The sequence below is a fragment of the Quercus robur genome, chromosome 7 (genome assembly GCF_932294415.1).
Source record: "Quercus robur chromosome 7, dhQueRobu3.1, whole genome shotgun sequence".
NCBI lineage: Eukaryota > Viridiplantae > Streptophyta > Magnoliopsida > Fagales > Fagaceae > Quercus > Quercus robur.
This window is the reverse complement of record NC_065540.1, coordinates 5,400,719-5,472,807: the sequence shown is the minus strand read 5'-3', so window position 1 is coordinate 5,472,807 and position 72,089 is coordinate 5,400,719. Positions and strand designations below refer to the sequence as shown.

The window sequence follows — 72,089 nt, the reverse complement described above, 5'->3', positions numbered from 1 at the left end:
AAATATCACCTTTATTTGGTTTCTCTTATGTGGTTCTGCATCTTTATTGTAATATTTTCTAGATTTTAATTCTAAATCCTTCCCCAGATTTTAATTTTGCCTAGTTATATGTTAAAGATGTCACCTTTATTAGTTTTTCACCTCCTAAAATGTTTCTTTCAATTCAGATGGACATTAAAAATATATATGTATAATCATCAATCTAGGGTCACTCTCACCCACATCATCATCAATAATGGCTTGTTTCCATAAATTGCTATGGCCCAAAAATTCTTACATTTTACACAAAAATATATAATTATTTTCCAGGATGAATGTCAACTGAAAATAGGTTAATTCTTAGAGCACACAGACTCCAATCTAGCAAGCAGAAAAATAGAAGGAGAATAAGAAAGGGAAAAGAAAGATGAGACTTTTAGGAATTTTATGTGTATTTTTGTCTTTTTAATGGTTTTAGAGATGTCTCAATCTTTTTGAACTTTTCAATGTATTTTGCATGTTTTTTGGGGTATTTTGGTAATTTTAGAGGTTTTGAGGATATTTTGATCATATTAGACATACCAAAGGTATTTGAATCATTTTAGTCATTCATGTAGTATTGTGGTTATTTTGAAGGGTTAGTGTTATTGAGTAAAGTCAATTATTTAAAAGTTATTCAATGGTAAACCATTTAATGCCCACTTCAAATGGGTAATAAAATAGTGAATATCATTAAACCAATTTACTAAAGACCATGAGAGAGTGAGAGAGAAACAAGGATGGAGATCTGTTACATCTAAACTTTTATTTTATATATATATATATATATATATATATACTAGCTACCAATATGACATATAGCTATGTAACTAATAAAATGGAAGAAAACTATTTGGGATACTTATAAATTCCTATTAGCTAAAAAATCTATTGTTTTTCATCTTAGATTAGCTTGGAAAAAAAATCATATTTAAGATTAGCTTACATTGGGTTGCAACTTTTACAGGAGCTGCAAACCGCAACAATTTGAAGAGATGAAAAAGTAAGTATTTACAAACAATATCTTTGTTGGAAGCTTGATTTAGCTGGGCGATCTTTTGGAATTAAAACAACATTCCCCAGGTATTATCACCTTTTTTTTTTTGGACTCACTTAGTATTATCACTTTTTATTTATTTATTTATTTATAATTTGGATTCACTGCAAAAAAGATGGTACTGGGTCTGTTTAATATTTCTGAGCTATGTTCATAGTTTTATGTGGCCTGTGCTTGATTTAGGTGTGATCCGGATCATAATTTTTTTTCTCAATCCAATTTACATCCTTCTAGATAATTATGTTCCATTCAAGATCATAGGGAAACATTTAGATATTAGGTATCTTCTTAAAATTCAGCCATCTGTCTAATTACTCAAAAGAGTGAACGATATTAATGGTCGTATCTTTCTTCTTTTAGTTTTTTTCTTTCACAAAAAAGAGAAAAAAGAAAGATACAAACTAGTAACTAAGGAACAGTGGAACTAAGGAACTATTTTTGGGGAATTGTAATCTCCCAAAAATTGTCCTTTTTATAATATCAAATGTATTACCTTTTCAATGTTATATATATATATATATATATATTTTTTTTTTTATCAAATTGTGAAATAGTATGAAGAAAACAAATTGATAATAGAAAGCTGGAATAGGGAGAGGAAAAGAAATAGACCTTCATCTTTAGGGGTGTGCATGTTCGGGAATTAGAGGCTTTGTCAGGCTTCATGGAAACTATATATGGTTCTTCTATAAGAGGGTTTGGTGAGGATAAGATGTGTTGGATTCTTAGCAAAGCTAAGGGGTTCTTGGTGAAAGATTATTATAGAATTTTAGCTGGTCCTTCTATCTTCGGTTTTCCTTGGAGAAGTATTTGGAAGCAGAAGATCCCCTCTAGAGTAACTTTCTTTGTATGGTCTACTGCCTTAGGGAAATGCTTGACGATTGATAATTTGCGAAAAAGAAAGGTGTGGATTTTGGATTGGTGCTACACGTGCAAGAGTAATGGTGAATTTGTTGACCATCTCTTCCTTCATTGTCCCGTTGCTAGGGATCTATGGTCTATGGTTTTGAGTTTATTTGGAGTATCTTGGGTTATGCCACATACTGTTTTGGGGCTGTTAGGGTGTTGGCAAGGCAGCTTTGGTCGTCAGTGAAATGGTTATATATGGTCCATCGTTCCTCATGGTTTAATTTGGTGTCTTTGGAGGGAGAGAAATAGTCGTTGTTTTGAAGATATTGAGAGATCTATTCCGGACCTCAAGCTTTTCTTTTTTAGAACTTTGTTGGATTGGTTGTTTGCTTTGCAAAACAAATCTTTCCCTTCTTTTTTTTGTTTTCCTAGATTCTTGCAATTTTTGTTTTTGATTTGTTCTCCCTTTGTTCACTCCCTATGTACTAGGGCGTTTCCTTTTTGATATCAATATATTTTATTACTTATCAAAAAAAAAAAAAAGCCTAGAACAAAAAAACTGACCTTCAAGTTTACTGGAACAAGAACACCCACAATATTGATAATAGGCTAGTACATCAAATTTAAAGATTAGGAAAATCTTCAAAAAGGAAACATCAAAATGAAAGATAAAGCTGAGAGATGGGTCACTGACCCATCAAAATGGTCACTCTGTTTACTAACCAATCTAAACATGAAGTTAGGCCATTTGAATTGCTCCTTTGGGCTGCTTTGTTTTCCATGAAATCCCTTCGGCTATTGCCTCTTCCATCTTCACTACTCCAAGTATACCCCTAAAAAAAAAAGAATCTAAAATCATTATATTTTTCATCGGAAAATATATTTTCAATGTTAAAAACCTCACCTTGCATTTAGACATTTTTTTTTTTGGTGTTGTAACAATTGTCCCAAGGGCACATTGTCCCAATAGAGTTGACAATGTTTGCACAATGCAGCTACTACAAAGAATCTCATTTTAACCTTGTTGTCTACCTGCAAAAAAAGGTTCATATTTAGATTTTGCTTTCAATCTAATCTCTATTTTGATTGACATGCAATGTGCAGATGAATCATCTTTGGTTATGGGCTCATTCGAAGTAGTATAAAATCTTAAGTTTATATATATATATATATATATATAATGGCATCATCTTGTAAATGGATGGGTCTATTCACTGGCTATTTATATATATATATATATATATTAATATATAAACCCATATACAAATACACAGTGAATAGACCCATACATAAACTTGAGATTTTATGTTGCATTTTCAAATGAGCCCATTACCAAGGAAGATCCATTGTCAATCAAAATAGAGAGATTAGATTGAAAGCTAAAACTCTTAATATGAACTCTTTATTGTATATGGACAACAAGATTGAAAGGAAATTCTTTGCAGTAGTTGCACTGCATTGTCAACTATATTGGGACAATGTGTGCTTGGAGCAATTTTTGCAACACCAAAAAAAATGTCTAAATGTAGGGTACATTGAAAGTATATTTTCTGGTGAAAAATATAATGATCTTAGATTCTTCTTTTTTTAGGGGTATACCTGGTGAAGTAAAGATGGAAGAAGCAATAGTTAAAGGGATTTGATGGAAAACAGCAAAGCAGCCCCAAAGAGGAAATTAGATAGGATGCATATCATGTGAACAATTAAGTATAGTTTTAAGCATATAAAGCAGCAAAAAAAAGAAAAAGAAAATAAAAATGAAATAGCCTATCAAACTAGCAGAGACAAACGGCCTAACTTAATGTTTAGATTAGTCAATAAACAGAGTGACCATTTTGATAGGCCACTTACCCATTTCACAGCCTCATCTTTAATTTTGATGTTTCTCTCACTGACTTATTTGAAGATTTCCTTCATCTTTAAATTTGATGTATTAGCCTATTATTTGGGTATATTTTTTGTCAAAAAATATATAGTGATCTTAGATTATTTTATTTATTTATTTTTTTTAATGATATACCTGGTGCAGTATAGTTCACAATATTTAGGTTTTCATTGTGAAATGAATACACCGCCCAGTACCTCTGTGTTAGGCTGCATAACCCGACCCACCCACTAGACCTGAAAGGGCTTTGGTGGGTTGGGGTTGGGCCTAGCACTCAAGTATTTTTGGGGGGTTTAACTTGACCCGACAGATATATATATATATATATATATATATTTTTTCATTTTACTTAAAAGTGTTATCAGCCCTATATATATATCATCTTATTTTAAGACCCTTCCCACTAGCATTGAAAGGGCTTTGGTGGGTTGGGGTTGGGCCTAGCACTCAAGTATTTATGGGGGTTTAACCTGACCCGACAGATTTTTTTTTTCATTTTACTTAAAAGTGTTCTCAGCCCAATGTGTATATATATATATATATATATATCATCTTTTGAGAATTATATAATTTTTTTTCCTATTATAGATTTTCCTCTAATTTCATTTTTTAATTTTAGACCCGCCCACTAGACCTGAACGGGCTTTGGTGTGTTGGGGTTTGGCCTAGCACTCAAGTATTTTTGGGGGTTTAACTTGACCCGGCAGATTTTTTTATTTATTTATTTATTTTACTTAAAAATGTTCTCAGCCCAATATATATATATATATATATATATCATCTTTTGAGAATTATATAATTTTTCTTCCTATTATAGATTTTCCTATAATATCATTTTTTTAAAAAAAATTTAAAAACTTGACTAAATCCCCTCGTTTAAGAGCCAAACACTGTAAAAGGAAATTTATTAGCATTAATGTCCCTTAGAAAAGATTCAATCACTTATTAAAAATTTTCCCAGTACAAATGTCAACTTAAATTTGAATTTATGAGCTTAATTTTGATAAAAAGATCTTATCTATAATTGCCTTATTAAAAGCCTATTCATTTTCCAAAAGAAGCAAGAGATGAAGAGTTCATAATCCCTTAAATAACTTGGTATAATTACTGAATATTATCCTTAGGCTAAATTGAAAATTACACCTGTAAAGTTTAGGGGTGTTTGAATTTTACATTCTAAAGTTTCAGAATTTAAATTTTACCTCTTGAAGTTAGGGGATATTTGAATTTTACACCTTAACGTTTTAGAATTTGGATTTTATCTCTAAATTTTAGGGGTATTTGGATTTTACTCTCTAAAATTTTAGGTATTTAGATTTTACATCCTTAAGTTTTAGAATTTGGGGGTATAAAATCCAAACACTCCAAGTTTTAGGGGCTAAATTTCAAATTTTGAAACTTGTAAAATCCAAACACTCCAAACTTTTGGAGAGTAATTTGCAATATACTCTTATCCTTTTTACGTGTTAGGAACAAAGCTAGAATTTTGTTAACAAACATTGCCTTTTACCTAGCTTTCTTCTCTACTTTTTTTGGCTATTAATTCCTAGGCTTTGGGCCATAACCATAAATTCCGAGCTTTCAATATGGTATCAATTATCAAGTACTAACAATTATTAGAGAATAATGATTATGATTATATATATTAATTGCCATCACTTATTATCATGCCTAAAAGTCTAGGGATGGCAATGGGGTGGGGCGAGGCTGGAGGATGGGATCTTCGTCCCCCTCCCCGCCCCACCCTGGGGTGCAGGGCATACTACCTTGCTCCATCCCTGCCCCTTGGGGCCCTACGGGGAGTCCCCTCCCCCAGCGCCTCTAATACAATTTTATATATATAAATAAATTTTTTGCTACAATAATATAAATTACAACAAAACAAAATGTTTTAAAATCCAAGCATTTAAATAAACCAAGTACTTAAATAGTCTAATACGTAACAACATAATTCAAAATTTCTTATAACAAAATAAACATTGTCTTTGCATGAACAAATCATCAAGGATAATTGACTAGTTTTTTAACAAAATAAACAGTCTCATAACAAAATAAAAATTGACTAGTTCTTTAAGAATGATTTTCAATTTCTCCCAATGTAGTGACACAACTTTCTTCTTCATCATCAGAATCATCAAGAATGTTTTGGAATGTATTAGCTTCAATTCCGTCTACAATAGATGAAAGGCCTAAAAAAAGTAAAACAAATTCAATCAAACAATTGAAAAATACAATGAAGAATGCAACAACATAAATAATTAAATAGATTAACTAGTAAATTTGATAACCTTTGATTTAAGCCCATAACCAATTTTGAGCACACATTAATGCCTCCACGGTCTTTGCATGAAGTTTATTGCAATGTGGACTTAGCAGTCTACCATTTGTGCTAAATGCTGACTTCGAAGCAACAGTTGACATTGGAATGGCTAGGATATCCCTTGCAATACGTTGCAAAGTAGGATACTTAGGTCCATTAAATTTCCACAATGCCAAAATATCAAACTCCAAAGTTCTTGGCATTAGATCATCTTCAAGGTAATGCTCCAACTCCAATTTAATATTCTCATTTTTTTTTTTTCCTTTCCTAACTAAGATATCTTTCAAAGTCCATAAGGGAGTCATCAACTTGTGAATCCTCACTTACACAAGTGCCACAAGTACCTTCCCTACCCATTTTCCCAGAAGTTTAGTCACAAATCATTTCATAACAAGTATCTCTAACCTTTTGAATTTCATTTGAATTTCATTTTCAACTTCATCACCATAAATAAGAGGAAAATAATATTCCAACAATTCAATCTTATATCTTGGGTCTAAAATGGTTGCCACAACCATAACACCATGAATCACATTTCAATAACAGTCAAATTTTTCTAACATTTTAAATGCCATACTCCTAATCATATCACTTGGGCTTGTGAACCAAGAATTCAAAGCTATTTTTATTTCACACACCTTAGGAAAAAAAAAGATTAGCTGTAGGATATTAAGTACCTGAGAATAGCTCTGTAACCTTGTAAAACAATGCCAGTCTCTCACATATACTACTTGTCATTTTCCATTCTTCCTCTTTTGGAATGCACTTATAAGATGACTCCCTTTGGCTCAATCGAAAAAAGACATCTCGATACTCTATAGTAGTAGAAAGCATAAGATAGGTAGAGTTCCAGCGAGTCTTACAATCAAGGGCTAGTTCTTTGATACATTCAACATGTAATTGTCGAGCTGTATCTGTAAACTGTTGCCTTCTTTTTGTTGATCCAGTCCAAAATCCCACTCTCACGAACCTTCTCAATGCATGATCCAATAACATTCAAACCATCCTGAACAATCATATTAAGAACATCTGCTGCACAACGTATATGCAACATTGATCCACGCATAACAAGTATACTACGTTGAAGCTTGTCTAGTATAATATTTATAACTGCATCATTGGTACTGCAATTGTCCACTGTCATAGTAGATAACTTCCTATCAATGTTTCATTCCAACAAGGTTTGTAAAAAGACATCAGAAAGCACTTTTTTTGTATGTGGAGATGGTACATAAATAAACCTAAAATAAGAAATTTAAATTATTATAACTAACAGTGAAATAAGTTCATACAATATTTGAAAAGAATTTAAATTAAAAAAATGAATATATACTTAAAAAAATGTACCTCATAACTCGACTTTATAATCTCCACAAATCTTCAATGAAGTGTGCCGTTACAACCATAAACCCTCGCTTTTTGTTTTGTGAAGTCCACATATCAGTGGTAATAGCAATTCTATTGTGATTCTTTTCTATTTCATGCATTGATTTCTCCCTTTCATGATCATAGATGCCCATAATGTCCTTCTTGATTGTGTTCCTACAAACCATCTTGAATAATGGTTGAAGAGAAGTTGAATATCGTCTAAAGCCAATGTGATAAACTATAGAAAGGGGATACTCATGCAGGATGATCATACGAGCAAGTTCTTTTCTTGATTCATCTTGATCAAAATGATAAGCATTCACACCTGCCATTGAGTCCACATTATGTTGATCCCTCATCAAAATATTTTGTTTCATATCCCTTATATCCTTAAACTTTTTCCTAGGACATATTTTTAAGTGGTCATGCAAATGTATAGTACCATTTTTAGACCCCCCTACAAGCAATCTTGTACAATAGTTGCACTCAGCTTTGTCTTTCCCATCAACTTTCATTTTCTTAAAATGATTCCACACTACTGATTTCAACCTCCCTCGTTCCTCAGTTATCTCATAGTTAGGTTGGGCTTGGGCATCTTCCGGCCTATCCAATGGAGTTGAACAAGTGGTTGTATTATCTTTAGCTACCATCATTGGAGATTGATGGTTGCTAATGGGTGTGATAGATGGATTGGAGCTACCATTGTTTTCACTTGAAGTCATTCTTAAAAAAATTGTTTATGATAATTTATTAACTTAGCAATCATAAAAAAGTAATATACATACACCAAAACCTAAGCCAAAAGTCTCCAATACAAACAATGTAGAACAATATAAAAGATAAACTTATACCACTAATGAAAAAATTCAAGTAAATTAAACTGTGTGATGCTTTCACACATTTCAAGGAAAAATTATGTGGATAGAACGATATAGATATAAGTATTTAACCATATTAACAAAGATAAAGTTTTTAAGATTATCAATTAAATAATTTTCAAAAACTGTGCCTCTATTACATAGTAATTAGTAAAGAAAAAAATAAGTTGGATATGAAAATACAAATTTAACCCAATATACACAATCAAATCCAACTGTGGGGCCGAATATATCAACAACACTAAAAGACAAATATATTATAGTCATTTGTTTGAAAAACATGAAACAATGTGCCCCAAAAAAAAAAAAAATTGAAACATTTTGACATGATAAGAAACATACCTACTACCTACTGGGAGCACTAAGTGAGTAAGTGACCGGCCTTTTTTTTCCTTTCAACTGTGCTCCTTTTTAATAGCTACAAACAAAAATACTAATTTTAGATAGAAAAAAAGAACCAAAATTCAAACTGAAAAAAGCAGATTTGAGAAAGACTAATGTCTTGGACTTGGAGTGGAGTTTGGCTTAAAATTGAAAAACATGTATAGGCTATAGAGAAGGGAGAAGGGTCAGCGGCAATAGCAGTAGGTTTAGAATAAAAAATATTTTATCTAATGTCTTGTGCTTCACTTTAAATATTAGTGATTTAGGGTTTACTAAATTTACAATTATAGTCCTTATTAGCGTAGGGTGGGGATGAGGTGGGGCGGGGATAAAAATACTAAACCCATCCCCGCCTCGGGGTGCGGGGACAAAATATTGCCCCATCCTCGCCCCACCACCTTTGCGGGGCGGGGAAAACTCGTGCGATGCGGGGCTGGGTGGATCAAAATAGGGCGGGACAAAATTGTCATCCCTAAGTCTAATGTTATATTTATATGCAATGGCGAAGCCAGAAAATGAAAATAGCAAGCTTCAGCCCATGAACCTACCCATAAATAATGCTTATTTTATCTTTAGCAAGCTAGGTTATTGGGTTGGACCTATTGGGCTACCCATAAGCTTGTATTAGCATTTTATTTTATTATTCTTTATAAGGAAAGTATAATTTTTTTAAGGGAATAATCAAATTATTTTTTTAAGGAAAGAATTAAAGAATTTCAAAACTTATTTTAACTTTTTACCGTCAATCCTATTTAATTTTTTTTTTGGGAAATACTAGAGATAAAAACTTTTTTTACAAAAATTTTCACAAACTGTTTATATAGTGAGTGATTATTGGTAAAAAAAAAAAAAAAAATGATGTTATTGGTGGGTCCAAATGAGAACTAGTAAGAAGTTGGCCAATAATAGTTTGTAAAAATGTTGTAAAATAGTTTGTGACTTGTAGCATTTTTTATGGAAACTTTTAAATAAAAAAAAAAAAAAATATATATATATATATATTTATATTAAGGCTTTAAATGGTTTTTTATATTCATTTTTCTATCTTTTAATGTAAAAAAAATGTAAATGTTAATTTAAAGTTGTTAGGCTGCTAGAAAAATATAAATTTAGTAAACTAAATTTAAAATGATCATTTTAAGTATCTTAAGTAGTTAGGGGTTGCTCTTAAGAATTCCTCCATCATGTCTTAGAATGCCAATAATTTGTTCTAAACAACATTTTATTTATGTAGTTTTATATTTATTAAAATTTAACTAGGAACAAAAGTAAAAAATAAAATTTTTAGTTTTAGTTTTTTTTTTTTTTTTGGCATTTCATTTACAAGTTTATTTGATCTAAAAACAGGATGGTAGCAAATGGTAGCAAACGCGGGTCCAATCGCTACCATCACAGATCCAATCTTCCCTAAACTTGGGTAGTTGTTGGTGAATGTACCACCCTACTGCGTAGTATAAACTTCGTTCTTCATCACTTAGATCAATGCAATGCTCCTTCCATTACAAGTTGGGAGGTTTAACGTTCCAATTTGTGAAGAACCCAAAACCTACCTTATGCTTGTATGTAAAAACTCGTTTAGAACCTTTTCCTAGTTTGGTCCTATCCCTAATGCATGGAATGACTTTTTGTTTAGCCGGTGGTCAAGGATCGATCATACCAAGACTCATACCCAATCACAGTCGGAAAAACCAATAAATCAATAATGAAAATTTCTGTTTCATGATTTATGCTTCTTACCGTGTATTACACGATTAATAACCAAACTTGTCACCCATTGACTGTCCCTAACCTACAATCTCTTTTTTTTTTTTTTTTTCCTTTAACATATTGAAAACTCAATCATTCGTTGCTCCCTAGCCTTCAACGATATATATATATATATATATATATATATTTGTTTGGACTAGACTTTATATCCCTATCATTATATTATTGGGCCCTGACCTATATGGCCTTTTAACTTATTTATTTAACAAAATTAAATAATGACACATTCTTAATTATAAACCTGCACTACAAGACAATATATTCTAAACAATTCTCTTGCAAACTAATTTCTTTTCTAATAAGTATGACAATAAATTAATCTTGTAAAGAAATCATGTAGTTCATATTGCACTTAACTAATTTTAATGTTTCGAGATTATGGATTATGAAAAGCATGTTCTCCCAAAGTCCATAATTGAATGTCGCCCAATAATATGAGTGGAGGCTGATCTATTCAATCGAGCAAGTGCTTAACATATTTTTAATCATATTTCGAAGTCCACACTTCTGATGTGTGTTAGTTTGAATTAATTAAAACTCACCATTTTTTTAATTAATCAATATAATATTAAATGAATACCGATTTTTGCATATAAAATTAGTTTTTTTTTTTTTTTGAGAAACAAAAATGATTAGGTTTAATCTTGTTTAAAAAAAATCAATTATATAGGTTTGTTCATTTTTACCAATTCTCTAATTTATATTACGCTAACACTCTCAACTTTGCTTACAATTCAATTTCATTCAATCTAGTCCTAACTTTTAACTTAATTCAATTCAGTAACTCCATTAGAAAATTTTCTTTAAGTGGCCAAAGTTGATGTGGTTTTGCTTTTCTTTCAATTTTCTAAATTAAGAAAAAAGCCCAATAAAAATTATATATATATATATATATATTCAATCTGAAGAACAACCTGATAATCTCATAATAAACCAATTTGATAGTGTATATTTTCAACCTGATCGAACAAATCCTAAAACAAAGGTAAAAGCATCACCAAGCTGATGCAAAAATTCCATGAAATCATCCAGGAAATCAAAATGGACCTTGTCAAACGCCATTAACAAAATCAGATTCCATTTCAAAGAGTTCCTTTAAAATATTTCAGGTACGCACCACTAAATACGATAGACTTGAAGTCAGTGTGAGAATTTAAGTAAAAAATAACCCCAAGCAATATAATTGAGGAAATAAAAATTTACGCAAGCACCTAAAAAATCAACCACACAATAGAGAAGTGTGGATGGTACATGATGACATGATTGATTGGTTGATTGGCCCAAGAAGCACAAATCCAAAATCTTACGTTCTAACAATCAAATGAATAGCCGAGATCGGCCTAACCCAATACGTGGGCCCAATAACCCAAATATCATAGACTAAATCGGTGGTTTGGTAGTCCACATCCACTTAGCCAATTTCCACCACACAAGTCTGACTCATGACACATTTTTCAATAATTTTTGGAAAATGACACACTACAATCCATCGATTTTACAACAAGTGTCGAATTGTGATTTATGCTTTTTATAGTCTCTATTTCTTTTTCTTGTTTTTGAATAAAAAATGGGATTTTTAACATGAGTTTATCGATCTTATGTTATACGACGGCAATAGATATATCATATGTACCACACGAGTTTTGTTATAATTATCGTTCGAACTGCTCCTCTCTAGGTGCTAGGACAAAGATTTCTACCATCAAACCACACTCCGTTTAGTTACTTATTATAGTCTCATGTACAAGCGATGTAATCAAATTATAAATTTACACGTAAACATGTTATAAAATTGAGTATAGATTTAGATGTGTTTTATTTTTATATGGAGGGAAAAACCCTAACATGACTCGTGATATTATCATGACACTATAAAATTGAGTATAGCTCTCACATGTGCCTCTTATCCATCTTTGATTTTTGTATGAGGAAATAATTAGTCAACTCAACTACATCAATTATTTGCCTTAGCCAGTGTCCCCATCCTACTCCTAAGCTCTTATTATTAGTCATTACTCTCACATTTATGTTTTTATAAACTCACACGCATGAATGTACAACCTATTGCCCCTTTTCCAAATTCGATAATTGAAGGGTCATCATAGTAAAAATGGGTCTCGTCTAATCTAACTAGTAAACTATACTGCAGCTTGTGAATCATTACATTTGCAATAATTGATGTTGCATTGAAGCTTTTGTTTAATGCACGAAGTCTCTTAGTTCAACCGGCACTTCTTAATGTTTTTAATAGAAATTAATGCCAGAATTGAAAGCTTGAAATCTCCTTTCCATTATAATGATATAATTATCAAAATAAATGATGATTAAGATATTATGATAGTAGGATCAAAGATAGTATGAAAGATGAGAACATATAGGAAGAACAAACTCTAACGGCGAATCGTTTAGGTGAGGATATTCATCAAACATCAGAGATATAAAGCGTGTATTGTTGTACTTAGTCTTGAAAACTCAATTAGGTAGCCCAACAAACCTATCAATAAATTATTTTTCTCTTTCAAGACTCATTCCAGAGAGATCAAATGGTTAATATACTTATTATAAATAGCGTTTTGGAATCTTCTTATCTTTTTCATAATTCTCATGCAAAGTCAATGCAAGTGAAGACGCTTGTCTTTTTGCAAGCTTTTAGGTAGTGAATGTCCAATTATATATATTGCCCGCCATACACGCAACAAGCAAGCATCTAGCTATCACATATTTGCTTTATTTATATATTTATTTTTATTTTAAAAAAATAGTTGGAGAGAGTAACGAGCATGATTTTTCTATTTGAGTGTGATCATAGTAACACTATAATTGTTCTTGTCTACAACCCTACACCATAATCGTTGATGAGCTAGGTGAACAACTTATGAGTAAGGTATAAGAAGTTGCAACAGGTTACCACTGGGAGAACTCGAATCCATGCCATGGGTCATTTTTGCTTTTTAGTTTTGGTCATACCAAAGTGAATACTCATTTATGCCAAACCAAGGCCCAATGGAGTGCCATTAACATTATCCTTTTTTTATGAGTTTGGGTTTAGACTTTAGAGTCAGGGCATGCTTAGTTTGTTAAATTTTTTCCCCTGGTTTCTTAGTTTTTAATTTTTAACATGTAACTCGATAATTGGAAAAATGGAGGATTTGAAATACCAAAATATACCAATTAAATTATAAAACTCTTGATAGATTACTCGGCCCTTTTGAAGTATTTCTTATCTTTTATACGGGCCCCTTTAGTTTTCAGCGAAGCAGATTATCTGATAATCGAAACAAATAAGAAACAGGATCAACCATCCCATATATATTATCATGAACAGGGAAACAGTCTACAATTATATATATATATATATATATATATAATAGTTTTTGAGAAATATTTTGGCAATTAGTGAATCAAATTTGAAGTTGTTAATTATATGGGCCCATCTTACTCTCAACATTTAATCTAGCTTACCTAAATAAGAGTAGGAATCACGGACCATGGGACAAATTCTTTTCGCTAAGTCAGTTGAACTAAAAGTTAAATTAATCTAATAATTTAAGCATCTATTTTCAATTGGTTGAAAAAACAACACAATTTTTTTTTTATAGGGCCCCCCTATAAAAAAAAAAAAAAAAATTTGTGCTGAGAGGTAGGGTTCGAATTTCAAACATGTAGAATCATTAAAAAAAAAATTTCATTAACACTAGGTTATCACTTAAAATCCAACAACGCAAAAATTTTGCATGGAGAAATAAAATTTATTTATTATATGAATAGTTTATAAGTTGGGTAAATTACGTATTTAGTCCCTATCGTTTACACTATATTTCATTTGATCCATAACATTTCAATTGTATTAGTTTGATTCTTAAACTTTCAGTACTGTATCAATTTAGTCTTTGTTGTTATATTTTGGATGAAAATTGTTGATGTGAAAACTAATTTTTATTTTAGCTATTAGCCACGTCAACAGTTTTCATTTAAGAGATAACGGTAAGAACTAAAATGACACAGCACTAAAAGGTTAGAGACTAAATTAAGGTTAGAAATCAAATTGAAATATGGTTTAAAAGATAAGGACCAAATGGTTTACTCTTATGTGTTCTACCATGAGAATTGTTGGAGGGTGAGTCCTTGGTGATCTTAGCCAAATTGTAGCCTTGAGAGAGAGAGAGATTCCACACATGTTGCATGAGTGAGCAAATATTTATTTTTAATGAAAAACAATTTCATTTTTATACAAATTTTAAATTTAAATGTAGCAATTGAAACTTTGAGAACTAAATTGTGAAAGGGTCAAACCACAAAGGGCAAATTATAATTGATCCAATAATTTAAGATGTTATGAATCTATTCCTTATTTCTTGGATAAAAATTGTTGATATGAAAACTAATTTTTTATTTTAACTGTTAGCCACGTCAACAATTTTCATTCAAGAGATAATAGTAAGAACTAAAATGACACAGTACTAAAAGGTTAAATACTAAATTAAGGTTAGAGATCAAATTGAAATATGGTTTAAAAGATAATGACCAAATATGTAGTTTACTCTTATATGTTCTACCATGAGAATTGTTGGAGGGTGAGAGTCCTTGGTGATCTTAACCAAATTGTAGCCTTGTATGTGTGTGTGCGCGCGCGCGTTAGAGAGAGAGAGAGAGAAATTCCACACATGTCGTATGAGTGAGCAAATATTTATTTTTAATGAAAAGCAATTTTATTTTTATACAAATTTTAAATTTAAATGTAGCAATTGAAACTTTGAGAACTAAATCGTGAAAGGGTCAAACCACAAAGGGCAAATTATAATTGATCCAATAATTTAAGATGTTATGAATCTATTCCTTATCTCTTGGATAAAAATTGTTGATATGAAAACTAATTTTTTATTTTAGCTGTTAGCTACGTCAACAATTTTCATCCAAGAGATAACGTTAAGAACTAAAATGACATAGCACTAAAAGGTTAGAGACTAAATTAAGGTTAGAGATCAAATTGAAATATGGTTTAAAAGATAATGACCAAATATGTAGTTTACTCTTATATGTTCTACCATGAGAATTGTTGGAGGGTGAGTCCTTGGTGATCTTAGCCAAATTGTAGCCTTGTGTGTGTGTGCGCGCGCGCACGTGAGAGAGAGAGAGAGATAAATTCCACACATGTTGCACGAGTGAGCAAATATTTATTTTTAATGAAAAAGAATTTCATTTTTATACAAATTTTAAATTTAAATGTAGCAATTGAAACTTTGAGAACTAAATCGTGAAAGGGTCAAACCACAAAGGGCAAATTATAATTGATCCAATAATTTAAGATGTTATGAATCTATTATCTCTTGGATAAAAATTGTTGATATGAAAACTAATTTTTTATTTTAGCTGTTAGCCACGTCAACAATTTTCATCCAAGAGATAACAGTAAGAACTAAAATGACATAACACTAAAAGGTTAGAAACTAAATTAAGGTTAGAGATCAAATTGAAATATGGTTTAAAAGATAATGACCAAATATGTAGTTTACTCTTATATGTTCTACCATGAGAATTGTTGGAGGGTGAGTCCTTGGTGATCTTAGCCAAATTGTAGCCTTGTGTGTGTGTGTGTGTGCGCGTGCGTGCGTGCGTGAGAGACAGAGTGAGAGAAATTCCACACATGTTGCATGAGTGAGCAAATATTTATTTTTAATGAAAAACAATTTCTTTTTTATACAAATTTTAAATTTAAATGTAGCAATTGAAACTTTGAGAACTAAATCGTGAAAGGGTCAAACCACAAAGGGCAAATTATAATTGGTCCAATAATTTAAGATGTTATGAATCTATTCCTTATCTCTTGGATAAAAATTGTTGATATGAAAACTAATTTTTTATTTTAGCTGTTAGCTACGTCAACAATTTTCATCCAAGAGATAACGGTAAGAACTAAAATGACATAGCACTAAAAGGTTAGAGACTAAATTAAGGTTAGAGATCAAATTGAAATATGGTTTAAAAGATAATGACCAAATATGTAGTTTACTCTTATATGTTCTACCATGAGAATTGTTGGAGGGTGAGTCCTTGGTGATCTTAGCCAAATTGTAGCCTTGTGTGTGTGTGTGTGTGTGCGCGCACGTGAGAGAGAGAGAGAGAGAGAGAAATTCCACACATGTTGCATGAGTGAGCAAATATTTATTTTTAATGAAAAACAATTTCATTTTTATACAAATTTTAAATTTAAATGTAGCAATTGAAACTTTGAGAACTAAATCGTGAAAGGGTCAAACCACAAAGGGCAAATTATAATTGATCCAATAATTTAAGATGTTATGAATCTATTATCTCTTGGATAAAAATTGTTGATATGAAAACTAATTTTTTATTTTAGCTGTTAGCCACGTCAACAATTTTCATCCAAGAGATAACAGTAAGAACTAAAATGACACAACACTAAAAGGTTAGAAACTAAATTAAGGTTAGAGATCAAATTGAAATATGGTTTAAAAGATAATGACCAAATATGTAGTTTACTCTTATATGTTCTACCATGAGAATTGTTGGAGGGTGAGTCCTTGGTGATCTTAGCCAAATTGTAGCCTTGTGTGTGTGTGTGCGTGCGTGCATGCGTGAGAGACAGAGAGAGAGAAATTCCACACATGTTGCATGAGTAAGCAAATATTTATTTTTAATGAAAAACAATTTCATTTTTATACAAATTTTAAATTTAAATGTAGCAATTGAAACTTTGAGAACTAAATTGTGAAAGGGTCAAACCACAAAGGGCAAATTATAATTGATCCAATAATTTAAGATGTTATGAATCTATTCCTTATCTCTTGGATAAAAATTGTTGATATGAAAACTAATTTTTTATTTTACTTGTTAGCCTCGTCAACAATTTTCATTCAAGAGATAACGGTAAGAACTAAAATGACACAGCACTAAAAGGTTAGAGACTAAATTAAGGTTAGAGATCAAATTGAAATATGGTTTAAAAGATAATGACCAAATATGTAGTTTACTTTTATATGTTCTACCATGAGAATTGTTGGAGGGTGAGTCCTTGGTGATCTTAGCCAAATTGTAGTCTTGTGTGTGTGCGCGCGCACACATAGATTCTATACAAATTTTAAATTTAAATGTAGCAATTGAAATTTTGAGAACTAAATCGTGAAAGAGTCAAACCACAAAGGGCAAATTATAATTGATCCAATAATTTAAGATGTTATGAATCTATTCCTTATAAAATAATGAGTTAAATTAAGTTTTTCTAAGTTTTCAACAATTTATAAATATATCAATATTCCATTCCTTAATAATCAAATTTAATCAATCTTGTGCCTTTTAGAAATTTGATAGAAAATGTGCAATTAGCATTTTCTTATATATAATTAAATTCTTTAATTTTTTATTGAATTATTTTAAAGTTTCCACATAAATTTTTAGAAGCCAATATGTTTTTTGCTTCATCTATATATATATAGAGAGAGAGAGAGAGAGAGAGAGAGAGAGAGAGAGAGAGTTATAAATAGGATTAAACTATGTTAGTTTAAATTAATTAGAAACCTTTTTTGTGTTGGACAAAGAAATCTAACTCTAAAACATTGTGATTAAATTGTATTTAATCTTCTTTAATTAAATTAGAAGATAAATTATTATCTAGAAATTCGCTAATTTTAATTTTAATTTCTTTTAATATATATATATATCTTGCCTTTTTTGACAAAGCAACGTAATCCTAAATAAATTCCGATTAAATTATATTATTTTTCTTCTCTAAATAAAATTTAATTATTTATTAGTTAAATGGGTATCACTATCATATATACGTTGTTTTTGTGTTGCTTTTATCTTTTTGCTGTCTTCCTTGAATGTGGTAGCCGTTTTTAAGACTCCCTCTCCAAAATCAAACTCTAATTCTACCTTACCCATCACCACCATAGTAGGTACCTCTTTTTGTATATTACATATTTTAGCGACTAGTATGCATAAAGAAATTTCCTCTTGCCTTATTTTCATAATGTTTTAAATAAAGAATCCATGGAATGAAGAAAAACATGCACAAAAGGTGAGTAAGATTTGTACCTAACTTGATCGACTTTAATTAATGAGGATTTCTCGTTTCTGAACCTTCGGTTTACGAGTCAATTACTCTTTCCCTTGTGCATAATGCACTTAACAATACTTTTCTAGAACAAGAGTTGGCTTTTATGCTGTTCTCACACTTGGGTACATCTGTAAAGCGGGAATTTTAAATTCAAACTATTTATTTTAAGTAAATTATTGATTGTTCTATGCACATAAAAAAAAGAATAACTTCGTTAAAAAGCATTACGCATTTCCAAATTATACTAATTCATATCTACAAGGATGCTATTTGCACTGTCGTGGTTTTAATTAGAAGTGAGCTACATGGTTCTGTAGAGTGAAGTCCTTTTTTTTTTTTTGACAAATAAGGGTATTTAGATTTTTTCAAGTATTTGACTATTTTTTTTCGGATGTATATAGTCTTTTCATTTCACACGCACTAGATTATAATATATTAATTATAGGGAGGAATCCCATGGAGGTGGCTTTAAAATTCTGACAAGAGGTTTCAAATTTAAAATCTCATGAATATCATAAAATCTTAAGAATCGCTAAGCCAACCTTTCATGATTGTCCTCAAAAATTTTGAGTTCTACTCAATATTATGACTTGTTTTATTAGTCAAATTCTTGAAATTTCAGTTCCTCGGATTTTTTATTTTTCTTGGCAGGAATGTATTCACCTAGATGCCCAAAATTGTAAGAATCGCTAAGCCAACTATTCAAGATTCTCCTCAAAATTTTTGAGTTTTAGTCAATATTATGACTTGCTTTATTAGTCAAATTCTTGAAATTTCGCTTCTCAGATTTTCTACCTTTCTTGGCAGGAATGTATTCTGCTAGATGCCCAAATTTTCAAAATGGAAGGCACAAATGAAGAAAGAAAGGCTCATGTTGGATAAAGTTTGGTAACAATTGGAACACTTTAAAAATTATTTTGTGCACCATATTCTAGCTTGGCTAATATGATTAAACTCTTGTAAGCACAGTACACGTAAGCATGATATATAGGAGTCTGTAAATATGCATACTGCTCACATCTCTAGACAATTGACGTGCATGTCAAAATTAAGGATCAGTGCAGTGATTGAGTTCGTAACTAAACACAATTATTATTGATATAAAGCAGAGCTGTCAAAGAAATAAGGATTATGCAAACAAGAAAGTATAAGTACGCAAACAGTTTGGCAACAAATTTTATAACTTAGTCTATAATTACTATGCTATAAAGCAAAAATAGTGGCAATTTTAGATGAGAATGACGTTACCACCAATTATATTCTATAAACTTAATAAGTTGTGAAAAAAATTGTATAATTTATTGTGTCGGTAGCATTGCTTTTATACAATGAATCGCTGTTTAGATACTAAAAAGGACAGATCCTTAATTAATAAGGAAGTTACATGTATAGTTAGGTAAAGATAACGAAGTTACATGACTATGGAATATAAGAATACAGAGCTCATCTACTTTTCTTGTTAAACTGTCCATTTGTTTAAAGAACAGCAACTATTCTAGTTGTTATAAATTAATTCCCTCCTGTTCAAGTTTCAACTATTAGATTGTTGCTTGTTCAAGAGTGATACAATACATACGCACTAGAATAAAAAATCCCTTGGACGGTAATAGTCGTAATACACTAACCTGGCTGGTTTGTGAACTTTTCAAAAGATCAAGCTTAAAAGTCTAATGTGACGACTTAAGGTTACAAGGGAAACAGAAAAATTTCTACCAATAAATTTGAAGTGGTAGACAATTAAGATCCCCACAATTGCTTAGTCCTTTCACGATTTATCTATTGCATTAATGGTGTTTACGACTTTTTTTTTTCATTTGCTAACATACATTTGTTGCTATCATAGCCATAAAATCATTTAGGCTTTTAAATTTGATATATAAATGGTCTAATTTTTTTGCAAAATTCCATTGGTGCATCGTTGCTCAATTGAAAAAGAAGTATGGTTGGGAATCGTCAACAAACACAGATCTAACTCAAGAAATGATTTTTGTAAAGTAACTATATATTTAATTAATTATGGGATTAGAAACTTTTGAACTTAAGGAACAGAGGTCAAAACATCCTGCTTACAGCCTTGGAAGAAAAGCATGACAGACAGCAAAGCACCAAGCACATTTCAATAACTTATATTAAGATTGTTGAAAAATTGAATCGATGTGACACTTTTTTGTTTGCGTCCCCTCAAGAAAATTTAAAAAATATGGTATAATTGGCCATTTCATTTTACATTGCAATTTCTTCTTTGGACCACAATCAACTTTACTAGAAATCTCTAGTATGGTGGGAAATATGTGAATCATAATCTTTTATATATATATATATATATATATATATCACCTTTAGGTCAGCGATGATATTTTACTTCTTCTAAAAAAAAGTATTTTGATGGGCCCAAATAAAGTTAATAATCTCTAAATAGCTTCCCTCATGTTTTGCTTTTCTCCATCAAAAAGCAAAAGGATTGGAGATTACAAATTGCCTATTATGCAATGCTTATGTCCAAGTACATTATTCACGTGGTTTCCTGTGTCATAATCAATAAAAATGCAGTAACCAATGAGCTATAGGTATATACAACCTGCATGACAAAGGTGAATATGATGCCCAAATGCTAGACCAACAATATAAGCTGATGGAATAATTTTTTTAATATAAACTTACTTTTCTCGGAAGATTCTTCAGATTAATTTGGTACATTTGGAAATCAAATCAAATACTACTTATCTTATGAAATCCAACTGTGAGACCTAATGATCATAAGCTTGAATCCATTAGGTCAAAGGGATATATATGAAACATTACCAATTAAAAATTTGTAATATGAACACACACACATGCATACATTTTTTTTACATTTTTATATAGTTTTATATTAAATACAGGTAGCTTAAATTTATGAAATCTTCATGGGTATAATGAGGGAAGGAAAGAGAGTGGGAAAAACCATGAATTTTCAAGGAATTCAATCCCTTTCATTTATGAGACTCAAAGGGGAAGGTTATTAACTAATTATTATGTGGAAGATTTTATGGATCTAACCATGAATTATTGTATTGTACTTGAACTCACCAACTAATGCAGCCGATTGGTCCACATCTAGATTTCTCAATATTCATTGAATCATACATCGACAGTTATAGATTATTATAGATATTGATAGATACGTATATGACTAGAAATTTGTTGCATTAAGTGTCTCTTTTTATACGGGTAAATACAATTTACATTCATGAAAAAATCCTTTATACTTAGTTTATACTATTAATTTATCTAAAAGAACACCAAACAAGTAGTTTTCTCTTTTTGGCTATAAACAACGTTCCCTACCATACCAGGTTCAACTACGATGACGGCAGAAAAAAGAAGCTAATCAAAACACGTCTCTCATATGGGTATAAAGACCCTTCTTCCTTTTCTTCTCTTCTTCTTTTTAATTTTTTTTTTTTGCTTTTTGCAGGTCCAACCTAATAATCTATGAATATGATTAAGCAAACTCCAAATTCAACAAATGAAAAATCTGGTCGTCTTCGGGCATTGAATTAGGGAAAAATCTTGAAGCAGATGTAACTTCTAATTGAACCAATTTGTGAATAGAATACCAGTACCACTCTTCAATAAGTGTCCCCCCTATAGAAAGCATGATGAGGGACCATATTGACAACCTGCATATATACAATCCTATCAATGTCTAAATTTGTGACCAGTCTCTTCTACTAGTCAAAGAAATTAAAAGCTGCGCACATTGAAGCCATTATTGAATGCCAAACTTTAGTATTAGACTAGTATATCCAGACCTATCAAACAAGTCAGGTTGAACAAGCTCAGGTTCGACCCAGTTTTTTTTTTTTGTATAAGAAGGTTCGACCCAGTTGAGTATGAGTAAAAAAACTTAATTATTATGTTGAAATTGATTGTTATTCATATAATCCTTGCGCGGTCATTAACGCGTTGAGTTAACATGGAGCTCGTATTTTTTTCACATACCTAAAAAATAATTATAAAAATATATTTTAAAAATTTTTCCCTATTTTTTTCTATGCAAATAAAAGAATAAAGAAAAACTAAAACATAAAAGTTGAATAATACATAAATCCTTGAGTTTGTAGTCCAATAATTAATTTTAATAGTTTACGAGTCCATTAATTCCAAAAAATAAGAAAAAAAATGCATATACATGCTACCTAAAAATTGGCCAAAGTAGAGTTGTACTTAAAAATAAATATATGAGTCTTTAAAATGATGTACATAAACAAATAAACTAAAAAGAGAATAAAAAAAAAATTAATGTCATTAATTAGAACTTTTATCTACGATGTAAAAAAACTAATATAACATTATCATATATGTATACATTCAAAATGAGTCAATAAATAATTTTTTTAAATATATATTTTAAATTTTATAACATGAATAAGTTGGGCCAAGTTAGGTCCGAATTTGACCCAATTGAGTTAGATTAAAATCAGGTACGAGTTAAACTAAAATGAGTTACCATTTCTATTATTCCTACCACTTTTTGTGTGGGTTTAGGTAGATTAACGTGTTTGAGTTCAATTTTGCCAAGTTTGAGTATATTTATATTATGTACATATTAATTAAACTTATAATATCTGCTTAATGATTAAACAATATATTTAAATTTATGCGATGAAAACACATATTTTAATGCCAGATTTTTATTAAATGAAAAAATTATGGTAAATTTATTTAAATAAAAAATGAATATTATTTAAAATTTCTTAAAAATTTTACTATAAAATTTTTACATGGTAGACTTTGGTAATAGTGACGGTCAATGCTGAATAGTGGCATGAGGATAGCGAACCTAGGGAACTTGCATATGATAATTAATGTGTTTTGGCTTGATAGCCGACACCCATAATAGAAAGCCAAATGATTACATTTTTACTATATTGAACTGTATATTACAAATTTACAATAAAGTTAATGTAAGATAGGATATATGTGAGAATAAGTTAGGTCTAATATTGTAGCCCTAAAATCAAAGTAGATATTTGGTATTTCAAGATGACAATAGTCCATACTATTTTACAAAATCATGATTTATATATTAATGATAATATCATAATATATTTTAATACATTGAAATTAGAAAGTCTAAAAAAATATAAATTATGTGTGCCTAGAACTACCAATTATTTGAACAAATGATATTCAAGAATTTATGTAAAAGTGATAAGTAGGGTGTGTTTGAATATCACTTATTTTGCTGAAACTGAAAAATTATTATTGAAAGTACTGTAGATAAAGGTAAAAGTTAGTTGAAATAGTACAGTAGGGTCTATAAATAGTGTCAAAAAGTGCAGTGGGGCTATGATTAATAACAAAAATAAGCTGAATAGTAAAATAATTTTAATTTTTAATCTCTACCCAAACTCACATAATTCGTTTGGAGGAGAGGTTATTTTCATTGGATGTTTCAAGAACTCCCTCGGATATTTTTTCCTAACTACACTTAAAAACGTTCTCAATTTCAAAAGCAAGTTGATACAAGAACACCAGTAGAACATATTAGAAAACTAAGAAGTTCCCTCTATTCAATAGATCACTTTCCTGCTTGAAGTGAAGGTCATCTATCTGGTCTACATGGGAATACTTGGTTTTAAAGGAAATTTTTTTTTTTTAGCAAAAGTAAACAATAGTACTTAAAAGATGTACATTTTTTAAAAGTTGTAAACCCATAAACTTTCAAAAACTATAGATAAATTATTTACTTAAAGCACTTTTAAATAAATTAATATAATACTAATAAATAAGATTAGCAAGAGCTGCCATGGCCACAAAGAGAGCAACTATATATTAGTTTTATCTATAAACGTCAAGCAAAACATATTTAATTCACTTTAGCCACAGCCACCAAGATGGCTATTTGAAATGTTTATCTTCCTCTGTATGAACACAACATACACTGAATGTACATGTGTACATGAATGTAAAAGACATATATGTATTGTTGCATATAATTGGACCTCCAATATTTTTCTTTTCCGGTCGTAATTGGACCCGCAATTTGACAATAGTAAACCTATGACTTTGCCCTATGGCTTGGAAAACAAAGCAATTAATAGCCTATCATTTTCAATAGCGAATAGTAAATGGTTTGCTTTAGCAGACTTTGGATTCTCTCCTTGTGTGAGAGAAGGCAGAGACCAAGTAAAGCTTCCTATTGCTTGATTTGTTTATATATGATGGAAACTTCTCTCTTCAAATAAGAAAGGGTTGGAACGTGATGATTGAATTTAGAGAGGCTGTCCTTTGACTTCTGCTAACTCTCAATAAATATATATCTCCCTAGTGTCCAACACCCTAAGTCTAGTGAGAAGAAACAAGGGCACACCTTCCTCTATAACTTTGAAAGAGCCACTTGGATCAGAGGTGAGATATTTGAGAGTGAGAGAGAAAGAAAGAAAGAGAGAGAGAGTGAGAGAAATCACAAACACAAAGATGGGAAGAGCTCCTTGTTGTGATAAGGCCAACGTGAAAAAAGGGCCATGGTCACCTGAAGAAGATGCAAAGCTGAAAGAGTATATAGATAAATATGGGACTGGAGGGAATTGGATTGCTCTTCCACAGAAAGCAGGTAAGAGTTTTCTTTTTTCTTTTTCCTTTTAGTATATTTATTTTTTGTGTAAAAAAAGAAAAAGAAAGCTGGTATGAGTATTGACAATTCCCAGAGAAATGACAACCTCTTCTTTATAATGCTTTAAATATGTAGGGTTTCTTTCTCTGTCTTTTTTATTTTTATTTTTTGGGTGTCACTTATTTTTATATTTATGGTCATCTTCAATAATTGATTGGTTCTCATCCACCAGGTCTCAAGAGATGTGGAAAAAGCTGCAGATTAAGATGGCTTAACTATCTCAGACCCAACATTAAACATGGTGAATTCACTGAAAATGAAGATAGGATAATATGCAGCCTCTTTGCTAACATTGGAAGCAGGTAATAATCATCTTTCTTTTCTAATTTTTCTTCTTTTCTACTTTCACAATTTTCTATTTTTCATACATATTTTAGTCTTTTTTCACAATGTTTCATCTGGGCCAGATTACTTTTTCCTTTATATTTACTGTGAAGATTTTGTGAATTCATCAAAAGCAATAAATGAAAGTACAAATTTTCTCTCTTTTTGAGAACTTGAAGGAAAAAGTTACCTGTTCGAAGAATATGCTATATAAAAGTATTATATTCCATTTTTTTTTTCTTTCTTTTTTTGGGGCTGAATTGCTCTGCATGCATGTCAAGTTTAGTCTGTTTAGATCTTCCATGAGTACTTGATTAGAGCTTGAAAAAGAAGCTCAGTTATGCTTCTTTTTCTAGGACTTATTCAAACCAACTGACCCAACAAAGTGCAGGTGGTCAATAATAGCAGCTCAGTTGCCAGGCAGGACAGACAATGACATTAAGAACTATTGGAACACCAAGCTTAAGAAGAAACTCATGGGTATATTTCCTCCATCTCAGAGAAAGGCTCACCAAGCAGCCAATCTCTCTTCAGTTCTTCAAACTTCTTCATCATCATCAATATCACCAACATCATCATACAAAGGCTACAACTCAGCAAGTTCTTTCACAGATCTTGAATTTGCATCAAGTCTTTTAAGCAGTAATAATTGTTGTACTAATGCAGCAGCAGCAGCAGCTCCAGTTCTTCAAGCCCAAGAAAGCTTTGTGGGTCCACCACAAAATTACCAAATAAAAGATAATCTGCTCATGTTTGGAAGTGAAGCTAGTTGCAGCTCTTCTGATGGAAGTTCAAACAACCTGATCAACCATGGCAATGGGGAAAGAGAGTATGAATATGGTGGAAATTATGGTGAAGTACAAATGGGTGGTCTGCAGCAGAGTTTTCTTTACAATGGGAACATTGATGGAAGCCAAAGGTTCATGATTTCCAATGGTGATGGTGATGTGAATGGTAATTGGATTCAAAAGCAAAATGGTATGTGGAGTGATCCCCCATTAGACTATGGGCTTGAGGAATTTAAGCAGTTAATTAGCACTAGTAATTGCAACAACTTCTTGTTTGATGAAAACAAGACAGATCAGGAAAAGCAGATGATGTACTATTGATGCTGACTGTAGGTGAAATCAAAAAAGATTTGAAGGGAAAGGAAGGGATGGTCTGAAGATTTTACACTCGTGGACTCTCAAACTTTGTGGCATTGGGTAAATGTTCTTGATGGAAACACTTTTTTTGAAAGCACATGGTAAAAAGTTGCCTTTGTCTTTGTGCATTTCTTTTTGTGAAATAATGTATCTGATCGTACGGTTTAACTGCACCCGTTCAAGCATAAATGTCATGGAAACTACAGAAGCCATCATCTTCCAAGATTTGAACCTCAAATCCAATCATGCACAATAACAATGACTTAAGTAAAAGTTCTTCTTCTTCTTATTCCTCTTTTTCATTCACATCCTTTTCAGTTTGAGCACTTATTTTCTTTGTGATATTATATTTTAACTCGAATGTAGCCAAGCCCAACATTAAAATCTTTGATTTTTGTGGGTATTTTTCCTTGTAACAATTAATAAAAAAAATTGACTCCATGTTAATCCCAATCTTAGTCTTCTTAAACAAGTGTATCTTTAGCTTATAAAACAAACACTATAGTGTACTAGAGACGGCACGCATACAGCCAAAATCGATGGTGTCATTGATTTCATGTGGATGTATATTATAACAATGATCAAGTGGAACACGTAACATGATTTATTAAAACAGGCATACACAATCTGGTACCACAGATTATGACATGGAAACGAGGAAAACATGATTATTATAAATTTATAATTGAAATTTTGTAAGTTAGGATGTTATTTTATCAGCATATACAATTATTCAAATGTCTCTGATTTTTAATGCTTGATGATCAATGCGATGACGCATCAAGCCAAAATAAAGAAGTACAAAAGAAAAAAAGAAAAAAGAAATCAACAAGAAGATGACATATGAGCCAGATTTCAATAAATAAAAAAAATTTGAAGGACAGATTACAATAATTGATCATTGGTGGATAAGGCCTTTGAGCGGTAAAAACGGGCAGAGAAGCAAAGATTAGAAAAGGAGAACTAATTTCCTACTACCAGTGGCAGCAGGAAACAAGAATCTTGCTGCCACTAACGTGTCGGACAAATTAAAATATGCACGTGTCACCGTTTAAAGCACGATATGTTGTGATTAATATATACCGATAAAAATGATATTGTGGGTTCTAGTTAAGTCAATTAAGAAAATCTAAACTCTTTATTGAAATAAAGATCGGGGGTTCAAATATTGTCAATATAAAAAATCAATTGTTGTTTTGACTTAATAATAAAGAATAGTTATTGTAGAGTGAACGTTAGAGGTAAAATGTGTATCCTATTAATCTAATATCTTAATGGAAATCTGGTTCACATGATAGAGTGGAAATTGTTATGCTTAGTTAGAGTTGCTAGCTAAGAAGGTAGGATTCCGAAAAGCAATCAAATCCACAAAATGGCCCAAAACTTTATACACATGATAATAAAAAATATTCATCATCAATCCTTCGATACCACTTTGTTGTAAACAAAAAATTATATATATATATTCTAGGTGGTAAGTTTAAAAAGAGATTCACTTCCCTATCAAGGAAAAAAGGCCCTCCAATGTAACCAATGCCAACCGCAAGGGGTGGGGGGTGACCAAAGGTGCTTTAATGTTTAAGTCAACATAAAAGGGTCTAAGTTTGAAATAGCAGAGTAACAATGGTTGAAAATGACAAAATTTATTTAGTGAAACAAACGAGTCTTTATAGTTTATAGGCTAGGATGGGCTTGGATTTAGAGCGAACAATCTCCCAAAATCAAAATTTTTGGCGTGTTAGGAGATTTTTTCCTCTAGTCAGCTAAGGGAACACGTGCCAAGATGGTGTTACTAAAGCTACTAGTGGGTAGGAATGGTAACGGGTTAGCTTCGAGCCGGGTTTTTTGATACCCAAACCCAACCCGCAGGCCTTATCCGTTATCCAAACCTGGCCTGTTTAATATACAGGTTTTTTTAGGGCCCAAACCCGTCCCATCGAGGCCCACGGGCCCCGTCCAGCCACTTCTGGGCCTATTCAGAAGCCCTAATCTGTGGCCCAATCCGATCCAATCTTAAAAAAAAAAAAATTACAACCACAAAAACTATTTTAATCACAAACATAAACAGAAACACAAATCACACCCATCAAAAAAAAAAAATACAAATACAAATCACAAACATAAACTATTTTCAATCTTCAATATGATATTGTTTCGTTTCAGATACAATTTATAATTTAAAAAAAAAAGAAAAAGAAAAAAAAGAGGACAAAACAATGGATATAGATGATTTCAGGAACAATTCTAGAGACTTCAGGTGTGGATGTGTGGTCGTTTATAGAGAGCAATTTCGGTGGCGTCTATGGATTATGGTAGCGAGTTGAAGTAATGAAGAGATGGGATCATTGAGAGGCTCTATGCTGCGACGACGCTGTTTTAGTCTCATTATCAGATTTGTGATGAAGATGATGGTGATAACAGTAACGCCGGTAATGAAGCGAAGATGACAATGGCAACAAGGATTTGGATTTGTATTGTGGTTTGTTTGAAGATCAACAAAAGTGAGTGGCCAGCGGCAATGTGTGAGAGCTTCTGAGAGAGAGAGAGAGAGAGAGAGAGAGAGAGGCAGCTGAGAGGTGAGGGTTAGGGTTTAGGAAATGAAATCTGATAGGAGAAAGAGAGTATTTATATCTAGGGTTTTTTATTTTTTTAATATTATATATGTATACGGGTCAGGTTCGGGTCGAGTATGTATGAAACTCGAACCCAACCTGGATTCGTTCCAGGGTTTTTTTTTTTAAATCCATATTCGACCCTATTATTTATCGGACCAAGTAAAATCTGGCCCGGTAGGGTCGGGCCAAGCCAGGTACCTACGGGTTGGGCTTTTATTGCCATCCCTATTGGTGGGTGTGGGGGTGGGGGGAGGGGTTTTAACCACTTTAAATGTGATGGTAGAAATTGATGAGGCGCAATAAATATTTACATAAGAGGAAGTCAATAACATTCACCGAGATCTCTTATTTAGGGAAGTCGTACGGACCAACCAAAACGAATATATATATATTTAAGCATGCATCTGAGTAATTTTGGAGTGGGTAGACACTTAGAGAGAGAGAGAGAGAGAGAGAGAGAGAGAGAGAGAAGGTTATGGTTCGGTGAGTGAACAAAATTTAAAGGTCAAAATACTATGAAGATGACGACCCAAGAAGTTCTTATGGTATCCAGTCATAGATGTTTTGGGTTGACATATCCTATCGAGTCCATTTTGTTAGAGCATGTGGGCTAGGACTAAGCCCTAACCTAAAGGCTCCTCACGATTTAGCCCTAGGTCCACTAGATCCAATTCCAACTTCGACCTTATAATGTTCGATTAATCATCTCGATATATCATCTCAAACTTCCTTATTATAATAAATATTAAAAAAGATTTTTACCGTGGTTTATTGATTTATTCTACACCGAAAGTTAGAAGAAATGATTGCTCATCTTTTTGATTTCTTGCATTCTTGATCAGGATCTTGATTTAAAACCCAACTAAGATAAGAAAAGAAAAAAAAAACATAACCTCTTGTACAAGAAAAAGAACTAGTAAGCTAATATCTGTTACGTGAATGGATCTTGCCTTCTGTTCATGTGATCCCAGCAAAATTGCCACGCTACCGGGTAGCAGAAAATTTATCTTTCCATTAAAAAATGATTTAATAGACTAGAAAAAAATATCTAACTTGGGAAACAGAGATTATTGAACGGCAATTAGTCATCCATCGTGCAAAAATGATAGAGAATCCTCATGGGGAAGCAGTCCAAGGTCTCCAAAAATATATGGTCCCAAGATAATGATGCCATAGGTGTCTCAGTGTTTGATGGGTCTTGCAGTGTAGTTTCGACGAAAAAGTAATTAATTATCTTTGCAGAAAAAAACAGATCAGGCTGTGTTGACGATTAAAACGCATTGACCTCTTCACCTTTTTTGTTTGTTTCTTTCGCATGTTGGATTAGACTAATGGGGTTTGCCAGCTATAGGCATTATATGTACATAATATTAGAAAAAAAATTTGTCTTCAAGCTATGGGGTTAACGTTTTCTGGGAATGTCTTTTCTAGTGGAGTGCAAAAGGTCAAAAGGTATGGCACCTACTGACAAGCTACTTTTTCTGCAAATAGTGTATATAAGTTCATAATGCAATGTTTTTCTAGGGATAATTAAAGATGGAGGATTGGATATTCTGTATGCAATGGTTATAAAAAAAAAAAAAAAAAAAAAAAATGAAAAGAAAAAGAAAAGAAAACCTAGAGTCTGAGGACTCTATAAAAAGTCTCTTTTTATTTATGCAGCAAATTTGATCACCTTTCACTAAAACTTAGTTGCTCATCCAATCAATCCCAACTGAGCTTCATTATTCAATCATCACCTTGATTAGCAAATGATCATGAAACCATCCCTTCTTATCAACATTTGGCAATTATTAGATGGATAGTGTTCAAAGAACCAGCAGAAATTTTAGTAGATAAGGGTAGAGGTTAGAAGCAAATTATGGAGCACCAAATTATGAAGTTTTTTGGTTCTATATGGAGAGAAAAGAAAAAAACACAAATTATAGGACCCACAGGCCACAATAACCATTCATGCTTCTCTCTAAGTTTTTCCCAGTTTGGGAGAAAATGAAATGGTGGGTTGGAAAGCAATCCTCTTTTTTTTCTTTTTCTTTTTTTTTTGGGGGGTGGCTTTCAAGAATGAAATTATTCTCTTATCTACTTTTACTCCAAACAAATAATAAAAGCATTAGTATGGATAACTAGGAATCAAGAGTTGTGTAACTGAATTGATATTTTCTAATGTTTTCAATAGAGATATTTAAGATTTAAATTCTCATTCCCTCAACTATTAAACTAGGGACAAAAAGATGGATATTCCAACTAAATTTAGTTGATAAACCCCTATAAAGCTAGCTAAAATTTATACTGCAAAAACATCTTTGAGCTATTTAGTGCTTGGTTAAAATTGATTAGCACTATAACTTAGCAAAATAATATATATTTTTCAACGTTTTTTTTTTTGACTTAGCACTATAACTTAGCTCTCTCTCTCAATTGAACATACAATAACCAATCTAGCTACATCCACCTCCCAACACCAAAACCTGTCCATTTTTGCAAGAGGAGGCGTGGGGGAAACACCCAAGCTGACCCTGATTGTTGAAGCCTGTTACAAGATTGGCATGGTCATTGATCTATTTGACATTGACATTAGACCTGACGACATCATGGTCCTCCAAATGAACGCCACCTCCTTTTTGTAATGCAAACAAGAGCTTCATTGTCCTCACCATTTCCCCATCATTTCAAGCCTACTAAGGTTGTGGGTGGTCAATATTGGCTGTGGGTGTGATTCACGCCTCTCTCTCTCTCTCTCTCTCTCTCTCACACACACACATATACAGTGATTTGTATGGTTTTTGGTTAAGAAAGTGAGCAAAAAGAAACAAGAGAATGGTGAGAAAAATAGTGAGAAGTAGTATTTTAATAGATTGGAGAAAGAAGTAGATTGTTAACGTGGGGTACTATTTGAGAGTGAATATTTCAAATAGAAAGAGTACCTCAATAAGTTATGATTTTTCAAAAACTTTACCTAGGTCAATGTAAATGCTCCAAGGTGAGGAGTCATGCTTAGACTATTTAAAAACTAGTGTTAAAATAATCTCTTATAAAATGAGATGTTGGGGACATTTTATTTAGAGTAATATTACAATCACGGTCTTCTTTACAAACTTGGTGACATGTTAGATTATTATTGATTTTTATATGAGATTATTATTGATATTATTTTATTTTGTCTACCATTAACAACTTGCTAGCTACTTCAATAATTATGAAAAGATATTTATATACTTATTGTTTTAGTTTCCATGCAAGTAATGGAATTAGATTTTTCTCATTTTATAGTTTGGTTATATATTATAATCTTAAAGATATACATAATGTCACGTCATTTTATAATTATTAACACAAGAAATAAAATTGTGAAATACTATATATGTCCATTTAACAGTAGAGAAAGTGAATTGGGATGGTAAATTTTAATTTTTTTTTATAAAAAAAAATCATTAAGTTTGGTTATTTGATTGAAATTTTCAAGAATTACAATTCTCGTGAAACGTGAGAATTCTAAACTCTCTCATATTATAGGTTGGAATTGTCAGTTGTCAAATATCTTGTATATCTCAAATTACTTTTTCTTTCTTTAAACTTTTTTTTTTTTTTTTTAAACTAACTACGTAGAGAGTTCTTCTTAAAAAAAAAAAAAAAAAAAAAAAAAAAAAAAAAAACTACGTTGAGTTAATTTAGAATTTTTTTTTTCATCCACATAAGATGTTACTTACTGCTCAAGAATTTTTTTTGTCATTTAAAAATGATCTATAACGGTAAAATTATTAATATTTTAATATATAAATATATATATATATATATATATTAATATTTATGGTGGGAGGAGTGAGATCCAGGTATAGAATAGAACTCCGTGGGCCCAGTCCGAGGAGGTGGAAGGGCCTATTCCCTTATTAGTTCTAACCCAATACATAGATGAGAGCCCGAGAATAGAGGCCGACTACTTGAGGAGTCCGAAGAGCTAGCATTCCTTTGGAGGCATTGAGCATGCCACTTGGACCAAAAGACAAAATAACGAAGAGGGCAGTAGAGATGTGCAAGCAAAAAAGAAGGAAAATATTCAGGTAAAGTATCTATCACCTCCGCATTCAATGCACTACACCAACTCAGTTGGCCGCATTAATGGTAGAATGACCTCTGAACCCTCACAGCTTGCAGTACATTCTACCACCTCCTGTAAAACCTTGATGGGGCAAACATCCAAAGGAAGATCAGTGATTGTACAAGTGGAGGGCTATGATGCAATTTAGATAGTTATATAAAGAAAGGGAACGCCTCCAAATTGGGGGATAGAAAAAACTTGAAAAAGAAACATACTCTTTGTAACACTACCTTATGACCAAGATTTGAACATTATATGAACTAGCACTCCTCAGACTAACCTGAGAAAGAGTTAACATCAAAACTACTTCTCCCTTATGAGTTATTTGATATTTTTCCATTAACTTAAAAGCTAAACCATATAGGTATTCTAAAGTTGACCTCGGAAACCCATTCTCTATGAATTAATTGTATTGGGCTGTCATATATTAACTCTCCATCTAATTTGAGTTAAAATTGATTTTCGCCTGCTTACACACACACACACACACATATATATATATATATATACATTCAAATTCTAAATATATCAAGTATTATCAATGCAATATAAATGTTAACTCTCATGAATTTTAATTCTTGTGAGTTTAAATTCGAAAATTATTAACTTCGGAGATTTGAAATTCTCAACAACCGAATAGACAATTAAAAGAAATGTGGAGCATGTAGCTATGACACTAGTTGAAATTTAGAATTGAGTTAATTTAATAAGTGGTATTTTTCTTTTACGCCTTACAGGCAAAAGGCTAGTAGGAGATTATTGTATTAAGACTTTTAGTTGCATGCATAGACTTCTACGAATAAAGATTCTTTAGAGTTGTGGCGGTAACTCTAAAGAATCTTGAAATGAATGAATTAAGTTTTACTATATCATTAATAATTTAAACAGACATCAAATTAGTCACAACCAACCTTTGTTTAAATGTTAATATCGGAGTAAAATTCAAACTACTCATTTTAAATGAGATTTAGGAACTCACCATTTTGGTCCAACTTCTACTATGTAGCTTTCTTTTTCTTTTCTTTTTTAATGCCAAATGGAGAATTAAAATATTATTAAAGACATAAGCTAGTATATAAAATGTATTACATGTAGTGTAGAACAGATAACATTTTTTATGGTGCCTCGTATACGATATTCAAACCCCATCTTTTACTCCTCCCCACTATCTACCTGTCAAAAAAAGAAACATTGGAGGGTCCCATAAAGAGTCACAATTAAATTTGGACCTCACCAACAAGTCATAATTACGTTTGGGTGGCTTTCTTTTTATTGTACTAGGCGGCTTCCTTTTGAGGCCGCCATCAAATTCCACTTCTCTTCTTCTGCAACCACACTATTGGAATTTCAAAGTAGAAGTCCGGCCTGCCTTTTTCCAACAAGGCAACAACTAAAAGAAAGCCCACTCAGACGGCACAATCCTTATAACTATGCTCTTTCGGCTGTTGAGGAAAAAGATAAAAAGTTCCCATATTTTGACTGCCTTAAGGCAGTAATCATTTTGGCCATTTCATACTCAACCAGTCAATCCTTTAGAGCTCTACAATCAACATTCTCGCTCAAATGGCATATTTATCCCACATTTTGTAGACAACACAAGAACACCACCTTTGTGGCTAAATGGCATTTCTTCCTCTCCTTGCCTTTTCTAATATCATCTCTTTCCATATTTCCATGGAATTGTGAGGTTGTTAAGTAAATTATGTTACTTCCAAATTGCATCCAGGTGGCTGATGGAGCAGACAAAAGAGAATTTAGTAATCAATTAGATATTGACAGGTATATAATCATTGAATTTGGGGTTTTGTACATAGGAACATAACAAATTTATGTACAAGAATGCATTAATGATGGTTAGAAGAATTCAATTATGCATCTACAAAAAATCCCATTGCCAATAAACCTTATCCACAATCCCTCCACCACTCTGAACTGCAAGGTGAAGTGTTTCAGATGCAGGAGGAACCCCCCAAAGTAATGGCACTGCAACCGTCATGGTTAGCTTCTCATGCAAACCGCCTTTGGTTGCCTTCTCCGCAGTAACAATCTGGACATTACACATCATTCACATTAATGGCTAATCCGCAGGGTACAGAACCTGAGCCTTTGAACAGGCAGCAGATGTGCAAGACACATAAAAATGTAGCCCAGTGTTGAACATGTGAAGGAACCACATAAAGTGGACAAGAATCAACGTTTTAAAACTGAACCAGATATATGGTTCTCACATCTTTATTAGCATAGCCTCTAAATTTTCTCATAAAACAACACCTCAGCACATGTTCTGTTCACTCCCGAAATACCAAGATGGCCTAGATATATAATGTTAGTGAGCCAAATATATTATACAATTTATGGGAACTCAATAGAGGAATTGGCTCAACCAATCAAGTCCAAATTCCAACGACTGGCCAGATGATCCCATTCCTTAAAAAGAGGTTGATAGAACTTTAATCTAAGGACAGAAAAATGGACCAACTAAAACTCCAATCCTCCAATTGAAAATTCATTTTTGACTAAGCTCTATCTCTGAATAAATAAAACCTAAGAAATATTCGGCAAGTACAAAAACTAAGACACACAACAAAAATGCATTCAGGATTCAAAGACGAACCCATTGAGATATGTGATCCCTTTTTGGAGAACAATATTAGTACTGCTGTCAAACCATAAACCATGCAATGGTTAAGAGCTAAAATCATTTCCTGAAGCTCTTTGGTGTAATCTTAAGCTTAGTATTGTTGAGCCTACTATAGTAGGCTTCATAAAAAATAGTAGGGTCAACAATGGTAGGTTTGGTGTAATCTTAAGCCTACTTTTGTTGATGCCACAGACCAAACAATAATTATATAGAGCACCATATCTGCAACTGCATAAATCAAATGAAACATAAAATTGATTTGAAATGTCGTACCTCCCCACCATGCTCCAAGACAGTGTCCTCCACAACATCACTCAGCATCTCAATGGAACGGCAAAACCCAATAATACAGAGTCTTCTGCCCATATCAAGTCCCTGGAAAAGAAAGTTCCCACATTCATCAAACCAAGTGGTCAAAAAAGGGCATGTTCAATAAAAGCAAAGGGACTGCTTACATTTGTTGCCGCAATATCAAAGAGTGCACCCAGACAAAGGCCCTGCTCTGGATCCATGTAATCGCTTTCTTGAAAGCGTTGAAATCTCTGAGAAGTTCTTGATCTCCCTTGCTTCTTCTGTGAAGCATAATATAATAACATATTCCATATTATGATGGAGTGCATATAATAGAAAATGAAATATAAGCATCAAAGACAGTATCTCTTGATGATCAAGCATCCATATCATTGTGCATAATACTCTTATCAAATGAAAGGAACAGCCAATAGGGTTTTTTTTTTTTTTTTTTTCCAACATGCAATAGGATCCAAAAGCAGGTAACAGGTACCCCCAAGTTGTTAATTATGTACACATAAATGCTTACACAAACGAGGAAACTATGATAGGGCAGTGCCCTATCCAGGTTGATGGAGCTGCACCCTCTTCTTCTTTTTTTATTTATTTATAAATAATCATATTATTTATAGACCTAAAGTGTTCAAATAAATCTACAAAGCATGATGGCAGACAATTTTCAAATTTTGGCTAAACTAGTGTAGTGATCCAGATCTTTACTTATATTTGAACAGTGACCATGTTGCATATATAAGCCAAAAAATAAAATCACTTAATTTCTAGTAAAAACCATTGAATTTATAATTCACTTAGTTATCAAGTATATAAAAGATACTTAAGCTTTTGAATGGTCTAAGTCACAACAAAACTTCACCAATAATCTATTATACACAAAAATTGGTATGACCCCATCAACTTTGACGGAGTGCCACCTAATCATAGTTTCTCCCTTATGCAAAAGATGTTGTTTCAACTAAACACAAAATGTTATGGCAGATGCCAAGAGCCTAGTAGCTCAATTGGCACCTCCTGGTGTTCTCAACAAAAATGTCCAGGTTTGAAATCCCCCCTCCCCATTGTAACTATCGAATTAATTAAAAAAAACACAAAATGCTATAGCAGATATTAGTCATTAAAGAACTCATTCCAATTTCCAAAAGCACTGAAGTAGCAGCCGACCTTTTTGAAAAATAAAAAATAACAATTCTATTTTATATTCTTTAGAATAATTGAAGCTGCCAGAATAAAAATGACATACCTCTGAAGAAGAGACACGTTGAGGGACTAGGGAGCCTCCAATCTGAATAAGCCCATCAGCAGTGAACAACGTTATCCTCTCCTCAGGAACCCATTCAATTTCTTTAAGCACATGAAATGTAAGACATCAAGTTCTTTAAGTCAGAAATAATTCAAAAATCAGAACTGTTATTATTTAATTTTGGATAATTTCCAAATTACACCCTCTAACTTTGGCCGATTTTCAAGTTAGTCTTATAAGTTTAACTTTTTTCATTTCAATCCTTTAACTTTCATTTGTTGTTAATTCAGTGCTTCTGTCCAATTCCATTAGGTGGGCTGCCGTAAGTGCCCAAAACAACGTAGTTTTTAGTTTTTTATTTTTTATTTTTTTGAATTTCTTAAATTTAAAAAATTGAGAAAATTAATCACAAATTTGGGGAGGGGGGGGGGGGGAACAAAAAAAAAAAAAAAGTTATTTTTGTTTGTACGAGTCAAATTGACGAAGAACAACACAGAGAAAGAATGGATTAAAAACAAAGTAAGAATCTTGACCAAATTTTTATAAAATCTACTCCTAAAAAATCTGAATTTTTGAAACGTATTTGTGATTTTATAGTAAATAAAAAATAAATAAAAACTTTGTTAAAAAAATCAAACTCTATATACAAAATTTTCTATCACAATACAAAATTTCTACACAGATTCAACAAGAAAACCCACTACACAGATCTGACCAAAAAGTTCTATACAAAATATTTCAATAGGCAGAGTTAATAAAAAATTTCTGCCCAAAAACAAAATTTAGATACACAGATCTTACACCTACTTGCAAAATTAACCAAATCTGGATATAACTAGTCACTCTACCCCCTCAAAACCCAATCAACCCAAACCCACCTTGGCTGAATCCAGTGACCCAACTGACTCACACAATATCTCCTCCCTTGATTTTGCATACTGGGGAATCATGTGTTTAGCAAAGAAGCTTGAACGAAAAAACTCCTTCTTGCTTGGCGACAGATGGGCCCGAGTTCTCATAGCAATGGTCAAGTTGGTGTTGGTGGTGGCAAATTTGTTTTGAGGCACTGAGAACCAGACAAAATTGAAGCTGTCCATGTAGAGAGAGAGAGAAGGGGGGGGGGGGGAATAAGGAATAAGGAATAAGATAAATAACTTTTTTTTTAAGATTAGGAGTCCTTAATTAAATTAGATAAATTTTTAAATATTTTAAAGGTGGAAAATCAAAACTACACCATTTTGGGGGGGGAGGGGCACTTAACGGCAGCCCTACAAACCGAATTGGATAGAAAGACAATGGAACAAAAAATCAAAGTTACAGGAGTGACTTGAAATTTGGCCAAAGGCCCAAAGCTGAAGAGTGTAATTTGTAATTTAGCCTTTAATATTTATGGGACATGCAAATGCTGTATAATCATAGTTTTACATGGCACAGAGCCTGGTGTAGTGGGCTAGACCAACCATGGTTTGCTGGAGATCACAACAAAAGCAGCAGAAGAGTGAGCCAAAGCCAAGCAAGCAGCAGTCAACAGATTAAACAAACTATTAATACACCCCTTTTCCAAATGGACAGAGTTTACCTCCAAACCATTTGGAGGAAGATTCCAACCCTAAACTCATCCACACATTAGGCACATGACCTATTTAATAAATTATGTAACTTGTTTAGATAATTTAATGAGCCATGAACAATACATATGGATGGCTTTATAAATAACCACAAATTGAGTTGGAGGAGATTCCTCCAAACCGATTTGGAGAAAAACTCTGTCCTTTACAAATTGTTAGTAAAAGATGTTCATTAATTTTAAAAAGACAAAGTTTGGCCTATACAACCAACAATTGTATACAATCACTTAAGTATGGTTACACACACCATCTTCCTAAAATTGTTAATGGGCTAACATCAAATCTCTGTAGATCTCTATTCAATTGACCTAATAACACAAATATAAGGCATTGCTTTGAAAAACAACAACAATAATCAAACCTTACTCCCAAAACTTTTGGGATTGGCTATGTATTCTCAATGGGCTAATCGGGATCATATACAAGGTCATGCTCTGAAAACAAAATCCTAAATCTTCACTAACATATGCAAGCAACAAGTGGCCTTAAGGTACTCAAACCCACAATCCAATCGAAAGTTTGTCCATCTTCTTCCCATGTAACAACCATCATAAACACTTAATAATCGTTCTCTAATAACACCACATTCCAGAACCCAATTCCTCATATACTAAAAATATCTCAAAAAACATAATAAAATGAATATAAATAATTTAGAATCTAATCAGAAGAACCAAAACAGAAAATGCCATAATCAAAGCTTAATTAAATTAAATTGGCTTATCTTCGGATCTAATAGTCACAGGGTTTCCAAGAGATTAAAAAAATAAAATCTGGGAAATGAAAAATGAGAGGAGTAGATGAGATGAGTTATTACCGCTATCACCTTGGCTCCAAGGGAAGAAGCCGAATGAATCGTCGGCGAAAAAGTTGCCGGAATCTGAAGAAGCTTTGACAGATAAACGTAGAGGACGAGAGGGACGAGGAGAATGAGAAATTGAGGATTTGTGAGAGGAAGTGAATGCGGAGAGCGAAGAGAAGCGAGAAATCGATGGGATCGAGGCCAAGGGCGAGAAGCACAGAGCGGAGCTTTCCGCCATTGGAGAGAAAAAGGACAAAGATTCCTTGTAGAGCGAGAGAGAGAGAGAGAGAGAGAAATGGATCACAGAATCAGAGAGGAAAGAAAGTAAAAGAAGTGAAAGTTTGGGAAAGGTGAAAAACTACTAATAACACAGAGAGAGAGAGAGAGAGAGAGAGTTCAGACTTCGACGACACATGTGTGGAGACATCTGCCACGTGGCACAACGGTACGTTTTTTAGACGGTTGGTCTGGTGTTCCTTTGGTCTTTCCGACTACAAAACAGAATATTCAAAGTTGTCTTGTCCTAAACAAAAATACTGATCTGGCTGTGAACATTTATCCACAATGTTTTTTTTCCTTTCCAATTTTTTTTTGGAAAAATTACAAATTATCCCAACATGATTTGACCGAAATTTAAGTTATCAAATTTGAAATTTAACAATTTATTTACTTGAAATTTGATTAAAATTTTAAGTTGTTTATTTATGGTTTGAAATCCCATGGTCCAAGACTCTAAGTGCTCAATTGAATTCTTTTTTATTTTCTTTGATCTTGTATTTTTTTTGTAGAGAGAAACATAAAAGTGGAGCAAAATCACATATTTAACTATGTTTTTAACGGAGGTGGGTTATGAAACTCTAATTGAACTAATCTCAAGTAAGTAAAGTGTCAAATTTTAAATCACAGTGACAACTTAAAATTCGGTCAAACCACAAGTAAGTAAGTTGTAATTTACCATTTTTATTATTATAGAGTTTCAATATATGTCGTACACTTTTAATGATTGTCCTATTCATCATTAGCCGAAGATACTAATCGATTTTTTGTGTAAACAAAGATTAAATGATTTTACTAATTGAGTTAATTGAAACTTTTTCTTTTTTACTTAGATAGCAGATTATTATTATTATTTTTATATAAAAAAAGGTACTCTGTATTGGGCAAGGGTGGCAATTATTTGACACATGTCCACATTACACATTACACATTGGACCCAATCAATTCTGCATTAGCCCAAATTTAGAGAATTATTTTTGTATTTTACTCGAACTTTTTTTTTCTTTCGACAGAAACTAGAACAGTATTAACCCAAATTAAAATAGTAGAAAATAACAATCGACAACACGATAGGCCCAATACATACGCTCGAAGAAAATATTTTGGGGTCTGAAGGCAGCCCACTCTCGCCACTGCTTTTGTTGTGGCAGCCCAATTTATTATTTTGGGCTAACCTTGTTCAGATTGGGACTAAAATTTGCTCTCTTTTTTAATTATTTTTTATTATAAACTTTTTTTTTTTTATAATTATTTATTAGGTAGACAGTGGAAGAATGGATAGCAAGTTTGAATCATAAACATGAGATATTACAAAAAATGTCCTTACTACTAAACTATCACTTAAATCTTGATTTTGTTTTCACTTCTTGAATACAATATTAATGAGTAAGTTTTCACTGGATATGCTGATTATAGCTTATGGACAACATTTTGAAACAAATTTTTTAGGTACAATCACATTTTTAAACAAACTAACCTGATCTAAATGCGCACAAAATACTTTACGCTACACAATGATGCATCTTTGTAATAGCAATGGCCCCTGCTCTAAACAGGTGCACTTTGATAGATCGATGGCCACTCCTATATTATATTTGCATTATTTTGACATTCTGCTACGAATTCATCAGTTCAAATGGAGGGGAAAGAAGTTCAAATGAAAAATAAAATGTTAGGAGGAAATAGAAAAATCTTAACCAAGAATTTTGTCATTCTTGGATGTTTCTCAATTTTAATTTAATTATGCTATCCTAATTATGTTAGATTGAAAACCTTTAAAAATGCAACCTAGGCAAAAGTTAGAGTATCAAAAAGTTAGATAAGTTGAAAACCATTAAAAATGCAACCTGGGCAAAAGTTAGGGTATAAAAAGCTCGCTAGGTTGAAAACCTTTAAAAAGGCAGCTGTATGGGACAGGGCCCCAGGCTCACTAGGCCTTGGGCCCTGGCCTTGTCCTTCAATCCATAACCCTGACCCCATTGGACCTATGACCTTGATCCGGACACACCTATAAGGCCCAAACCGAGCCCAAAAATCATAATGAGTCCATCCTATCTCAAACATGTTAAAGGCAAACCCCTGCCGACCAACTTTAATCTGGTTGGGAGTGCATTTGCTCAGAGGTACCCAAGTTCTCGGTAGCCCATTATTGCCTTGGGGAATATTGCTGTCGAACAGTCTTTTGGAGGCGGGAACCAATTCCAAAGCCATTACCTCCATTCCCAACGGAAGATCCACATAGAAATGATGTCATTGGACCCTCATCCACATGAGTGAGATCAGGAAGTAATCATAACACCCCTACAGGCTATAAATAGGAAAATAGAGTAAGAAGTAGGGGGTTGGCGAGTGTGGAGAGAAAAGGGAGAAAAGAGTATCAAGAGGAAGGAGAGCAATTTGGTGAGGGAAAAGAGGGGTTCACAAAAACCGAGGAGTGCAATAAGGTCACCCGGTGAAGGATCACCCATAGTAGGAAATTTTAAACCCATTATACAAATAGGTTGTGAGCCCAAATATTGGCCCATCAAGCTAAAGCTCTTTTGGGCATGCATAGCAACCTAGGCAAAAGTTAGAGCAAAAAAATATATAAAACTTTTGAACTACATGATGACTTGATTCCTTTCAAGGGGTACGTAGGTAGCTTGATATTTCATACTAAGTTCAATCACATGTCAAAAAAAAAAAAAAAATCATTTGAACTATATGATGACTTGATCCCTCTCAAGGGGTACAACAACTTGGTTTTTCATACTAAGTTCAGTCACATGTCAAACCAAAAAATTCTTTTAAACTACGTGATGACTTGATCCCTCTCAAAGGGTATATAGACAGCTTGGTATTTCATACTACGTTCAGTCACATGTCAAACTAAAAATTCTTTTGAAATACGTGATACTTGATCCCTTTTAAGGGGTATGTAGGTAGCTTGGTAGTTCATACTTGCAATATTTCTATGATGTGAAGCAAGTAAAAGAATCGCGCTTGCATTGATATTTTGATCAAGAGGAGCAGCTTGTGACCACTGTAGCAAATTAGGGGGATATATGTCATAGTCTCGAACATATAGTAAATTTATTTTGTAAAGAGAAAGCAATAAAATCAATCATATTACTACTTCCTTTCACAAAGTCTTATAGTCCTTCAAAGGATTTCGAGAAAATGTGCGACTTCCTTTGATCACACTAGGTAGGAGGTACAACAACTAAACATATTTTGCTAAGGGAAAGTTTAAGACCACAAAATTTTTCATAACTTCTTGTCATAACTGTGATGTGATAGAATGTGATTGGTGAAGAAAAAATTGGTAGGTCCACGTGAAAGTGATGGTTAACCACTCACAGTCTACCGCGTTGTAGTTATGAGAAAAAAGTTGTGGAGTAATAATTTGTGGTCCTAGAACTACTCTTTTGCTAATCTTATGTTGACCCGTTTCCAGATTTGCTATAGCTTCTTAAATTTCGCCATTAAAGGCCCTTAGATTTTGCCTCTATCTGGTATTCTGGTTGCTCCATATGGATTGGTTTTGCTATAGCATTCGTCTTTCAGAGCTCTAGCCCAATACTTGGAGTCCCTCAAAAAATTTATACACCTGGCTAACCATATTTGGCTCAATACAAGTTATTCTAGCCTCTAGGACCACAATCAATATTTCACACCTAATTTCACAACTATTCTATGTAGTATACTGTGACTAGTTGTCTGTTATTTTCACATGAACCCACTACTCAAAGTCAACCACATCAGATAATTGTGAAAATGAGAATTTGATTGTGGTCCGAGAATTTTTCAATGAGTAAGGTTTTTATGCAAGCAATCTAAATTGCAAGAATTTTTATGCAATCCACAATGTGGTGGTGGTTAAAAAATCATCCACACACATTAAAAATTTCTACAAATCAAATTATATTAAAACCTTTTCCTAACCTAGGTGGTGAAAATGTTATGAATTTTAGTTACAACCGTAAACAACTCCTTATTAATCTTTCAATATTTTTAGGTAGGAAAATTTACTCGTACCGGCCATGTGATATGTTCCAACGTTTGCGCCACTGACATTGTCCCTCCCACCTTTCAACTTTTTGTTCAATATAACTCTCACCTTGCCTTAATCTCCCATCTTCATAGTTCAAACCCCAAACTTTCCTTAGAAACAAACATTTGCTACATTTTCTCACTCCCCAAATAACCATGGGCATGGCAACATTGACCTTCAACCCCCAAACTCAAATCTACACATCTCTAAGACCACCGATTCACCTCCCCACAAACCCTAACCTCTCTCCCACTTCTTTCCTCTTCCAAAACTCATCTTCCTTCCCACACAACCTCGCTCTCATTGACTCCAATACCAACGAAACCCTAACCTTCCACCAACTCAAACTCCTGGTCTCCAAGCTCGGCCACTCTTTTTCTTCTCAACATTCACAAAAACGACGTCGTCTTCACTGTTACTCCCAACTCAATCCACTTCCCTGTCTATTTTCTAGCCATTGTCGCTCTCGAGGCTATTGCTTCAACCTATAATCCTTCGTATACCATTTATGAGATCTTAAAGCAAGTCCAAGATTGTAACCCTAAGCTTGTTATAACCGTCCCTAAACTTTGGCACAAAATCAATGAATTAAACTTGCCTTCCATAATTAGAGGTTCTTTGAAATCTATGAGTTTTATAGAAACACTGAGTTTGAAATTTTGGTATTACTCTAAACTAATAGAAATGTCGAATGTGGAGTGTGAATTACCGGATGAAGCCGTGACATAGAGCGACATGGTGGTGCTTATGTATTTGTATGGCACGACCAGGATGAGTAAGGGAGTGATTGCGACACATAAGAACTTAATCACGACTTCGCTAATGGTGACAGCTAAAAGCTCAATTAGTGTAGAAACACTAATGCTTGTTTACCCACACTAATGCTTGTGGGTAAACAATCTTTAACTCTCAAGTGTTTGGCTAGGGTTTTCTCTCTCAAAAGTTTCTTGTAAAGAATCCTTATTCTTCTTACATTTCATGGGTAATGAGGGTTTATATAGTGTTGGTAAAGGAATGTGAAAAGACACAATCAAAATAATCAGGCAGAGAGTTTCACCAGTCACTAGCAACTTGGTCTTAGTTGCGAATGATTCACAAAATCCAGTTTGTCAAAAACTCTTCGAATTTCAGCATATGCTTCTCACTTGACCTATTTCACGGGTTGGCATTCGCGAGCTAGTCGCAAGATAGTTACGAAATCCTCATCTTCACAGAATCTTCACCAAACTCTCACACACAACACTTACATTAATCCCACAAAAATACAGGGAAATGATTGAACAAAATTACAATTAAATTTGACATGAAATTAAAGGCAACATAAAATATAGTTGTAAATCATAACTTTACAACAACCGATTAAGACTAATTCGAGGACTCGAGAAACGTTCCCGTGTTTCGTGCCTATGTTTCATATGTTTAGGCTGTCGATGGCGATGTATTCGCAGCTTCGGAGAGGGAACATGGTGGTTTCGATGGGGAAGTTTGATTTGGAGAAGGTATTATGGGTGGTGGAGAAGTATAGGGTGTAACAGCCCAGCCCAATTAAAAAAAAAAAAAAAAAAAAAAAAAAAAAAAAAAAAAAAAACATGGTCAAATATTTTTGGGTGTCCCACGTGCCCCACCTAACCCAATCACTACCCACCACATCTCACACACTTCCTCACTTTTTTGGGGTTGGCCGGTCGTATCTATTCCCCTCATTTGCTTTCTTTTCTTTTCACTTAAGCACACACAATCATCTCCCTCACTCTCCCACCGGGTTCCACTCCAAACCACCATCTCCACCATCTTTTTCCGGCAAGATCACCAGAAAAATCCTTGTGAATCTCTAAGCAACTTCACATGTGAGGTAAATCCTTGAGTGTGTGGGTGAGGCTAGGCAGGACCAAGAGACCACATGCAAAAGAGGTGCTATATGATGTGTTATCCCCTGCTACCCATGAAGGGGATAGGTAAATCCTTGAGGGTGTGGGTGAGGCTTGGTAGGGCCAATAGACCACATGCCAAAAGAGGTACATATCATGCTAGTGTGTTTGGGCTCTAACTTATTTGTGGTGGTATGATGTCTGGGTGATATCTCTATCCTTGTTGGTCCTTGTTGCATCTTCGGTGAGGTTTTCTAGTTTTGAAATGGTATTGGTCATTTTTGTGGCTCACAGTGAATGAAATTTAGTTTCATAGTTATTTTTGGAAGCTTGGTACTAAACTATTCCTATCGTTCTTGCATGTGGTTAATGAAATTGTTTTTGCATAAATTAAATGGAAATTCCAAATTATAACATGTTTTGTGAATTGTTCATTATCATGAAACTTGCATTTCCCCCACCTCCATTAATTATGCTACTTACTAGGCTCTGTCTCATTCCATTATTTTATAAATTTTTCAAAGTAGACTACAATCTTTTGAGACAGTTTTTTGGTGGCTAACAGTAGTTAGACTAACTACTAATGGAGGCTGAACTTTTGTAATGGAGATATTAGATGATGTATATCTTAAAATATGCTTAACTCATTCTTTTGTATATTATAGTAGTTGTGACTTTATTTCCACTAATGGGACAAGCTGATGTTATGTAATTATTTATTTAGACCTCTATTCTTTTGTGGTCAATGGTCCTTGTAATTACTGCTTAGAACTCTGACTTATTTTGAGAGTATATTCAATAGAATTATTATGATAACTCTTGATGTTGGTACTTGATATGATTTATGTGGATTGGATTGTCAAAAAGGAAAAATATCTACATGTACTTTTGAGATGTCTTTCTCATACTTTGGACCCTTTTAGGTTTGGGACGTGACATAGGGTGACCCATTTGTGCGTGGTTCCGCCAGTGATGGTTGAGCTAGTGAAGCAGAGTGTGGTGATAAAGAAGTATGACTTGTTGTTGTTGAAGCAGGTCAGGTCTAGTGCAACACCTCTTGGGAGGGATGTAATGGAGGAGTGTGCAAGAAGATCCCTTATGCTAAAATTTGTCAGGTAGAAATCTTTGATTTTTCTTTCATTCTTTTTATTTAATTTTTTTTAAGATAATAGGTTCGACAACAAAAGTGAAATGTTAAAGATTTAACTTAATCTTGAACCAAGCTTACAAATAATTCTCGAACTTGAACTCATCAAAAAATCCACAAATTACTCAACTTGGTTCTTGATTCATTAGTCAACTCAAGCTTGAGCTCACTATCAAACTCTTGAGCTTAAAATTCAACATGTACAAGTACACATCAAGTTCATATTAAACATATTATAGTAAGATATGTGTTTATTCTTGAAGTCTGTATCAAGTTTATTATAAAGCTCATTAACAAGTCTAGGCTTAACTTCTTCTTTTTTAAACTATCAAGCCTTATTATTCTCAAGTTTGTTCAACTTTGGTAAGCTTATAAACAAAAAAAATATGAACCAATTTTAATTTTAAGCGAAACTACATCATTAGTCTCTAAAGTTTTCCTGTCAAGTACTATTAATCCCTTAAGTTTCAAGTAAGTTCTATTGGTCCCTCAAGTTTAAAACATGAGCACAATTTGTCCTTCTTTTAACTATCGTTAGTTTCAGTCCTATGTGGCTAATAGAGCAATAATATGGTAAATTTTAAGTGACATGGCATCAATTTTTTTCAATTAAATCTAAAAAAAATTAAAATTAAAATTAAAAACTGCTACCTATTGAAAACCCATGACCCGCTAGAAACAACCAAGCCATTTTGTGACCCCTTAAGAAGAAGGTATTCCTAAATTAAATGTGAAATTGCTAGCCCTAATCTGAAGAGAGAGAAATCCCTAAACAGTAGCATCACTAGTAGTCGTTAGCATCGTCTCTAGAGCTCGAAGAAGTATTCTCATACACAAAATTCATCGGTACACTGGGATAAAAAAAACATCATTTAGGCCCCAACACACATTAACACAGAACTCTTCCCCAACCCTAAATGTCATCATTCCGAAATAACAACAAAGCAGTCCTAATCTCTTCTATGACAACAAATCCATATACACAATCTTACTCTCTATGATTGCCAAGCATCACATAGGTGATAGTGATATGGGATATAGGCTCTTCTAAACCCATTATGATTGCAAAAATGTGGCTAACTTTTTCATATTCAATTTCTTTAATATAATTTCCGATATTATGTGATATGTTTTCCTAACAAGCAATCTACAAAGTATTAAGATATTATATAGTATTTGTTTTGAGATTATAGGAAATAAAAATATCTACTGTGATTCTTTCTCTTTTTCGTTTTCGCAAATTATTTCATATCTAAATTCATCCAGATTAGAGCTAACAATTTCACATTTGATTTGGAAAACGGATCACAAAATGAGTTGGTTGTTTCTAACAGGTTTTAAATTTTTAATATAAAAAAGTGATGCAATGTCACTTAAAATTTACCATATCATTGCTCTGTTAGCCACATAGGCACTGAGACAAACATTGTTAATAAAAGGACTAAATGTGTTCATATTTTAAACTTTAGGGACAAATAACACTAACTTGAAACTTAAGAGACTAATAATGCTTAATAGGTAAACTTTAGGGACCAATGGTGTAGAGTCACAAGTTTTTTTTTTTTTTTTTTTTTTTTCTTTTTCCAATTTTAATTCTAATTTTAATTTTATTGAGTAAAAACAATACATAGTATAAAGCAGAGCCCAAAAAAACAGAACTAAATATTTGATTTGGTGACTGTTGCTTCTTACCTGCCACCATTGTTAGTCCCCGGCCTAGAGTTGACCTCCTATCCTCTTTATTTTATTTCATATTGGAATTTGGATGGAGTTAAAAGCCTTTGTCTGGTTGCCGCATATGAATTGGCTTGGTAGTAAAGCCTTCGTCTGTCATGGCTCTAGCCCAGTAGTCAATATTGGACAGTCCCTTAATTCAAAAGAAATATAAACGTGGCTTAATTATAATATTGGGCGATTTCTCAGCATCATGGATCCCAAAATCTTTTATTTTATTTTAGGAATTTTGCTAAATTCATGGATCTCAATCAATTTTAGAAGACCATCCCCTGTTGGATTTAGTTAGACTTGGTGTCCGTTGGAAATAACTTATTTAGCTGAAACTAAATTTTTTTTACTGAAAGTATTGTAAATAAAGATAAAATCTAACTGAATAGTATAATGAGACCCATGAATAGTACTAAAAAATGCAATGAGACTCATGAATAATAGAAAAAATAAGCTAAAATTGCATATAAGCCGAAATTTTTAGTTTGTCCCAAACAGACACTTATACTTAGTGTCAGCTCAACCATATATTAGCCAGGCAATCAACTCTAAATATTAATCAATAAAAAAATTATTAAAGAAAAAAAATAAAAAAGTAATACAAAGAAAATTACAAATTTTATTACATGATATTTTACCATTTAATGTGTCACTAATCATAAACAAGTTAGTCAGTCAACATTCATTTATTATACTTTTAAAATCTACCAACCATTTTAATTGCCTTGTAACTTTGTAAAGGTAATGTTATAAGGAAAATGTTAAACTCACAATCTATTTTACAATATGTTGATATGGTGGGTGGTTATTGATAAGTAAAAAAGTAATGTTAGTAGTAGACCCAAATGAAAACTAGTAAGAATTTGTCATGTCAACAGTTTGTAAATATGTTATAAAATAGTTTGTGCATGCTTATGTTATAAAATTGCAAGTATCTTTAGTATTTTCTAAAATAAAAATATTTTCCTTGGATTTGATGTTTGTTTCAATATTAACATTTTTCAAAAAGTATTTTTTAGAAAATTATCTAATTTTCTTATGTTTGATGATGACCACATAATAAATTAAAAAATTATTTCTCGGCTTCTCTTATTTAGCTTCAAGTAAGATAAAGTAAGATAGGGTTGTTTTCCATAAAATTTTAGTGGAAAACAAGTCTATCCCACTTCAAACTAAATAAAGAAAGTCAATAAATAATTTTTCTCTGACTAAATTTTTTTCCTAATACTACTAACACATGAAAATGCAAAAAACTATCTTGGCATAAAGTTTTCTATTCAAAAAAATTGAGTGTTAATGGAAAAACTTATGTGAAAATAGTTTTTTCGTATTTTCCTGTGATTGGTAGTCTAAAAAATTGGTCGAAGAAAAACTAGAAAAAAAATTTAGTCAGAGAAAAATTATTTATTGACTTTCTTTATTTAGTTTGAAGTGGGATAGACTTGTTTTCCATTTGTTGTTTTCCATAAATGGAAAACAACTCTATCCCACTTCAAACTAAATAAGGTAAATGAAAATATTTTTTTTTTGACAGGTAAATTAAAATGTAGTTTTTTGACACATTTTAAGGCAGTTGCCAAAAAAAAAAAGAAGAAGATAATTTTCTAATAAATACTTTTTGCAAACTGATTCATTTTTAAAAAAAAAATATTAACGTCGAAACAAATGAAGCGGAAAACTATCTCCTACATGCACTGAAGTTGAAAATCACTCTCTATCTCTCTCTTATAGTTATAGGTGTCAACGCCCAAACTTTTATATATACTTCTTTTTTAGTATATTGGTGCCGTTTGGATTCAGCGGAAAACGAATTTAGCGGAAACGTTTTCCGCTGAATCCAAAGCTGTGTTTTTCCTTTCTTTTTCTTTTTTTTTTCCCTCACTTCACGCGTTCTAGGGGACATAAAGTACTATAGCAGCACTGTAGCAGCACTGTTTATCACTGTTCACGCACTAAAAAATATTAAAAATTGGTCTCACATACTATTCACACATTTAAAAATTATTTTGCTACAGTACTTTCAGTTTTCAGTTTCAGCAACAATAAGTTCAATCCAAACGGACCCATTATCAATGTTGTTAACAACTTTTTTGTGAAACAAATTAAATAAACATATAATTAATTGCGCGCCAATTGAAAGAAATATTAGCAAATTTATGATATGAAAAAATATTTAGTAATTTTTTTATCTTAAAAAGAAGTTAGAAAAATAGACTTAAATAAAAAATGATATTGTAGAGGCACAATTTTAATGGTCCAATCCTTGTCGGTCAAGTCTTGGCCCAAGAAGTTCCACACAATGAATTTTTTGTAGAGTATGGGCTAAAGAACTTGGTTTCAGTTAGCTTAGACGGTTTGTTGCATGGGTTAAGGAAATACAAAATAAGAACGAAGAAGATGGACGTAAAGAGAGATCCCTCTACAGTGATCAAGCTCGAAACTTTGTTCATAGGCATATATAGTAAAATCTCTCCTGTGTTCCTTTCCTCTCTTTTTCTCCGTCCCCCTCTCTTGGGGGACTTTTACATATATATATATAGGCCCTCTCTCATTATCTGGGCTTTACACTTGTAGATCATCCAAACCCCTACTTGAGCACCTGTCCTATCAGACACCCTTATCAATTTTTTGTGAGTTGCAGTGGCCAAGGTAGCACTGTTCAGGGGTCTTCTCTTCATTAATGCGGTCAGGAGAGTAGTTGTGATGCATTTAATGTGGTGGTGGCAGCTTTTGCTGAGATATTTCAGATTTTCTTCCTTTTTACGTATTTGGATGGACTACAGTGGCAAGGGCGCACCTTTGATCCGGATTTTACAATGTCCGAGGAGGAATTACTCCTTGGACGTGTTCTCTTTGCCCCAGTGGGACTAAATAAGGATTGCCTGGGCCGCGATGTCTCCTCGAATGGACTGGTCCTCGGACGGGCCAGGGCCCAGCCAACCTATTATCCTGGGTTGGTCCCCACTGATATAATATATATATATATAAAGTCCCCACTAAAAAAAAGAAAAGAAAAAAAGACAATGCCACGAGCCTTGTATTAATCACATGTGCACACTCCTTTTTGCATTTTTTTTTCTTCTTATCTTTCATTTTCAGACGGGAAAGCTTTCTCTGAGTCCAAATTTTCTGTCTCACTTTTCCTGCTCCACTCTATACTCTATTAATAAAAATTTGCCACATATTCACCTAATTAATTAAATACTACCATTAATTAATAATGGTAGTATTAATAAGTCAATAATGGTAGTATTTAATTAATTAGGTGAATATGTGACAAATTTTTATTGGTGGAGTAGAAAAAGTCGTACAGAAGATTTGGACTCGCTTTCTCCACTATACCGGCCATGCAAATATATAAATTATTACTATTTATTATTGACCCATGTTTGGGGATGGCACTATGATATCATGTTTGTGTCAGTGCATTTTGCTGAAAAAAAGTGAGTCTCATGGTACTGTTTATGAACTCACAAAAGTCATCCAAACACAATTTTCAATATAAATTTAAATTTTACAATATTATTCACACATTTAAAAATTATTTTATTATAATATTTTTAATTTTTAATTTTTAGTTTTCAGCGGTATCTGTATCAAACTGATCTTTAACAATCCATTAAAAACGTCTCAACTCTCACCTTGCCTTATTAACCTCCCATCTCCAAAGTTCAAACCTCTACTTTCCCGAGAAACAAACAATTCGCACATTTTTCCACTCTCCAAACACCCATGGCAGCAGCCACCTTCAACCCCAAAACCCAAACCTACACCTCCCCAAGACCACCGATTCACCTCCCGACCAATCCCAACCTCTCTCTCGCCACTTTCCTCTTCCAAAACTCCTCTTCTTTCCCACACAGCCTCGCTCTCATCGACGCCGATACCGACGACACCCTAACCTTCCACCAGCTCAAACTCCAGGTCTCCAAGCTCGCCCACTCTTTGCTCCATCTCAACATTCACAAAAACGACGTCGTCCTCATCGTCGCTCCCAACTCAATCCACTTCCCTGTGTGTTTCCTCGCCATTGTCGCTCTCGGAGCAATTGCTTCAACCTGTAATCCTTCGTTTACCATTTCCGAGATCTCAAAGCAAGTCCAAGACTGTAACCCTAAGCTCGTTATCACCGTCCCTGAACTCTGGCACAAAATCAAAGAACTAAACTTGCCTTCCATAATTATAGGTTCTTCGAAATCTATGAGTTTTACAGAAACGCCAAGTTCGAAGATTTGGTATTACTCTGAACTGATAGAAATGTCGAACGTGGAGTGTGATTTACCGGATAAAACCGTGACACAGAGTGATATAGCGGCGCTTATGTACTCGTCCGGCACGACCGGGACGAGTAAGGGAGTGATTGTTTTGCACAAGAACTTAATCGCGACTTCGCTGATGGTGACAGCAGATCAGGACAGTAATGGAGATCCGAGAAACGTGTTTCTGTGTTTCGTGCCGATGTTTCATATGTTTGGGCTGTCGGTGGCGATGTATTCGCAGCTTCGGAGAGGGAACACGGTGGTGTCGATGGGGAAGTTTAAATTGGAGAAGGTGTTGTGGGCGGTGGAGAAGTATAGGGTGACCCATTTGTGCGCGGTTCCGCCGGTGATGGTTGAGCTGGTGAAGCAGAGTGCGGTGATGAAGAGGTATGATTTGTCGTCGTTGAAACAGGTCAGGTCCGGTGCAGCACCTCTTGGGAGAGATGTGATGGAGGAGTGTGCTAAAAACATCCCTCATGCCGACATTTGTCAGGTAATAATACTGGAATTGTCTCTGATTTATTTGTCCTTTTCTTTTTGAGTTTTAGTTCTGTGCCATAGACTCTAGAGCAATCAGATCCTGTTGCCACATGACAAGTTGGGTCGTAAAATTGTGGATCTTTACGTGTCTCTAATATTACACAAAAAATATTTAACGTTTACTAAAGTGACAAATTATTAATTAATAGTAGGTAAAAATGTGATATTTGTAATAGGTTTAATTGTTTAAATAAAAATCAATATAAGCTTGTGAATTCAATTATTGTAAAAAATATTGTCAATTTTTTTTTTTTTTTTTTTTTTTTTTTTTTTTTTTTTTTGTGTATACTAACAATATTTATTTATTTGGAAACTATGATTTCTTCCAATTTCCAAACTCCTCTTCTTTCCTCCCATTATTTACCTATCACAATAAAAGCATTCAAAGCAAAACCGTAAAAATGCTAAAATGTTATTTTTTAGCAACACAAACAATAAAAGCATGATACATCAAAGATGCTAAACTTAAAAATTTTAGCATATAAGTTACAATAAGCTGCCATCTTTAGTAACTTACTATATCTCCAAAGTTATAAAATATATTCATTTTTTATTCCATTCTCTCTCTTCTACTCTTAAAAAATTATTTGTTTCTCTTTTTTCTCTATATTTCCGTATCTCTCTCTTTCTTCTCACCTTTTTCTTTATTTGCTTTCTCTTCTTCTCCTCTAGCTCAAACTCTCTCAATATATATATATATATATATATATATATATAGATCAATGGCGACATAGAGTGGCTGGTTTGGTAGTTGTGGTGGTGGTGGAGGTTGATTTTGGGAAGAGGTATACAGCCAACCCACCAACCCACCAAAACTTACCTAACTCAACCCAACCCACCAAGCTGGGTTAGTTTTTAGTGGTTGGTGGGTTGGGTTGGGTTATGAAAATTTTTTTAATAGCAGGTTAGGTTGGGTGTGGGTCATAACAATCATAAACCCGCCTAACCCGACTCGACCCACCTATATATTGAAAATTTAAATTATATATATAAATATATTATATAATTAATAATGTTTTCTCATATTCGACTCTTCCTATCTAAAACCCAATTACCTTACAAGCCCTAACAATCTTATTTCTCTCTTTGCCACCTCTCACTCCCACTCTCCCATTCCTCTCCTATTTGTTTAAAACTGAGTTGGGATACTAGTTCATGTGTGTTTTGTTATTAACTCAGTTGGATATATTTTGTTTATAATTGAGTTAGAATACTAGACCAACCAACCCATGGGTTAGATTTTTTTTTTAACTCACCATAGTGGGTTGGGTCAAAAAATCACCTCAACCCGACCAAACCCGACCCATGCATACCCCTAATTTTGGGTAATGGGTTTGGTGGATGTGGTGGTGGTGGTGGTGGACTGGTGGTTTATAATTTTGGGTTGTGGGTTTGAGTTTCGGGTGGGATGGCTAATGGTGGGGTGGCTGATTTTTTTTAATTATATGTGGTGGTGATGGCTATGTGGGTTTGTTGGGTTGAGAAGAGATAGATGAGTTTGATGTTTTGGGTGTGGTGGCTAATGGTGGGTTTAGGTTTTTGGTGGGGTGGCTGATTTTTTTTATTTTTATATTACACCAGTGGTGGTGGTTGTGTGGGTTTGTTGGGTTGAGAAGAGATAGTTGGGTCTGATGTTTTGGGTGGGGTGACTGGTTTTTTTTTTTTTTTTTTTTTTTTTTTTTTTCTTTTAATATACTTGTGGTGGTGGTGGTGGTGGTTGTGTGGGTTTGTTGGGTTGAGAAGAGGTAAGCGTGTTTAGACCGTTTGGTGTTCGATCTTTGATGGCTGCTCCTACTTCAAAGAAGAGAGAGATACATAGAGGTAGAGATAGATAAAAGATTAAATAAAGAATATTTAAATGAGGTGCTAAAAAAATAAAAACTTTGACGTTGAGTATATTGTAAAGCAATGTGTTAAAATAGATAAAAATAGGTTTTTGAAATGTTAAAAGCTAAAATATTTGCTTTCTTTGATGTGAATGCTCTAAAGTAGTTAAAATCATATCGTTTAGGTTAGGTAAAAAACATGAAGGGCAAATCACAAATCACAACTTACCCACTTGTGGTTTGATTGAAATTTAAGTTGTCTACTTGGTTTAAAAATTGACACTTTGTTCACTTGAGATTTAGCCAAAATTTAAGTTGCCTATCTGTGATTTGAAATTCCATCATGCAAGCGTTTTGATGGATAATTTTTTTTATCTTATTTGATCTTGTATTTTTATGTTTTTTATGTTTTTGAAGGAGAGAAACATAAAAGTAGAGAAAAATTACGTATTTAGGTTTGTTTCATGGTTTTCAGACCTGGATTGTTCATTGAACCATAAAAGGAAGAAGTTCAAGGTTTTTGAGGTCGAATCGAAATCAAACTGTGATGATATTACAATTAATTTAATAATTATTTTAAATATAAATATAAACATTAAATTAATAAAAACAGAAAAATTAACTAAAATAGTCTAATTTAATATAAAGATCTATCTTTCAAATAATTTTTATATCATAACTTTCACGAGACAAATAAGAAATGTTAAATTCTAAGCAAATATAAATAGAGTATATCTTTATTTATTTACATGTTAATTAGTAAAACTTGTGATAATAGTTGTGGGGGGGTATAAAACCGGGAAGCCCATGTCAATGCCTACGTTGGGCCCAAGGCCCGATCCAAGGAAGGCCCACCCCTTGGCCATGGGAAGGATCCTCCTTGGCCATAGGAAGGACCCTCCTCGGCCATAAATGTAGCCGAGGGCAAAGGGAGCAATTCGACCCTGGTGATGACATTCCGGGTCATTTCGCCGAACAGGAAAAGTACTAAAACGACAAAGAACAAGGAAAAGACTGTCATTACTGCAATTAAGTACCTTGCACCTGACAGAACCATACTTTTCAGCTTTTACAACCATCCCCAACCACTTTGGGTATAGGCTGATGGGACAAGTGTCAGCCCTATAAAGCTGAACCTACAGGTGGACGTTCGAAAGAGGGGAAAATGCTAGTATAAAAGGAGGAAGAAGCAGTCCAGAAAGGGGACTAGGACCAGGTCCAAGAACCGGAACCACCCAGGTCGTGCCGAGGAGGAAGTCTTCTTTGATAAGCTCAGTTCACCTCTATGCGATCATCATGAACACCATTACTAACGACTGTCCGTTCACCAAAGCCTAACTTTTTAGCCCACTCTCTACAAATTCATTGTATCGGGCCCGCTGGTCCAAAATCCCACCCACCGTATGGTATTGGGCTGAAAAACAAGACCCTACAATAGTAATAATAATGAAAATAATAATAATATAATAATTATTATAATATAAGAATGAGAAGGACACTTACGGCAAATGAAATAAAATATTTAAATTATCTAATAATTTAAAAATTAAAATAATTATTTAATAATTTATAATTATAAGTACATCTATTTCCAAAAAAAAACTTTAAATATTATAGCAATACTAGTATTATAATATTTCACACAACTTTTGCTACAACTAGTTATATGATAAGTTATGAGCAGTGAAAAAAATTGTGAATATATGTGGGTTCACATTTTCATCCCTCACAACTTATGATAAAGATAGTTAAAAATATTGTAATATTAGCATTATTCTAAATATAAATTTATTGCAATACGTTGCAATCTGGCAATACACGTACATTATGTCACATCACGTTGGGCTCAAAGGCCAAAGCTGAAAAGAAGTAATGGATTCAGCTCATCTTTTATTCAAAAATTAAAAGTATTCAATATTTCCAATGCTAGTGTCAGTGTAGTCATGTGGAGAGCTTAGGAAACTTCAAAAACAAATACAAAACAAGGAAAGAGAAAGTGAGAAACCCCATACATAACAAAGTTCATCAAAAAAAGAAAGAGGGAATTAAGTCATTACAGAGTAGTGGAGATGGGAAAAAAGAAAGAAAGAAGAAGAAGCAGTTGCTTCATGGTGCCACCCCTGCTCCGTCACCGTCTTTTTCCTTTTCTCATTTTTCTCTGTTTTCTTTCCTTACAAATGAGTTCCAGATCTGAAAAAAATGAAATTGTACGAACCACAAAAATCGGCCACGGTTCATAGACTTATACAGTCTGGCTACGATTTGAGCGGTTTTATGCTTTTTTCGCATTGAAAGGTTCTTAGTTCTAATCGAACCACTATAGTAAGAGGTTCACAGTTAACCAAGTCGGACCATATGGTTCGGTCTAGGTCTGAGAACCATGCCCTATTTTTAACCGATATAGATTATAAAAATTTAATTGAACTAACTTCAAGTAAGTATATAGTCAAATTTTAAATTACAAATAAACAACTAAATAAATTTCAGCCAAACCAATAAATTATAATTTGCCCAAATACGAAATATGTCCGTATGGATCAATCATGTATTCATGTATACTGTTTTGGGCATGACGTATTAAACAAAATAGTACATGGCCTTTGTTTGTTTGTTTTTTATAATGGGTTTTGTTAACAACAATCTTTTGCAGCTTTTTGCTGCATTTATTTTACTTTTTCAGCTTTTTGGTAATTTGCTTAACAATTGTTTATCTTTTTTGGCCTTTTTTTTAATAACTTCATACCCAATTTGGAAAACGTTAACCAACACCGTAATATGCAATTGGCCGATAAAGGTAACATCCTCTACGTACATCATCTATATTGTTTCTTTTGAATTAGATTTTTAAATGCTAACAAGAGATAAGGTGTTCCTCTCGACCAATTACATCCTACTTTTTACTTCTGACTAGAGGTAAGGTGTTCCTCTTGACCAATGACAATTTTTTTAGAATCTTTGTTTGTTTGTCGAGTAAAATCTTTGCCACAATTTTTTGGTATCAATTGATGATTGGAATGCTTTTACATGGCAAACCTATTAATAAGTACCCAATTATTAATTGACACTCACAGTGGCGGAGCATTGGAAATTAGATAAAAATTTGTTAACTTGGCCACCCTCATTTTTTTTAAAGAATCAAATGCAAATTTTTTCATTAGAATGGGAATCAAGATACAGCAAATTCAATGCTCTCTCAAAATTTAAGATTAGCCCTCAAATTGTTGAGTTAGTCAAAATTACACTTTACCAATCTGAACTATACACTAAATTACACTTTGTACCCTAAACTATCCGACTGCACATTTTACATCATAAAATATCACACTTTGCTCCACGATATTATTTTTGTTGTTATATTTAACATAATCTTGTTGTATGTAACAAGTAGTACATGCTTCTTGATTAGGTGGAACAAAATTAAAAAACTGAAACACCATTCTTTGAAATCAATTAAAACAAAACCCAAATTTTTCCACATCCCCCTTTGTCTTCCGTGTATTACCTCCTTCTCAACTCGAGCAGAAGTTTAGTAGCTCATTTGGGAAGGTGAAGGCACAGAGAGCATAGGAACATTACAATGGCTATCTTTTAAGCCTGCTCGAACTTTTTTATGATAAGCCTATAAGCTGAAAAGGTCAACTTTTCTCACAAATTTTCAACAAACAGATATTGCTTCATCTATCATGGAAGCATATTATAATATAACGGATAAGTTTTTAAATTTGGTATCAGTAAAAAGAAAAAGCATATGATAAGCAATACATGTAGAATTATGCATCAAGCTTCTCTGTGGTAGTATGTTGCCAGAATGCTCACATCTTGATTTCAAGTGCATTATGTTGTATTCTGGCAGGGCTATGGTATGACAGAAGCTTGTGGAGACATCTCATTGGCAAATCCAAAGGAAGGATGTCGCCTTTCTTGCTCAACTGGAACACTCCTTTCGGGAGTTGAATGCCAAATAGTTAGCTTGGATACATTACAGCCTCTTCCACCTAATCAATTAGGAGAAATCTGGTTTCGAGGACCTAATATGATGCAAGGTTGAGTTTTTGGATCAATGTTTCTTACTAGATTCCTAGTTTTGACAGGGCATATATTGATTTCTCAATCCAAAGTACCTTACAAACCTTATTTTCCCCCCTTAATCCATCCAGTAGTCAAGAAAGTTTATGTCACTGATTTTGCACATTGCTAATGCTTAAATAACAAAGTATGCGACTAGGGATTATATATACATTTGCTTGTGTTAAACTAATGATTGCCCCAAAAGCTTCTGGCTTTTCTTGCAGGGACTAATCTTTTGGTCGTGGAGATAGAGTGGAGTTAGAGATCGAACTCAAGATCTCTTACTGTGATACAATGCTAAATTACCAATTATTCCAAAAGTCTAAATTGTTAGAAAATTGTGAATTTAGTCAATTAACCATAACTCTAAGTTCTAACAGCTTGCAAACTTTTGGGATAGAGTTACTTGAGTATGTTAGGGAGAGAACACTTTGAGAGACTCATTGGTTATATTACTTTTTTCTTATAGATTAAATATAGCTAGTATGATTCATGCAATGTCTCAAAATCCTTCTTTCAGGTTATTTTAATAATCCACAAGCAACAAAGCTAACAATAGATGGACAACGATGGCTGCACACAGGAGATCTTGGATATTTCGATGAAGGAGGACAATTATTTGTTGTGGACCGAATTAAGGAGCTCATCAAGTGTAATGCCTTTCAGGTAACTTATCCTTTATTGATTGTTAAAAGAGAAGGTGTATGTAATATTTCCAACCATTTCTTGTGAGAAGATTAAAGCTTCTTGTTTCCTTTACATTTTATATTCGCAATAGTTATCCTAACAGTGCAGGCATCTGACCCTGGGAAAGTTTACATTTGCTCATATAGCAAATATTGGGGAAATTAGACATATTCTTCCCCAGTGAGCAAATAATCCATGAGCCTCTTAGATCACTTTACTGATTAATGAAAATTAGCTAATCTGCTTCATTTGATACTATTCTCAAGTACTTTTCCTTACTGAGAAAATATCCCCCAAAGTGCTATATATATATATATATATATATATATATATAACTCTTACTACTGATGACTTGTCACCATGTCTCTCCAGTCATCAGAAAAGCACTTTCTTCTATGAGTCATTAATTTATCAATGCCTCTGTTTCTCCGTATGATTTTTTTACCTTTTGTTAGGTGAGTATATAAGTTGGCTTGTATTTGTGTTCAGGATCATATACATCAACTACAGCCAATCCCAAGTTCAAAAAAAAAAAAAAAAAAAAATGAGAGTTGCGATAGGTTGGTGGTTAAATTAAAATTTATCACTTCATTATGAATTATTATTAGGACTTTTATAGGCTTACCGTTTACTTTATATTAACAATGTAAACTTACATCGTAGACACACAAAATGTGTACAATGTTATAGACATTTTGCTAGTACAATGTAAACTAAAACTTTTCCTCATTATTACTATAAAAGGTAGTGCATCATCTTTTACTTGACTGTTTGTTAGGTGGCACCAACAGAGCTTGAAGGGCTGCTGCTTTCTCACCCTAAAATATTAAATGCTGTTGTGATCCCGTAAGTAGGAGAGTCATATAAGTTCTCTGTCATAATTTTCCTTATGCTTTATAAGCAGTGATACATGTCCATCTGTTGCCTTATCTTTGAATCACTGCATGACAGTTTAATTACAATTTCAACTTTCGTAGATTTCCTGATGCCAAAGCTGGTGAGGTCCCAATTGCATTTGTTGTGCGTGCACCAAACAGCTTGCTAAAAGAAAAAGATGTTCAGAAATTCATTGCAAAGCAGGTATTTTATTTTATTTTTGGGATGATTTTAATTGCAGTGATGACAGTATGCTGTATATATCTTTTGAGGAAATAGTCATTTTCAGTGAGGAACATCCACTCCTAAATTACTTATCTAGTGTATCATATATGTTTATCAATCTAAAAACCTAATATATGATAAGAGGGTCACGTGTCTATTTAGCTGTAGGTTGAATAGGATAAGTGCTTATGAGTTTGTGAGTTAAGGTTGATAGGGTTTTGGGTATGAGCAAATTATTTTGATAATGGTGGAGATCTTTGTGTGTGGGATGAATGTGAGAAGAGAGTGCTGATTAGGGATTGCTATGAGGGAATCCTTCTTCCAAGAAAATAGAGAGAACCGGATGAGAGAGAGAGAGAGAGTAACAAAGTACATCAACTTGTCAATTATGACTTATGAGCTCCAAGTATTACAAGGAAGCTTATTTACATTGCCAAGCTCAACTCCTATTGGTTGGTCATGTCCTTTTTAGATGATTGAGCAATTCATTTCAAAAGAATTGAAAAGTCATGTACAACAGAGTACCTAAGCCAAAGAACTGAAAGCAATAAGCTCCAAAACAACCTACACCAAAATAAGAAACATTGAATGAAACAGGGGCCAATCTATAGATGTGTCCCTAAGAACAAAATGAAAAACAACCCCAAAAATCAAATGTGCTAAAGGTGTGTAATTAAGTTTGTCACCATATTGCCAAGAACTTACTAACACCTATTAGTATTTTCAACGAAAACTTTCAAATTTTTATTCCTCTATCACTATAAGTATTGAATTATTTAAAAATAAATAAATAAAAGTTTGTCATGATATTTCATAAATGAATGCGTATTCTTAAAATGTAGTGCTACAAATTCTACAAGTTTTACCATATGAAGCTTACAAATTGATATGTCATCAATCTCAAAAAGACAATTTAAAATTTATTATGAAGTGGTCGAAACCAATCAATCACATTCATTCTCAAATGTCACTCACATTAGTTCGTAAGCATTAAGTTTGTCACCTTATTGCCAAGAACTTACCGACACCTATTAGTATTTTCAACGAAAATGTTCAAATATTTCTTCCTCAATCATTATAAGTATTGAATTATTAAAAATAAATAAAAATGTTTGTCACAATGTTTCATAAATGAATGTATATTCTTAAAGAGTAGTGCTACAAATACTACAAGTTTTACTGTATGAAGTTTACAAACTGATATATCATCAATTTCAAAGAGACAATTTAAAATTTATTATGAAGTGGTTGAAACTCATCAATCACATTCATTCTCACATGTCACTCACATTAGTTCGTAAGCATTATGCGATAAAACTTATAACATCTTTTGTATTTTTCATTCTTTAAAATTTGATTTTTTTTTTCCTTCCCTTTTTGCCTAATATAGGTGGCGCCATACAAAAGGTTACGGGCTGTAGCTTTTGTAAACAGCATCCCTAAGTCTGCTTCTGGAAAGATCTTGAGAAGAGTGCTCGTAAAGAAAGTCCGATCCAAGATATAAGGAACGAAGGTTGTATACTTGTATTATAATCTACACTATTACTTAAATGATAACCGGTACTGTGAGGTGTTCGTTAAGAATAATTTTTTATGGAGTTCACTTAATAAAATATTGATATAAATTGATGAAATGACTAAAAATAGTATTGGTGAAATTCAAAAAGTTGATTTTATTGGCTCTTAATCCTATAAAATAATACTGTGAGGTGTTTGTTAAGAATAATTCCAAGATATAGGATTAAAAGCCAATAAAATCGGTAAAAAATCTGACAAAAAGTTGACTTTATTGACATAAAAGTTGTTCCTTAACGGGTACCTTGTAGTGCACATTAACACTATCCATTCTAAAATACTAGCCTCGTCACACGCACTTTGCGCATGTGATGAGGCTTTTTTTTGGGGGTTCACCATGACAATGTGAGGTGAATTCTAAGTAATAGTTATTAGAGTAAATTCCACAAACCTACCCTGAGGTTTGTGATAATACTAATTAGGTCCAAAACATTCTAAAACCTACCAATTTGGTCCTCAAAAGACAATTTTGTCCCTAACTTTCTTTCTCTTTCCCTAATATGTCTCTGTTCCTCTCCCCTTCTCATTTCTCTTTCTCTCTCTCTCAAAACCCATCTCCCAACAAACCCATAACACCCACAGCCGCTAGAAAAGCCACTGACCACCACACTCATGTCATCTTCTTCGACAATAATTCTGGCATATTTGACTGGGAACGAAAGGCTACTCCTACAGATTGAGTTGTATAGTCTCTCAGCATCAAGAGGAACAGTATTCTGAATCAAAACATGCCAAAACTCATCCTCAAGTCGAGACATCGCGTGTTGAATCGCCGAATAAGCCTAATCCACAATCTCTGAATTGGACCTCACCGACAACTCATCCATCAGATTCAAAATCTCATCAATCGTTGACAAATACTGTTTGAGAGAGAGAAAGAGAAGAGAGAAGGGGAGAGGAACGGAGACAGATTAAAGAAAGAGAAAGAAAGTTAGGGACAAAATTGTCTTTTGAAGACTAAATTGGTAGGTTTTAGAATGTTTTGGACCTAATTGGTATTATCACAAAACTTAGGGTAGGCTTGTGAAATTTACCCTAGTTATTAAATTCGATCTGACCTGGCTGGTTAGACCAATAAGTGAAACAATACTTTAAGCTAGTATGATTGTTTAATCGAACCAGTAAAATTCAATAGGATCCAACGATCCTCTAAATGAGTTGTTGTGACCGATCTAATTTTGTAATTTTGAATAAAATTACCTTTATGAGTTCACAGCAATACCCTTTTTTTGAATTTAAAGCATAATGGAAAGAAGAAATTTTATAATGAGTTTGATGCTTGATTTTTCAATAAAAGTAAAATTTTAAGTTTTAGCTCATATTGTAATCCATGAGATTAGAGCAATTAGTATGATGTGCAATATGCATAGAATATAACTTTGAATTGTAAAATATGCTTTTATTCTTATAATTTAAAAAAATAATATAATGCAATGAGATTTTATTTAGCAAAGATTTTACTACAATATAACATCCCTTAATTTTTTTTTTCCTGTTAGACCTAGAGTTTGAATTATATTAGGCGGCTTATTTTTTAGACTTAATTTTGATTAATAATTTAGACTAGCTTATTTTGATCAATTTATGATTTCTTTAAATTATTTTTATATAACTATGTAGTTCGACTAATGACCTACTAGTTGATCCAATGACCCAGTGAGCTAGCTCTTAAACCAAGTTAATGTTTGGTCTAAGTTTAATGACCATGTGAATGGAGTCCAATGAGTAAATTACAAAATTGCCAACAAACCCAAAAATTAAGATCAATATATCTTACAATTTATAGTTAATACAAAACTTCATGCTTATCAACGTCTTCTATCGGTGGATTTAGTCAGTGCCTTCTTCCAAGCTTCTTGTTTTAACTAATCACATTTTTTTAGTTTGTCTATTTTCATTCATGGAGTATATTCCAGAAGGTGACCCTCTCATTATTTCTCAGGCGGCAGGTGAATACCCTCCACCTCCATCTTCAATTGGAAGAGTTATCTATGGTATTATGGCTACAATTCATGACTTTTATCATATTGTGATTTCTCATGTTCGCAGGTAAGGAAATAAACCAACACATTTATTAGCAAAACATACTTTAAGCTTTAATAATTTTTTGGCTTTGATTGAAAAGAATCATTTTTTTTTTTAGAACAAGCTCTTCGCCATGATATATTGTTACTTTTCATTTTGAAGAAAATTCTTCATCTACGTATATATAGGCTGAGTTCCTATTAAATATAAGATTGTTGTTGTGATTTTTTTTTTCTTTTCCTTATTTTCTCCTTATTTGATAAATGCAGTATGCTCGTGTCCCTGAAATGAAAACCGTGCTCTTATTTATTTATTTTGGGGGTCATAATGTCATATATCAAATTATCAATGAGTTTATTTTATTACTTTTTGTCCCTTTTCTTTTTTGGATAAAAAATCAATGAGCTAAATGATTTCCTAAACTCTATGACTTGTTTGGATGGAGAACAAGAGAGAAGAGTACTAGAGGGGAAGGGAGGGAGGCGTTTAACAACTTCAATTTGCCTTGTTTTAGATTTTTTTTTTTTAATGATACTTCTATAATTAAAACAATAATCTATTTATTTCGGGGTTATGGTATCATATTTCAAATTATCAATGAGATTTTTTTAAAAGTACTTTTTTTCCTTTTTCTATTTTGGTTCAAAATAAATAAGCTAAATGACTACATAACTTTATGGCTAGATTGGGTGGAGGAAAAGTTATGTATGGCTAGAATGGGTGGAGAAAAAGAAGATTACTAGAGGGGAAGGGAGGGAGGTGTTTAATTAACCTTAATTTAGATTTTTTTTAATGATAATTCAATAGTTACAATAATGGAGGGATTTGGGTCATGATTCTCTGATTCTCCTAAGAAAGAAACACAAATTATGACATTGAGTTACAAGACTCTTAACAAATTTTTATTATTTGTTTTTTCCCTTAATGAAGGGATCAAAAAGGGGTTTTAGGGGATTTTTTTTTTTTTTTTGGTGGGATAAATAAGATAGAATTTCAAACTTATGGGGTTTACTCCATGAAGATTACCCTTATTATCAAACTAAAACATTAATTTGTTTCTGGTGTAGATAAGGATTGAATCACAAATCTCTCATTCAATATGTTTGAGAGGATTTAGAGTAATAATTGTTTAATGTAATAAATATATGTCTATTTCTTTTCGACAAAAAAAGCATGAATTACGGCGCAAATGATGAAGATGGCTCCACTGAGAAATTAACAAAAATTGATTCAAAGCAAGGCAAAGATGAGAAAATAAAAGGGAAAACTAAATTTTTCAAGAGAACAAGAGGAAATAAGTAAAACAAACACAAAACGAGTAAACCTCATTTTATAATTTATAGTTTCGAGCATATCATATGTTTTGGGTGGCGGCGGGGGGGGGGGGGGGGGGGGGGTGGTTTGGGAACCCTTGAACAAAATTCAATCCAAAAAAACAAATTGGGCCTAAGGGCCCACCATCATAAAAATAAAGGCCCTATAAGTCTTAAATATTATGAGCACAAACACAACAAGAGAGGATAGCCCCTTCGGCCGACCCTCAAAAAGAAAGAATTCTCTTGGATTGAGCCTAAGGGCTTAGGCCCATACTCGTAATCTTTAAAAACAAAAGCCCTTTAAAAAAATTCTGATTTTGCAACAAACAAAGACAAGCCTAAAAATTTAAAAGATTTAAGCCCAAAACTATCCCTTAAAAAAAAAAAAAAAAAAAAGCTCCCAAATTACAAGTTTCTTTTCAAAAACTCAAGAACTCATACTCCAAAGTTTCAAAATTTTCATGATCCAAAAAAATTCGAACACTATTCCATAATTCACTTTCCATTTAATAGCAAAGAGATGTTTAACACAAAAATTTCTCTGAATCTTTTGGATTCATTTCATTGGTCTCTTTTGGCAGCAAAGAGGTCCTATAATAAAATACTCACCTCTCTTAGTCTTTGGACACAAATTAGGTTTTCAGCAAAGTTTAATACTCAGAATATTTTCGTATTTATTTTTAAATTTTATATTACAAACTCCCCTTGGATGGTCAAGAGATTCTTAAGCAATTCATTTGAATTGTTTGTTTAGACAGTCAAGGAATTCCATGATGCCCCAAACATATTTTCAACCTCCCTTTGGGATGGTAAAGTGGTTCACATCAAATGCATTATTTTCAAGTTTTCTCACTCACCTTTTGACAATTCAACGGTTCATCTTTTCGTATTTATTTTTAAATTTTATATTGCAAACTCCCCTTGGATGGTCAAGAGATTCTTAAGTAATTCATTTGAATTGTTTGTTTAGACAGTCAAGGAATTCCATGATGCCCCTAACATATTTTTCAACCTCCCTTTTGGATGGTAAAGTGGTTCACATCAATTGCATTATTTTCAAGTTTTCTCACTCACCTTTTGACAATTCGACGGTTCTCAAACATGTTCTTGGAATTTCCATACAGTTAGTTGTAAGATTTCAAAAATACACTAACACACATTTTACTCCAATGAATAAAAAATTCTAAACATGTAATGACTCGAGAAAGAGCTAACCATATCTATGTTGTACCCCAAAATGATTAGTGACATGACAATTGAGGCTCATTAATGTAATAACTTCTATAACCTAGTTTGATCTAGTAAACACATGATGTAGTTCATTGAGGCATACATGCCAATCCTATTCATGTAGCTTGAGATTTGCTTTCCCAGGTGCTTACTTGCATGGAAATGCTTCTCTTATTTTCTGATGGAGATTGGAGCACTTTACTTCTCTCTCTTTTTCTCTCTTACATCTTTGGGTTAATGGGTTTGTTGTGGTCTGAGACTCTCTGTCTCTGTCTCTCTCTCTCTTTATCTGAAGGCTGAAATGAGACTCTCCCTCTCTCTCCTTTATCTGGTTCTCTCTCTTTCTCTTTGATGTTTGAACTGTAATTGATTTGGCTTAGCTTTATTTTATAACTTTATTTAATTATTTGCCCGTGTTTTGACTTTATCCGTTGGTGTTGGTGAGTTACTGAGTTTGTCTTTTAGTATATTGTGATTTGTGAATTTATGTGATTGGTTCTTGTGAATGGGGGCCATGGGGCTTGTCTGTTGAGTGGGGGGTGGATGGGGGCCATGGGGCCGGGGTGGGATATTTGAATTGGGGGAAGTAAAGGCATGCAGAGGCAGTTAGCCTAACTTACCAATAAAAGACAAAATTCAATTATGTTAGGACTTAGGCACCAGAGAGGCAATGGGTTATGCACATGGGGTGTGTGTTAGTGCACAGTGGGGTGTGTGCTAATAGTTAGTAAAGAAAAATAATGAAGCAACTAAACAACAATAATTAATAATTTAATTAACCAATACATTATAAAAAACAAATAAACTAAATTATGTTAGGCTAAACAATAATTAATAATAATTTTATAATTAATGAAACAACAATATAACAAATTATAATCTATAAAAGACAAACAAATTAATGAAACAACTAAACAACAATAATTAATAATTTTATTAATATTTTAAATGAACTTATAGTTTATTATTTATTCTTTTGCTATAATAAACAATGAAATATATTGAAAGAAGTTTTTCGATGAAATATATAAAGAATGAACTGCGCAATCAAATAGGTGATCAGTGGATGAGTGATTGTTAATTTGGTTGTGTATATTGAAAGAAATGTAGTTTGTAGCATTGATAATGAGACTATCATACAACGATTTCAAAATATGAAAACTCGTAGAAGGTAATTGTAAATTTTATGTATTTGCGTGTTTTTTTTTTATTGTTGTTGTTGTCAATATATAAATTTCTTTTTTTATTAGATAGTGTAATTTATGATTTGTAAGGAACACTCTTAGAAAAATTCCTAAAGTCGCCACTGGCATGAAGTTCATCCTGTTTTATGAAGTACTACATTGTGGCAAATCCAGTTTTCATGGGATTCTAAGTTCAAACAAGAAAAACAAGCTTTAGCGACAGTTCACTTCTTTCCTCGACATCCAAATTAGCAGCAGAAAAAGGAAGTTCCATTCAAATCAATTCTCATTGATCACTTCACTTCTCTTCCTAACTCAAGTTGCCAGACACACTTTAAAGTTGCCTTTCTTTGTTCCTTGTATGAGTGGATGATGGATTCTCTTTAAACTATACTTTTTCTTGTATACATTTTTTGTACTTGGGCTTTTTTATATCAGACATACCCAAAGTAAAATTCCTTACCTAAGTTCTTCATCTGAGTTCTAAAATTTGCACATTGCATGGAAAAATTGTTTGTGAGGTGTGGGGGGCAAGGACCGAGGTTCAAGTCTCCAAGAGGGAACTTCATACACATATACACTTAAATTATATACACTTAGATTAGGCTAGAGTAGAAATTCTATCTTGTATAAATAAATAAATAAATGAATAAAAAATTGTGAAGATAACTATCAACGTGATATAGAGTCATAAGGAAGAAGAGTTGCTTTTGTTCACTCTTCTTCCTTTAAATTCAACATTTTCAACTTTGGTATAACTTTCTTTTGCCTTTTGGAACTGGGACCTAAAACGGTTCTTTGATTGTAACATTTTTGAAACTATTCCAAAAACTCATTTTCAAATTTAACATTTAAGAGAGAATTTTGTGATTTTTTTTAGAGACACCAAAAGCATTTTATTTCTTACTAGCTTTTTTTTCCATGTAAACTTGTGAACTCATAAGAAGCCATGTGTATGAAAATTTAATTTAGTTTACTGATGTGATGTGTAGTTATTTAGTCAAATAATCATCTTGATTAACCCGTAAAAGGTGAAAAAATTTATATTTCAGTTCAAACAGTCATATATTTTTCTTGTAGTGGAAACCAAAATTGAAATGGCAAACAATACCCTTAATTAAGGATTAGAGAAATTCACTTAAAGGCAGATTGATTATTTCAATAAGGTTTAGATAATTTATTGCATGTACTATATAGTATAGGACATAACAGCATAGTGTAAGAATCTCACTTACACTATCTGTCTCTTTTTATTAATGGCCTCCAATCTAAAAAGGAAAAAAATGGAAAAGGCCTCTTCTTCCATTCTGAAATTATTTCCCATATTAACAATATTGGAAAAAATGAAATTTAAAGAACTAATTATCTTCGGTATGATGGTCACTTCACAAGTATAAATACTTACAGGATGTAGGGAAAATGGTCAGATTCAAATCTTCAAGAAGGACTTTGGTAACCATGCTTAATCTTCCTGCTTGAAATCTGTCTTTTATCAGTTGCCTGAAATCCAAAATGAGGGTAGAGTGAGCAGAGCTATTAAACATACTACCCGATACCCATTCCACCACTACTTTAGCATCAACCTAAATTTCTACTGCTAGCAAGTTTAGAGAACAGCAAGTTTTCAGAACCATCTCGCTAGGCCCAAAACTCAGCAATCAATATTGCAGGTACCTTCATTTGATCTTCCCCTTCCCCTCGATTGAGAGGGCCGGTAAGCATTAACTATTGCAATAAAAGCCATGTGCAAGTGCAACTATCACTGTCCAGTTATTAGTTACTAGTAGTTATTACACATGTCAACTTGTAGACTATTTCAGCTCAATTATTGCCATCATGTGAAAAAAAAACATTGACTATAGTCTAATTCCTATGATCCTATCTCTTCTTTTTTTACCCGGGAACTGGGAAACTCTTGTCTTGTCTCTTCCTATTCCAAGGCATTGCTATTTCCTCAACTTTCCCGAGAAACAAACAATTCCCACAATTTCCCACTCCCGAAACACCCATGGCAGCCAGAGCAGCCACCTTCAACCCCAAAACCCAAACCTACAAATCCCCAAGACCACCGATTCACTTCCCCACCAATCCCAACCTCTCTCTCACCACTTTCCTCTTCCAAAACTCCTCTTCCTTCCCACACAGCCTCGCTCTCATCGATGCCGATACCGGTGAAACTCTAACCTTCCACCAGCTCAAACTCCAAGTCTCCAAGCTCGCCAACTCTCTGCTCCATCTCAACATTCACAAAAACGATGTCGTCCTCATCGTCGCTCCCAACTCAATCCACTTCCCCGTGTGCTTCCTCGCCATTGTCGCCCTCGGTGCCATCGCTTCAACCTGTAATCCTTTGTACACCATTTCCGAACTCTCAAAGCAAGTCCAAGACTGTAACCCCAAGCTCGTCATCACCGTCCCCGAACTCTGGCACAAAATCAAAGAATTAAACTTGCCTTCCATAATTATAGGTTCTTGGAAATCTACGAGTTCGAAGATTTGGCATTACTCTGAACTGATAGAAATGTCGAGCATGGAGTGTGAATTGCCTGACAAAACCGTGAAACAGAGCGACACAGCGGCGCTTATGTACTCGTCCGGCACGACCGGTACGAGCAAAGGAGTGATTCTGACGCATAGGAACTTCATCGCGGCTTCGCTGATGGTGCCAGCCGATCAGGACCGATACGGCGACCCGAGAAACGTGTTCCTCTGTTTCTTGCCGATGTTTCATATATTTGGGCTCTCGGTGGTGACGTACTCGCAGCTTCGGAGAGGGAACACGGTGGTTTCGATGGAGAAGTTTGAATTGGAGAAGGTGTTGTTGGCGGTGGAGAAGTACAGGGTGACTCATCTCTTCGTTGTTCCGCCGGTGATGATTGCTCTGGCGAAGCAGAGTGTGGTGATGAAGAAGTACGACTTGTCTTCGTTGAGGCAGGTCGGATCGGGCGCGGCGCCTCTCGGCAAGGATGTGATGGAGGAGTGTACAAAGAACTTGCCTCATGTTGATATTGTTCAGGTAATTTTGAACAGAGTATAATGAAATGTGTTCTTTGGTATTAATGTAGATTGAGTATCTCTGACTTAGATAAAACTTAATTAGTATTGCATACTAATTTTTACAGTAATTTGTCATTCAATTTAACGTGATATGTTTGAATAATCTTT

The 72,089-nt window shown here is 33.2% G+C and overlaps 4 protein-coding genes, 1 long non-coding RNA gene and 1 pseudogene across 11 annotated transcripts in view; 4 read left to right on the top strand and 2 right to left on the bottom strand.

Annotated features, from left to right (window-relative positions):
• LOC126691899 (uncharacterized) overlaps positions 1 to 3,876 on the top strand; it is a 4,127-nt gene extending 251 nt beyond the window's left edge. The window contains exons 2-3 of one of the 2 annotated variants that reach the window (XR_007644864.1): positions 986 to 1,101; positions 3,516 to 3,876. This is a non-coding gene — a long non-coding RNA (uncharacterized LOC126691899). Of the gene's footprint in view, positions 1 to 985; positions 1,263 to 3,515 lie in introns of those variants that run through there. The other variant, XR_007644863.1, reaches the window with a different exon arrangement.
• Positions 3,877 to 7,490: 3,614 nt separating this feature from the next.
• On the bottom strand, positions 7,491 to 8,219 carry LOC126690823 (zinc finger BED domain-containing protein RICESLEEPER 3-like). The gene has a single exon (XM_050385950.1). The coding sequence runs from the start codon at positions 8,217 to 8,219 to the stop codon at positions 7,491 to 7,493; it is 729 nt and encodes a 242-aa protein (XP_050241907.1).
• A 16,519-nt stretch (positions 8,220 to 24,738) lies between these two features.
• On the top strand, positions 24,739 to 27,022 carry LOC126691898 (transcription factor RAX2). 2 transcript variants are annotated; one of them, XM_050387222.1, is made up of 4 exons: positions 24,739 to 25,204; positions 25,437 to 25,566; positions 25,980 to 26,068; positions 26,255 to 27,022. In XM_050387222.1, exons 1-4 carry the CDS (start codon positions 25,069 to 25,071, stop codon positions 26,695 to 26,697), a joined length of 798 nt encoding a protein of 265 aa, XP_050243179.1. In that variant the 5' UTR covers positions 24,739 to 25,068; the 3' UTR covers positions 26,698 to 27,022. The 2 variants fall into 2 exon arrangements, with proteins under 2 accessions (XP_050243179.1, XP_050243178.1); XM_050387221.1 differs by having other exon boundaries at positions 25,980 to 27,022.
• An 8,175-nt stretch (positions 27,023 to 35,197) lies between these two features.
• Positions 35,198 to 40,433, bottom strand: LOC126691897 (uncharacterized). Of its 2 annotated transcripts, none has more exons than XM_050387220.1 (5): positions 40,080 to 40,433; positions 37,635 to 37,735; positions 36,541 to 36,654; positions 36,359 to 36,460; positions 35,198 to 35,491 (listed from the first exon to the last, which is right to left on the bottom strand). In XM_050387220.1, exons 1-5 carry the CDS (start codon positions 40,300 to 40,302, stop codon positions 35,321 to 35,323), a joined length of 711 nt encoding a protein of 236 aa, XP_050243177.1. In that variant the 5' UTR covers positions 40,303 to 40,433; the 3' UTR covers positions 35,198 to 35,320. The 2 variants fall into 2 exon arrangements, with proteins under 2 accessions (XP_050243177.1, XP_050243176.1); XM_050387219.1 differs by having other exon boundaries at positions 36,541 to 36,657; positions 40,080 to 40,426.
• Positions 40,434 to 42,380: 1,947 nt separating this feature from the next.
• On the top strand, positions 42,381 to 47,360 carry LOC126690822 (probable CoA ligase CCL10; annotated as a pseudogene).
• Positions 47,361 to 52,758: 5,398 nt separating this feature from the next.
• The window catches only part of LOC126691895 (probable CoA ligase CCL10), a 23,826-nt gene continuing 4,495 nt past the window's right edge, over positions 52,759 to 72,089 (top strand). Inside the window, exons 1-6 of one of the 4 annotated variants that reach the window (XM_050387215.1) lie at positions 52,759 to 53,865; positions 59,592 to 59,781; positions 60,327 to 60,472; positions 61,272 to 61,339; positions 61,471 to 61,573; positions 62,985 to 63,210. In XM_050387215.1, the coding sequence (XP_050243172.1) occupies positions 52,846 to 53,865; positions 59,592 to 59,781; positions 60,327 to 60,472; positions 61,272 to 61,339; positions 61,471 to 61,573; positions 62,985 to 63,098 (1,641 nt within the window). In that variant the 5' untranslated portion in view covers positions 52,759 to 52,845 and the 3' untranslated portion in view covers positions 63,099 to 63,210. Of the gene's footprint in view, positions 53,866 to 59,591; positions 59,782 to 60,326; positions 60,473 to 61,271; positions 61,340 to 61,470; positions 61,574 to 62,984; positions 63,211 to 70,406; positions 71,941 to 72,089 lie in introns of those variants that run through there. The other 3 variants (XM_050387218.1, XM_050387217.1, XM_050387216.1) reach the window with 3 other exon arrangements.

Excerpts from the sequence above, each read along its gene's own strand:
- LOC126690823 (XM_050385950.1), bottom strand. The coding sequence starts at position 8,219 with ATGACTTCAAGTGAAAACAATGGTAGCTCCAATCCATCTATCACACCC.
- LOC126691898 (XM_050387221.1), top strand. The coding sequence starts at position 25,069 with ATGGGAAGAGCTCCTTGTTGTGATAAGGCCAACGTGAAAAAAGGGCCA. Across the intron at positions 25,205-25,436 it reads TGCTCTTCCACAGAAAGCAG|GTCTCAAGAGATGTGGAAAA; the intron begins GTAAGAGTTTTC and ends CTCATCCACCAG. Across the intron at positions 25,567-25,979 it reads TTTGCTAACATTGGAAGCAG|GTGGTCAATAATAGCAGCTC; the intron begins GTAATAATCATC and ends AACAAAGTGCAG.
- LOC126691897 (XM_050387219.1), bottom strand. The coding sequence starts at position 40,302 with ATGGCGGAAAGCTCCGCTCTGTGCTTCTCGCCCTTGGCCTCGATCCCA. Across the intron at positions 37,736-40,079 it reads TTGGAGCCAAGGTGATAGCG|AAATTGAATGGGTTCCTGAG; the intron begins GTAATAACTCAT and ends ATGTGCTTAAAG. Across the intron at positions 35,492-36,358 it reads TCTTGGAGCATGGTGGGGAG|ATTGTTACTGCGGAGAAGGC; the intron begins GTACGACATTTC and ends TGTAATGTCCAG.